At 35.9% G+C, this 72,089-nt stretch overlaps 1 long non-coding RNA gene across 1 annotated transcript; it reads right to left on the reverse strand.

Moving 5' to 3' along the window:
- Positions 1 to 6,057: 6,057 nt before the first annotated feature.
- On the reverse strand, positions 6,058 to 23,375 carry LOC108586342. The gene is made up of 2 exons (XR_002522629.2): positions 19,223 to 23,375; positions 6,058 to 7,385 (listed from the first exon to the last, which is right to left on the reverse strand). It is a non-coding gene; the product is annotated as an uncharacterized LOC108586342 (long non-coding RNA).
- Between the last annotated feature and the right edge of the window lie 48,714 nt (positions 23,376 to 72,089).

The following is a 72,089-nucleotide window of genomic DNA, read 5'->3' on the forward strand; positions in this document are numbered from 1 at the left end:
ATGTTAATTAAAAAAGATAAAACCAGTTAAAAGGCACAGAGAACCAGATGTGTCCAGCCCCTTGGGAAGAGCTTAGTAATAAAAGATTGTTATTGTCTTCTTAATTTTTCACATGATTATCTTTTTCACAATCTGAGAAATCCAGGAATTGAAGGGATCTCAAAAGTCTTCCACTATTTTTATGGGGAAGTGGGAGACCAAGAAAACTGTTTTACCTAGAATTATACAACTGAGATCAATCGTGATTATTTTTAAATGATCTGGAAATTTTATAAGATTAAAAGGAATGCCAATGGTGTGGAGTAAAAAGATCCTGGACTTAAGAGTTAGTCAGGGCCAGGAGCTGTGACTCATGCCTGTGATCCCCGCACTCTGGGAGGCCTAGGTAGGTGGATCATTTGAGGCCAGGGGTTCAAGACCAGCCTGGCCAACATGCCGAAACCTCGTCTCTTTGAAAAATGTAAAAATTAGCTGGGTGTGGTGGTGCATGCCTGTAATCTTAGCTACTCAGGAGGCTGAAGCATGAGAATAGCTCAAACCCAGGAGGTGGAAGTTGCAATGAGCCAAAATTGCAACCACTGTACTCCAGCCTGGGCCAGAGAGAGAGACTGTTGCCAAAAAAAAAAAAGAAAAAAAGAAAAAAAAAAGACTGAGTTCTGAGTTAGGCAGGTATAAGTTCGAATTCTGTGTTGCTTAAGTATCTCCTGAGCCCAAATTTCTCCAGATGTAAAATGTGAATTTTAATGTCCAGAGTTGCAGTAATGTCATGAGTATAATATTCATTCAGTTATTTTTTTGCAACTATTATATATAAGCACCTTATTAGATGTCAGAATTTGAGTATGTGAGACATAGTCCTCAAGAAGCTCGTAAGTCCAATTGAGGGGATGCAAGTTTTTAAAACATATAATGTTAGAAGTGCTTTAATAATGTTTTCATAGGATACTATATTATTTGACGGGGCCAGATAGTGGCCTTGGTAGTCAACGGTGGCAGAAACTGCCATTGTAAGATGCCCACATTCAATCCCTCATCATTCCATAATAATTAAAACCCCAATTTTCAGATGAACATAAAGATTCCCAGAATACAAACCATAAAGCTTCCCAGACTCTCTTATAGCAAAATGTGACCATATGACTAAGTTATGACCAATAGAATATAAGCAGGATAGATCTGAATAAATCTCTAGTTATGTATTTATAGAGAAAACCATGTCCATCCCATTCCTCCTTTCTTCTATCCTGCTTGGAACACAATCATGGTATAGAGACATCTTGGATAATGTCTATGAGAGACAACTTTAGGAGTGGTGAAACAATAAGTTATTAGGAGCCTAATTTTCTCAATAACTTCAATAAGCAGAACCACCATACCAAGCTTAGTAGTCTACCGGCAAAGTGATATATGAGAAAGAAATATGCTTCTCTCTTATTTAATGTATTTTTATTTAAGGTCTCTTGTCAAATGCAAGTGTAGTTGAAGAGTATGGGCTTTATCCAAAATACAATGGGAGTAAATAATAGGATTTCTTTCTTTCTTTTTTTTTTTTTATTATTATACTTTAAGTTCTAGGGTACATGTGCATAACATGCAGGTTTGTTAAATATGTATACTTGTGCTTGTTAGGCTGCACCCATCAACCTGTCAGCACCCATCAACTCAAGCCGCCTACATCAGGTATAACTCCAGTGCAATCCCTCCCTCCCCCCTCCCCATGATAGGCTCCTGTGTGTCATGTTCCCTTCTCGAGTCCAAGTGATCTCATTGTTCCATTCCCACCTATGAGGGAGAACAGCGTGTTTCTATATTTCTGTTCTTGTGATTGTTTGTTAAGAATGATGGTTTCACGTATCCATGTCCCTACAAAGGACACAAACTCATCCTTTTTATGGCTGCATAGCATTCCATGGTATGCAGCCAAGCATTTTCTAATCCAGTCTGTCACTGATGGACATTTGGGCTGGGATTCCAAGTTCTTAAGACAGGGAACAGTGCCGCACAAAGATAATGTGCATGTGTCTTTATAGCAGCATGATTTATCATCCTTGGCATATACCCACGGGCCACAATATGGTGCACTAGTTCTAGATCCTTGAGGAATTGCCAATTGTTTTCCATAATAATGGCTGAACTAGTCATGTCCCACCAACAGTGTAAAAGTGTTCCTATTTCTCCACATCCTCCAGCACCTGTTGTTTCCTGACTTTTAATGACGCTGCCTTAACTGGTGTGAGATGGTATCTCATTGTGGTTTCGATTTCCAGAAATTTTGATGGCCAGTGATGATGAGCATTTTTCATGTGTCTGTTGCATGTAAGGAATGTCTTTGAGAAATGTCTGTTCATATCCGGCCTGCACTTTTTGATGGGTTGTTTTTTTCAGAATTTGCTTGAGTTCTTGTAGGTTCTGGATATTAGCCCTTTTGTCAGATGAGTAGATTGCAAAAATTTTCTCCCATTCTGTGGGTTGCCTGCTCAATTTGGATGGTAGTTTCTTTTGCTGTGCAGAAGCTCTTAGTTTAATGAGATCACATTTGTCAATTTTGGTTTTTGCTGGCTTGCTTTTGGTGTTTTAGGACATGAAGCCTTTGCCCATGCCTATGTCCTGAATGGTACTACCTAGGTTTTCCTCTAGGGTTTTTGCCATTAGTCTAACATTTAAGTCTCTAATCCATCTTAATTAATTTTCGCAAGGAGAGGAAAGGATCCAGTTTGCTTTCTACTCTATGGCTAGCCAATTTTCCCAGCACCAATTTATTAAATAGGGAATCCTTTCCCCATTTCTTGTTTCTCTCAGGTTGTCAAAGAATGGGATGGCTTAATGTATTGGCTTGAGGACTCTGTTCTGTTCCATTGGTTCATATCTCTGTTTAGGTACCAGTACCATGCTGTTTTGGTTACTGTAGTCTTTATGTAGTATGGTTGGTTTGAAGTCAGGTACGTGGATGCCTCCAGCTTGTTCTTTGAATTTAGGGATCGTCTTGAGATGCTGGGCTCTGCACCCATATGAACTTTAAAGTTTTTCCAATTTGTAAGAAACCTATTGGTAGCTTGATGGGGATGGCTTGAATCTATAAATAACCTTGGGGCAGTATGGCCATTTCAATGATATTGATTCTTCCTATCCATGAGCATGGTATGTTCTTCCATTTGTGTCCTCTTTGATTTCACTGGAGCAGTGGTCAGGGCCCTCCTTTAGCATCCTTATCCCTGTGTTGGATTCCTAGGTATTTGATTCTCTTTGAAGCAATTGTGAATGCAGTTCATTCCTGATTTGGCTCTGCTCTGTCTGTTAATAAAATAACGCCAAGAGATTTTGCACATTAATTTTGTATCCTGAGATCTCTAGCTGAAGTATTTATCAGCTTAAGGAGATTTTGGCTGAGACAATGGGATTTTCTAAATATACAATCATGTCATCTGCAAAGAGGTACAGTTTCAATTCTCTTCCCAACCACACCTCTTGATTTTCTCTTGCCTGACTGCCCTAGCCAGAACTTCCAACACTAACAGGTGAGAGAGGACATCCCCAGTCTTGTGCCGGTTTTCAAAGGAATTTTTCCAGTTTTTGCCCATTCAGTATGATATTGGCTGTAGCCTGCCTACCAGCCTGGCTGGCTTTGAGATACGTCCTAATTAATACCTGAATTTGGCTTTTTAAAGTATGAGGTTAAGAATTTTGTCAAAAGCCTTTTCTAGCATCTATTATGACAACGTGGTTCTTGTCTTTGGTTCTGTTTATATGCTGGATTATCTTTTATTGATTTTATGAATGTTGAACTGTGCCTGTAATCCCAGGGATGAAGCCCACTTGATCATGGTGGATAAACTTTTGATGTGCTGCTGAACTGCCAAGGCTTGTTTATGGGACTTTTGCATTGTGATGTTCATCAGGATATTGGTCTAAATTCTTTTTTGTTGTGGTTCTACCAGCTGTATTGATGATATTGGCCTCATAAAATGAGTTAGGAGGACTTCTTTTTCCTGATTGAATAGTTTAGAAGGAATGGTACCAGCCTCCTTGTACCTCTGGTAGAATTCAGCTGTGTGTCCCATCTGGTCCTGGAATTTTGGCTGTAGGGCTAATTATTGCCTCAATTTCTGTGTTTGCTATTGGTCTATTCAGGGATTCAACTTCTTCCCGGTTTATCTGAAGATGGGTGTCCAGGAAATTATCCATTTCTTCTAGATTTTCTAGTTGGGATTTGCGTAGAGGTGTTTATAGTATTCTGATGGTAGTTTGTATTTGTGGGTTGTGGTGATATCCCTTTATCATTTTTATTGGTACACTTGATTCTTCTCTTTCTTCTTTATTAGTCTTGCTAGCGTCTGTCAATTTTGTTGATCTTTTCAAAACACCAACTCCTGATTCATTGATTTTTGAGGGTTTGTGTCTCTATCTCCTCCAGTTCTGCTCTGATCTTACATATTTCTTGCCTCTGCTAGCTGAATGCGTTTGCTCTTGCTTTCTAGTTCTTTTAATTGTGAATGAGGTCAATTTATCTTTCCTGCTTTCTCTTGTATAATTTTAGTGCAAGAAATTTCACACAATGTTTAAATGTGTCCGGAGATCAAAATGTTGTATCTTTGTTCACTGGTTTGTGCAATTATCTTATTTCTGCCTTCATTTCTGTTATGTACCCAGTAGTCATTCAGGAGAGGTTATTCAGCTCTCCATGTAGCTGAGCAGTTTTACTGAGTTTCTAGTCCTGAGTTCTAGTTTGATTGCACTGTGGTCTTTTATATAACAGTTTGTTATAATTTGTCTCTTTACATTTGCTGAGGCATGCTTTACTCCAATTATGTGGTCAATTTTGGAATATGCTGGCTGTGGAAAGGCGTAAGAATGTATATTCTGTTGATTTGGGGTGGAGAGTTCTCAGATGTCTATTAGGTCTGCTTGCTGCAAGATGAGTTCAACTCTGATATCCTTGTTAACTTTCTGTCTCGTTGATCTACCCATGTTGACAGGGTGCTGAAGTCTCCCATTATTATTGTATGGGAGTCTAAGTCTCTTTGTAAGTCTCTAAGACCTGCTTTATGAATCTGGGTGTCTCTGTATTGGGTATATATATTTAGGATAGTTATCTCTTGTTGAATTGATCCTTACCATTATGTAGACTTCCTTTTGAAAAGTTCACTCTTGATTCAGTCTACAGAACTTATAGTACGGGATGATAAGATAAGAAGGGGAGAAAATTTAGATTACTTTATTAATTGGGAAGAGAGATTTCAGAAGCAGTGGACATGGGAAAAACAGAAAACTCCAAGAGATAATAGATCTCTAGGAAATAAAAAATCTAATTAGGTAGAGGAAAGCAAGAGACTCCAGATTTTTTCTTATACAACTGGCTTAATGGTATTCACTGATGTAAGGGGAATGCAGATTTTTTTTTTTTTTTGAGACAGAGTCTCAGCCTGTCAGCCCAGGCTGGAGTGCAGTGGCTTGATCTCGGCTCACTGCAAGTCTTCCCGGTTCATGCCATATTCTCCTGCCTCAGCCTCCGGAGTAGCTGGGACTACAGGCGCTCACCAGCCTCGGCTAGTTTTTTGTATTTAGTAGAGACGGGGTTTCACCGTTTCAGCCAGAATGGTCTCGATCTCCTGACCTCGTGATCCACCCGTCTCGGCCTCCCAAAGTGCTGGGATTACAGGCTTGAGCCACCGTGCCCGGCCAGGAATGCAGAATTTAATATATTTATTCATTTAGTACACTTGGCATATAATAGACTGTCAAGTAATGTAGCTATTATTTTGTCAATTTACTGATTATTGCTAGCTTTACGGATTTGATAAGTAAAATATTGGCTTCATCCTACTTAAAATATCTAGTGGGGGTCTTACAAGACCAATTCTGGAATTCTATGAGATTCAACTTGACATGGATATATCATTTAAAAGCCGAAGTATCATAAATAAATATGAACTTTTACAGCTTATTTGGACCACAGACTGTTAAGAACTGTGAGAGTTCTGAGATTTCACCCCACTTTCAAGTTAACAATTATCATGTCCCAGTTTTTTTAATTCTGGCAGAAGACATGAGACACCTGAATCAGAGGCAAAGGCTTTATTTCTCTCAGCAATAGCAGTATCCAGAGCATCAGTATTTCCTCACATTGGTTGCATTTTGTAGTTCTCACAAAATGCTATGAAGAGGGTCAAGTCTGATGACACCCACACATGCAGTGCAAGGGAGAATCTCTAAGCTGAGGAAACCTGAATGTTTTGTACTACACCATAAACAAGCTTAGGTTTTACTCCGGAGGGAGGCAGTATCTCTGTCTTCCAAAGATATATGTTTTCAAGGAAAGCATTATTGAAAAGATAGATCAGAATAGAAGCATTCAGTGTCTAATTTGCAAGATTTAAAGAAATGCAGGAGACCTATGGAGAACTGTCTCCTGATACTGACTAGACACTGAGACCTACCTGTACCTCCTAGGTAATAGGGTTATAAAATCTTACGTAGTGATATATTTGCCTTTCCTTGCATACTTTGGCCAAGATTACATTCTTAAAACACATTTGGTTTATATTGGATAATTCAGCACTTTGGTGGTTAAATTTGGCTAACGTTTATTGAAAACTTGCCTGGAGCAACATGTCATGTTCAGTACTATTGTCAATATAAAGATGAATAACATGGTTCATATTCTCTAGATACTCAGTCTAGTAGAAGATATAGGCATCTAAAACCTAATATAAAGACAGGCTATATAATGAAAGTAGAGAAAAATATGTGATAATAGAAGAGAACAATGTTGATCTTAAAGAAGGCAGAATTTGACATGAAAAAATAAAGGATAGATCTTAAAGGGATGGATGGACTCATTGGTATAGGGCAGTAGACAATGAAAAATGGGTTTAAAGTCTACCACAGTGGCAACAATATAAAGAATAGTTTAGAGAGAAGACTGGAGACAATGAGATCTCTCTAGCTATGTCTCTAGCTATTGTTTCAGACAAAACCTTAATGACAATTTGAATTAAGGCAGTATTAGTGTCATTAGAAGAGAAGGAATTGACTGAAGAGACAGAAGAAACGATTGTGACCTCAATGTGTTGTTGAGGATGAGAGAAAGGAGGAAATTAAAAATAATCCAGATAAGATCAGTAAAATTACCAAATCACTCTGGTTTAGGGGCTACTTCTGCATGGGTTTATGACTAACTTGAGAATTCTACATATTCCTTCTTCCCTGTGCCCAGTGTTTGGTTTAGAGATGGGTCTGTGATGCAATCAGTCTGCCATACTCAAATCTAGGACTTTGACTTGAACTGCTAGAAGCAATTTTTTTCTTTGTGCTGGTCACTGACATGTTGATAACATTGGAGCCTTGAGTGGTACCGCGAAGAAAAAGCAGATTGGGAGGCAAGTCATCTGAAAAATAAATAAATAAATAAATAATAAATAAACAAACAAACAAACAAACAAACAAAACAGGATTAAGAGATAAAGAAATATGGTGACATAACTTGAGATTTTTAAACCATCAATCCTACAAATGAATGACACTGCTGAATTTTTCAGTCTTGGGAGCCAATTGCCTTATTTAAGTTGTGTTTCTTTAAGTTGTAACTGAAAATGTTCTAACTGAATCAAGGCTGCCCCACTGGAAATGTACAGAATTTCAGTCCATCCAACAGGATTTCTATAGAAAGTTTTGCCTTAGTAAATACAAGGTTGGACTATATGATATCTAAAGTTTCTTCCAATCCCAAATGTCTATGGCAGATTGAATTTTAAAAGAACAAGCAGGAGAGTTGGAATGTATTGGCATTAATACTGTATCTATGAAACATAGCTTTGGAAGCATCTTTGCATTTTCCATACTATATTTAAATACAGCAAAACCTATTCCATAGAATGTGTATACATACCTCTCTGTACTCTTTTAGTTATATAACAGAATGTAAGAAGAATGTTGAGAAAAAAATCAACAATATGATGAAACTTCATTAGCACAGTGCAATGAGGAATGTAGTCAGTCCCCTCTATATACACATCAATCATGGCAGAACCAGAAATGGATATATAGCCTTGTTTGGAAGTACTACCTCACAGAATTGCTTTAGAACACTGAGTCATAAAGCTCTTAGCTTAATGAGTTGGTAACATTTTGCAGATTTGCTTAAAACACGTTGCTTTCCAGACTGTGTTAACAGATTCCAACAGTTCTTGCCAACACACTCATCCTAAACAATTACATTAAGATCCATAAGGCCGTGTTTACAGTTCTGAGAAGCAAATGTATTGTTAATGGGCCATAAACTATCCTCTGACTCAATAGTTTGGCTTTTTGAAATTTGTGTAATAGTCAACGGAAAAATTCCAACATCTACTTGGCATGGAAGTGGAATTAGCTTCAGGGATATAAAACTAAATGCTGAGAAGCATCTCTTCCCCACATTTCTGATCTGATGTGCTTTTTATATAAAATAAAACAATTTACACAAAAATTTGAAAGAACATCATCACCATTGTTTAGAATCGTTTTATATGTTATAGCAAAAAGTAAATAATCATGACGAACGATCAAAACTCCTATGTGTACAATATTCTCAATATTCTCTCAGACTGTTTTTCAAATCTCTTGTGAAATAGCTGCATCGGTAAGTCACAAGTCTGTGAACAGACATTCATTGCAGCTTCATGCTTGTCATGCATGTTGTTATCTGAGACTGTTTTCAGGCTGCCAAAAATCCACTTGTTCCAGATTACTATTTTTATCTTCCTATAAAATTCTGTGACTGCCTCTTATACCTGTTTTCCATCTTCTTATCTTCCTCTTATTTTGCCTCTTTCTGTCCTGTTATCTTTCTATAGTTCTGCTACATTCCCTCCTCACTCCAGGCATTCTTCTTGTTTTAAGCTGACATCTCGCAGTTCCTTCTTTCCAGATGGATCCACTTTCTCTTGCTGGTAATATCCATTCATCTCATCATGCTTTGCCTGCCTTTTTCCTTGTTTAGTTTTATTTATTTATTTATTTATTTATTTATTTATTTATTTATTTATTTTCAATCTCAGATTTCTTTCCATTTTTCCCTTCTTTGTAACCTTTCAACGATTCAATCATTTGACATTTATATATAACAATATGCAACTTTGTACAAGAAATTATTTTGAGTACTGTATAGATGTGAAGATGTCTGGATTCAGATATCAAGGACATTTGTATCTCTAAGAGTAGCTATGTCACAAGAATATCCTTGGCATAAATAAACACTCTTTTTTCTGGGTCTCTGAGCTGATGGGTGACAAATACAGAGAAAAATTTTTTTCTCTTACTTTAGCAACTTTTCAGAAGTTTAGAAGAAGGGGAAAATAGCCTTTGACCTTATGCATGCCTTGTGTTCCTACAGTAGAAATAGTGATGAATGTCATGTAGTATTTTAGGCTGTTAAATTGAGAAAGTAGCTGAAATGCCAGCTTTCATAGTCCTGGTCCCTGGCATACTGCTTGTCCTGAGACTGATAGTAAAGACAATAATAATAATATCTAATATCTGTTCTATACTTAGTACGTATTAAGCACAATTCCAAGCATGCCATAAAGCATTATCTCATTTATACAACTTTTAAAGATAAGACCAATTATTATTACCACTTCATAGATAGGACAACAAAGCAAAAAGCTTAAGTAACTTTCAAAAATATGCAGTCAATAAGCAGAAGATTCAGGTTTCAAATCCAGGCAGTGTGATTCTAGGACCCATACTCTTAACCACAAAATGAAATGATAGGGCCCAAGGAATATCCTGAATCCTCCATTCTCTCCCTTATCTTGCATCCTCTATCCAGTCCTTCCACAATGTGACCTTCTCAAGAGGCCTATGCCAATTAACACACTGAAAATTGCAGCATACCTGTCCACCAAAATTTTTTATTCCTTACTCTGACTTTTAGGGCCCAGAATAAATCACTCACACTCTGGGCACCTCATGCCTTAGCTTTCCGATTGGAAGCTTCCTTAGGTTGATCCTGAGTAAGCTATAGTCAGTGTGTTTTGAAGAGTTCCAGGTCTTCATGACACCTAGCTTGTATGTTTTTGTAATACTTTGAGTACATAATATCATAAATATATATTATCTGTCTCTGTAGGAACCAGGTGAATCTGCCACTTGCACTTTTTAGATTGGGCTGTTGAACTAGTGGTTAATCTTCATGTGCAAGTGATACAATATAAGTTTAATGAAAGAATGGATAGTTTATGATGAAAATCCAGGTGTTCTCTTTTCATGCTCAGATATGGAATCAAACGTGTTCTGATTGATTTTTTAACTTATTGAGGAAAACCTTATACCTAATCTGTGATGTGGCAATACCGTTTACCTAAAGGTAAGAAATTCTGACTTTGGATAGAAAGATGCTAGTATTTTTGTAGTGTTTGTACTACTTTTAGAATTGTTATAATAGAAATAATTCTGGGCTGAAATTCAATCACCTGGGTTCTGTAAATAATTCTAGTGCCAAAGAATTGTGTGACAATAAACATGTCATTTTTCTTATGCTAGCCTCAGATTTTTCTTCTATAAATGCGGGTAATTCAACTTGGATGATATCTAGGTTTCTCACCAATTCTCAAATGTATTTATTATCTGAAATACTCACATAAACTAGAATTTAGTGATCCTAATAATTGCATAGGGTAATTGCATATTTATGTGGCTTTACATGAATTATAAGTAGGGTGACTGTTTTTGTTTGCATGGAATAGTCCCAATTTGTAACATCTCTTTATAATTATTAACAACACCTCCTTTTACTCTCAAAATTGTCCTAGTTTTTATAACAAATTATAAATCACTCTAGGTTTAGCTTTATCTATAGGCTATGTAGTGTTATTCCACATGTATAAAAAACGTAAGTCCACACAAAAATCTGCACGTGGATGTTTATAGAAGCTTTATTCATAATGGCCACACTTAGAGGCTACCAAGATGTTAGTCAGTAGGTTAATGAATAATCAAATGATGATACATTCAGATAATGGAACATTATTCAGTGCTAAAAAAGAAATAACTTATCAAGCCATGAAAAAACATGGAACAATCTTAAGTGCATATTAGTAGGTGAAAGAAGTGAATCTGAAAGTGCTGCATGCTGTATAATTTCAGCTAAATGACATTTTAGAAAAGATAAAAATATGGAAACAGTAAAGGATCCATGGCTGCCAAGAGTTAGTGGGGAGAGAGGATGAAGAGGCACACAGGTACTTTAGGGAAGTGAAACTACAATATTCTTTATGATACTATAATCATGGATACATGTTATACACTTGCAAAAATCCATAGAATGCACAACAGGAAGAGTGAACCCTAATGTAAACAATGAACTTTGGGTGATAATTATGTGTCACTGCAAGTTCATCAATTTTAACAAAAGTACCACCCTGGCCTATCTGAATCTAAGGATCTCTCCTGCTGCTTTTGAAACTGTTAATGTCAGATACTCATGACTATAGTTAGTAAAGAAAGACAGTTTCAAAATGCAGTGTAGCTCTCATATGATGCTTATGAGAATATGAGGTGTTATGGCTTTTGAGGAAACTAAATGGTAACATATACATTTAAGATCCACATACAATTTGACCCAGTGATTCCGTGTTACAGATCAATTCTAGAAAAATATCACATTATATAAGAATATAAACATATACACAAGTACATTTGAACTATGTTTGTTGATTTGATAGGATATTCATTATGTGAAGAAAATCAATAGGCATGCCTTAGGCATGCATATGATCCCATTTTTATAAAAATAAGCAGGATAAGGAAGAGGATGATAAATAAAACCCATATGAAAATATCAAACTATCAGTAGTGAAATATTAAAAGAAAATGTAGAAAATAAAATACAATCAATAATATTACAGGGTAGGCATCCCTAATTCAAAAATCCAAAGTCCAAATTGCTCCAAACCCAAAACATCCTCAGTGTCGACATGCCGCCACAAGTAGAAAATTCTACGCCTGACTGGATGTGAAGGGTTGAAGTCAAAATGCAGTCAAAGCTTTGAAATGGCAAACAGGAGGGCCAGGTGTGGTGGCACATGCCTGTAATTCTAGCACTTTGGGAGGCCAAGGCGGGCAGATCATGAGTTCAAGAGATCGAGACCATCCTGGCCAGTATGGTGAAACCCCATCTCTACTAAAAATAGAAAAAGTAGCTGGGCATGGTGGTGCATGCCTGTAATCCCAGCTACTCAGGAGGCTGAGGCAGACGAATCGCTTGAACCCAGGAGGCGGAGGTTTCAGTGAGCCGAGATCGTGCCACTGCACTCCAGCCTGGAGACAGAGCAAGACTCCATCTCAAAAGAAAAGAAAAAAAGAAAAAGAAAATGGTAAACAGTAAATGAAAAGGTGCTCAACATCACTGATCAGAGAAATGCATATTAAAACTACAATGAGATATCATCTTACTACAGTTAAAGAAGTGGCTTTTATCCAAAATACAGACAATAACAAATGCTGGCAAGGATGTGAAAGAAAGGGAACCTTCATACACTGTTAGTAGGAATGTAAATTAGCACAGTCACTATGGAAAAGAGTATGAAGGTTTCTCAAAAAACTAAAAATAGAACTACCGTATGATCCAGCAATCCCACTCCTAGGTATATATCCAAAGGAAAGGAAATCAGTGTATCAAAGAGATAGTTGCATCCCATATTTGTTGCAGCATTATTCACAATAGCCAAGATTTGGAACCAACCTAAGTGTCCATCAACAGACGAATGGATAAAGTAAAGGTGGTACATAATACACAATGGAATACTATTCAGCTACAAGAAAAAGAATGAGATCCTATCATTTACAAGAACATGGGCAGAACTTGAGGACAATATGTTAGGTTAAATAAGCCAGGCATAGAAAGTTCACTTTCCATATTCTTGCTCATTTATGGGAGCTAAAAATTAAAACAGCTGAACTCTTGGAGATAGAGAGTAGATTGATGGTTACCAGAGGCTTGGAAGGGTAGTGGGAAGAGGGATGAGAAGTGTGGAAGGTTAATATGTCCAAAAATATAGTTAGATAGAATGAACAAGATGTAGTATTTGATAGCGCAACAGGATGACTACAGTCAATAATAGTTTATCTTTGTACATTTTAAAATAATTCCAACAGTATAAGTGGAATGTCTCCAACATAAAGAAATAATAAATGCTTGAGGTGATAGATACCCCATTTTCCTTATTATTATTTCACATTGCATGTCTAAATCAAAAAATCTCATGTTTCCCATAAGTATACTTACTATGTACCCATAAAAATAAACCATATATATATGTTTAATTGTATATATTATATATAACTCAAAAAAATAAGAATTTGAATTATTAATCACTAGTATTAGTATTAGGTTTTTATTCATTTTCTCCAAAGTTAATAAAATCAGTGTTTTGAGTTTCTTGTGGATATAAGTTACTTAACATGATAGCTGACAAAGTAAGAAGTTGACAAATATAATGCTAATCGTTATGATACCGTATAATAAGAGAAACATATAAGAAAACTTTGGACCACCAGTAACCTTGCAAATATTACCACTGATATGAAACCAAAATAAGAATTTTCTCTGATGCAGCATACATAAGTATCTGTTGAATGTGGTATGAAACTACAGTAAGAAGATAATAGTTAGCAGGATTGTATCAGGAATTAAATGAGAAAAGGGCAGTAGGAACAAATGAATGACAACAGAGAACAGACAAGTAATATAAAGTAATGTACTGTTTGCACCGACTATCCAAAGAAACAAATGCAGGAATTGAGTCTTCCTGCTTTCCAGTAACAACTTGAAAAAAAGGAATCTTGGGAAACATTACAAACAAAAGGTTACATATCCTGAAAATGAATTCTTTATAGGTTGTTACTTTGATCATTAATAAATATAGTCACAGATGAATTTAGGTGGATGATTTAATTTGCCAATTTTGCTTAGCCACTGTCCAACCACCTCATTTGTAGAACAGAATAGGGAAGGGGTTCTCTTGGGGGGAGAGGAGGGAAGTATCACTATTTATATGCTGCGCATTCTGAAAGAGTTACATAATAGGTTTGGAAGAAGCTAGTTTTCATTTTGGGCAAGTATAATGCCAATTCTCAGGCTCAACCTTTACGAGTTTCTATGAACAGAGGACCAGCAGTTTTTACCCTTTAATAAATCATTTACTTTAAAAGATGGAAAGAATAATTTAAAACAATGATATAAGTTCTTCATTTGTATGAAAATGGTAATATTACCTACATATAGGGTTCTTATTAGGATCAATTACTACAGTCCACATAAAAACCATTAATAAATGTTAGTTATTAATATTATTGTTAAATAATTATTACTCCTTAGTTTTCACCTCAGGGTATTTCCTAAGTCCTACAATGCAGTGTATATTTGATTCTGTTTCTATTTTGTCTTTGCTTTTGTTATTGGCCCTTCTGTTTGTTGATAAGATTTTCATGAACTTCCTGTAAGTGGGCTAATTGACCTTTCTCACCAGTTTCAAGGTAGAAGCATGACCTAGGCCTAACACTATCAATAAATTTCATGCCTCTGGCTACTGTGATTGTTTTAAGATAGGCAATATGACTAATAGCAAAGCTAATCAGAACAGTGAGAGTTTTTACTAGAGTCACGGGAAAAGGGATTCATTGAATTTGAAATTGAATTTGAATTTGAATTTGGGAGCATGTAGTGTTGAAGCTTCTGCATTCACCTTGCTACCATCCAGAGATCATATATTTGAGATTGAAGTTAACGCAAATGAGCCAAAATAAAGCCAAAAATAAAGCGAGAAGCTGGATGCTAATGGGTGTTTGAGATCCATGAATCAAGCTACACCATTAGACTGTTGGGATATGTGGGCCAATAACTTCCTTTGGTTTAAGCTAATTTTTAAATTCATTTCTCTCCTTGGGACAATTATATCAGACCCTGCCCTTGGCCTATCCTCTGTAACCTGAGTCCTTTAGTGAGATTTCCAGGAATATGACTAAAAAATAAAATCTTCTCTGACATTTTACCAACTGCAGAACTCTAGATATTCTGATATTTCCACACAAATCTTCAGTGTATCGAGTGGTTCAAATATCACAACTGAGCAAATAGAACTGACTATATTGGCTTTTTGAGGTTATTTGTTGTCATGCCTTCAGCAATACAAAAAAAATTGAGAGCTTGGCTTCAAAATAAATATGGAAACAACTATTATTTACATGAATAAATAAATCATTTCATTATGTTAGGAAGTTTATTCTTTATTATAGGAAGTAAAGAAAAGCTCAGCAATAGTAAGTTCCGTAATACTCTGGTAATTAACTCCTGATACACCTTTAAACTGCTAGATACATAGATTTTACTCTCATGAAACAGAACTGCATTTGATATGTTATTGGAATATTTGTGCATAGCTATGTAACTTGAGACCATTATCAGGAACCAGTCAAATTCAAGTGATGCTACAGTATTTTTAAATTATTTCTCCTGGAATCCTAGCATCAATTGGTGGGGCTAGGTCACAGTTTGAGTTGGTAGAGAAAACAGGCATAATAGACTTGCATTGAGGCAGAAAGGAAGATTGGTGAGTTAAAGACAGGGAAAAAAAAAAGAGGCTGAGAGGTGATCACTGACTTTAGTAGTGTTAAAAATGCCAAGGGCAAGATTCAAGAAAGGAGAGACATAAAATCAGGAGACTGAGGTTTCTCGTCCGCTGGAACAGACTGTTTCCTGTGGTGGTTCTTCAGCACTCTGGATAGCTCCCAAGATACATAAGCGCTTGAACTAAACCCAAAGTTGTTTTCTTTAAGGCCTTTTACCCTATAACTCAACCATTCAACTGGCCCTTTCCCATTAAGCACAATATTCTGATCATCCAAGTGATGTTACTAGTTTTGCTAAACTCAGTTTCCGTGGTCTAGAGATAAACCACAAAACTTTTTATCTTCACATCACTTGTGAATTTGTGTCTTAGTCCTCTTTCTGTGTAGCATCTACAAGAAATGTCTTTTTGTTTGTTTTTTTTTTGTTTGTTTTTTGTTTTTTGGATTTTTTTGAGACAGGGCTTCACTCTGTAGCTCAGGCTGCAGTGTAGTTGCACAATCACAGCTCACCACAGCCTCAACCTCTTGGACTCAAGCAATCCTCCCACCTCAGCCTCCCAAGTAGCTCAAACTACAAGCATGCACCACGATGCCCACCTGAGAAATTATCTTGTAGATATTATGTTAGGATGAATAAGCAAGGATGAAAAGATAAAGATGCACAAAGATATTTGTTAGAAGATTGTTTGAAATAGAAATATTCCAAAAACTTGAATCTTCATCTATGGGAAAATAAATATATAAATTGTAGTATATCTATATAAAGAAATAGTATATTGTAATGAAATATAACAATATATACACAATGATATAGAATAATTTCCAAAATATACTATTAAGATAATTTTTAAAGATGGAAAAGAGAAGTGCTGCAGAGTAGTGTGAACAGTGTATTTCTACCTATTGAAAAAGATTAATATGCTTTTATATGAAAATAATATTACTAGAAGGATAAATAAAAAACTAGTAATAGCCTCTAGGAAGAAGATCTATTGAACTGTTTGAATTTTTACCATGTACACATATTATTTTTTCCAACAAAAATACTGTTTATACATGCATTTTAAAAGTAAAATTTAGAGGAATAAAGAGTTGTGATCCTAACCATTATGTCTTTTCAAAACTCCATTGTCAGGACATAAGCTCTCATAAACCTGTCAAAGATTCCTGGTGGTTCATTGCTATTTTTAAGTCCTTTTCTCTAAACTTGAAAACATGAATTGTGTTCAACAATATTCATGGCTGGGCAAGTCTAATTTGTACACTCCAACCGTTTGCACTCTCTAAAAGTATCAAAAGAACACTGCAGTTCTATGAACTTTCAGAGAAGCAATAATAAGGGAACAAAGCCCGCACATTTTAGCCCAGAACATTGTGGTTAATCTCAGCTTTTACATTTTCCACTATAGCCAGCATCTTCGAGATACTATTCCGACTAAGAAATAATGAGTCAGAATCAGTCTGAAATCCCGAGGGTCTCTAAAGAACATCTACGATCGGTAAGAGGGAGGTTGCATGAACAAGAAAATCACCATTCTGCCAATCACCATGGTTATAGAAATTACATCTCAAGAGGCTCAACCTGAACATGATGAAGTGTTCCTCGATTTAAGTTGGTAACAGTTCAGTGGTTAAATTATCTTGATACAGAGTACTTTAGAAGAACATTGTCTGTCATAGTGAACATTTCTATTTTTGTCACTTTGTGGAGAATAGATTGTTCAATAGAGGTAGTTACCGAACCTGCGCAAGCGGATCTAAACGGTTAAATACCGGAGGTACAAGACAGACCTCAGATAAAGGCCGGGAATTAAAAATATTCAAACCCGCCAAAGAATCTCAGAGAAAGGACATGCTACATTCTAACAGCAATATTCTAGTCGATTCAACCTATAGCTATATATTTTATATATACTATATAATATATAAATGCATGTACTACATTATATAAAATTCATAATACAGTATACAAAAATATGGCCTCAAGCAAAATGACATTTATCCCCACCAAGAGATAAACAACAGAATATGGCACACAATACTAGAATATTACATTCATTTAGAATAGTATATTATGTACTGGAAAAATACAAAATATACATATATGATATAAAATAGATTATTATAGATATATATACATATACATATATATATCTTTTGTATTCTAGTAATATACATATTATATATACTACATGTTAAGATACTATATTTATATACATATAATATACTCAAGTATAGTTTAAGATACGATCTCACCAGAGATAAATACTACAAGAATATTACCATATATCTTTCCTCTTATGAGTCTTTGGCAGGTTTGAATATTTTAATTCAGCCTTTATCTGTTCATCTCAAACTTTGACTACTTTTCAATAAAGTCCACCGTCTGAGTTCAGTAAACTGCAAAAATTCATCTCTTTGTAACCTCATTGGCAAATCACAGTTTTCCCCATTGCATGATAATAAGAAATAGAAATGACACCTTGCTTTTCTCTCATGGTAGAATTGCAAAGTTCCTAAATTTAAATTTTTCTGTAACTAAGTGGGTGTTTTGGCCACTCGGAACTTATTTTCAAACTTAAATCTGAGGAACACTTCATACATGTCCCTTATTAGAGTTTAAAGGCCTCTTAGATATGAATTTCCTCTATTATAAGTGATGCTTAAAGATGAATTGATTTTTCTTGGTTATAAGCACACAGTCTAACCCTCCCTCTCCACCTCTAAAATGCATTAGATGTTCTTGAGTTTTCTTATGGTTTCTACACTGATTATCCTAACTATTATGTACTCTTGAGGGATGAAAATTTCAGAATGCTGCATCCGATTTCTAAGTGGTGGAAGATTCAACAAGTTAACCACAGAACGATGTGGTTTTATCTATTTGTCTATCTATCTATCTATCTATCTATCTATCTATCTATCTATCTCTATCTGTTTATCTATCTATCTATATCCTTTTTGTATTTTCCAGAATTCCTACCATAACCTTGCATACTTTTAGACAAAAATAAATATTTAGTTTAAGGCATTTAGCAATCCAAAATATAATTAAATTATGAATAAAACAGAACTTATAATATGCACTACAAGTTATACTAAATATACTAAGGATTATTTGGCTCCTTTCTTCTGATACTAGAGTATACCTTTAAATTAAACTCTTTAATAGATATCATTACCTGCCTTTCAGGGTACAGGACAGCCACATTTTTCTACAAAGTCTCGTTTCACATTGATCACTTACTTTCTCCTCTGAGTTCCCATAATTCTTGCTAGCTTTTACAACAGTGGTATTTTATGCTGGCTTTTCATCGTACTATTTGTGTATGCCTGTGTTGTATGTGAACATGTGTGTGGTCTTTCCAACTGTATGGTGTGCTCCTTGAGGATAATGACCAAATCTTCTAGGTCTGTGTAGCCTCTAAATTCCAGCATCATATTTTGATTATTAAAATGTTAATTAGATATTTATTGATTTATAACATAGCTTTAATTGATAAAATGTAAGCTGTATGATTAAATATGTCATAGAGTTAGCTGACCTAAAATCATAAGATTACTATAAAATCAACAAGTTGCTTGAGTACTTTATTGAGTAAAATGGATGACTCACCTCTCTTCTTCCTCTGGAGATTTCATTAAAGGACTGTTTTTGCTAGAGACTGCACTGGCCTTTTTTTATTGGCCCTAAAATACAAGATATTTAAATTCACCATTTTAACATGCACAACAACTTAGCCCCAAGATTATATGGAAACCATTTTCTCAGTCTTCCCAGGTGGAAGAACAGCAGTAGTTGGTGAGTTGAAGTTGCCTGACTTTCCTGTAATGGATTCCATAGGTTTGCTAGACACCCCTGTCTGTCTGTAGTGTGTTCTTTGAGGAAATAATAATGGAATGATCTATGTCCATCTTTGCTTCCTTCCTTCAAAGAAAAAAGTACCCAAATGTTATCAAAGACCAGATCCTCTGTCTCAGCTTTCTATCACAACCTCTTTAGAAACCAGTTCTTTCAAGTACATCTTTTTAATCATTCTACCATTGCCTTCTTCTCTTTAAACTTCAAACATGCCTAGATCTTCCTTTTTATGAAAAAGAATTTGACCCCCCTAATCAGGGCACTAACTTGCTGCACTAATTCAAACCTTTTCTTGCATAACTTTCTTCACTCTCTGTCCTTCATTTTGCTACCATTTACTTTATCTTTTATCTGCAAAGCCACTGTCCACAGATGTGCAGATTATAGTTTATATAATGATACCCCAGAAATGTTCAGTGCACAACCTGCACAAATGCATGGTCTTGTTTATGCCACTTACTTATGTCCCCCTTTTTCCTTTCCCCCATCCTTGCCACATTTCAAATTATACTATACATAGTTTCCAAATAAATTTTCCTAAAATATTTGCAAATATTTCTTGGATTAGATAAAGTCTAAATACCTAACTCTGGTTTCCAGTACTCACCATCTTTTCTACTTCATTTCTACCCTTTCACAGAGAGCTTCCAATACAGTCATATTCATTTTCCAAACAAACTTAACATTGTCATCACTTTATCATTTAGTATGTGCCATCTCCCTACTTGAAACTTTTTACCCACATCTTCATCCATATAATTTCTACAAATCTTCAAAGTCCAGCTTAAACTCTACATTTCTGTAAAGCTTTACTGACCACCTGAGCCCTCAAGAATTCCTCAATCTGCTCTCTGATTTCTGTACTATTTGACAATTATGTACTGCCGTTTTAATTTTTTCTGTAAATGTGTATATGTTCTGTTCTGTTTTTCCACTTGATTTAAACTTCTAATAGTCAAAGAGCAGATATTATAATTCTTTGTGTTCTTAAAATTATACAATATCATATTTTACATATAATGATATACTTAGTAAAAGTTGATAATTACCTGATTTTAAGTAACTGATAGGTTTTTGTTAGCATATCTATCATCATTAGAATTTTATCTCGACTTTTTTCTTAAAAATAGGTCAGTTTATTTCACAAGGAGTATGTTCGTTTCTTTGGTGGTGGTGGTGGTGGTGTGTGTGTGTACACGTGTGTGTGCTTGTATGCACATGCTCACCCTTCAAGTTACATGGTTATGCCAACATTCCTAAAGCTGATATTGAGGACATGAAGCTGTGTTACTACTACTGTTAAAACTAATAGTAATAAAAATAATTTGGAAATACGCTCCATGTAAATCTTCCTCCTACAGAGTCACAATACACATTAAATTTCTGAATAGTCCCTCATAAAGGAGTGATCAGGGATTTAAAAGTTGTATTAATGCAAATGGCTGTATTTGGGAAAATTATTTTCAGAAGTTATTTCCTCAAATGTTAGTATTTTCCAAAGAAATCTCTTCAAATATTTATGAGGGAGTTGAAATTGAGTGGAAAAAGAAAATATGTCACTTTTCAAAAAGAAAAACAGGAATATTTGTAATTATTTAATATAAAAAAGGAAATTTATGAATTCTTATCTGTTAGCATTTAAGTCTTTCTTTCAAATGAAGCTGATTTAAAGAATACTATTCTAATTATGTTTAGAAAAACATATAAACAATATTCTGTAGACTCCTTATACAATTGCCTAAGAAACGTATTGACTGTAAATCCCATACTGGGTTCATAAAACTAGGGCCAAAAGAAAAAAAAAATCTAGTGCCTGAAATTATTGCTTTAATTTTATACCCAAATTTTAGCTTGCTTTTTTAAACAAACAAAAAAGGCAATAGAAAGCCAGAGAGCAAAATCCTTTAAGTTAGATAAAGACTATTAAAGGTTGATAAGTTCCATAATAAAGATATGTACTCTGCCCATCACAGGGCAGAGTGAAAAGATCATAAGATTTATGAATTAGACTTACTTGGGAAGCTCTGCTACTGATCAGATACATGACATTGAATATCAATATCAAGAGGCTGCAAAACTGTATTACTTTTGGATTTTTTAAGAAGAGAAATAATCAAATTATGATATAATACCAATGAAATATTATTAAGTTCACCCTTATAGAATCAATGTTTGCCTCATTTCAAGTTCATGCAGAAAGTTTAGCCAAATATGTAGAGCTACAGAATATTCAACAACTGTTGTATTCTTTAGGAATGCAGTCTTGGTGAAGGTATGATGACTAGGATGAATAAGTCCTCTGGAGATCCCCCTTAGCCAAAAGAATAATTTAAAATACTTATGGTTTCGAATGTATTGAATAGAGCATAATTCTTGACCTGCCTGTAGTGAGCTTTATCTTAATACAGAATTCCTGTTATTCTTCTTTAACCAACAACCGTATATGGACATTGGCCATTCAAGTGTAACAGTATCCCAATTGACTCTCACAAGCATTCCCTTTAAAGTAAGAATTCAATGTTCTTGCAAACTGGAGACACGTTTTCCCACCTCAAAATACTGTTTGGTGAAACAATAAATTTGAAACCTAAGATACTATAGTTTTTCTGATAGTTAATAGAGCTACTTCATTCCCCATGGATTTTTTTTTCTGTTTTATGAATATCATTTCCATTCTTTCCATTCTCTTTCTATTTGAGTTATTCTTACAATAAATCACAGAGAAGAAAAATAAGAATGTGATATGTTTATGACATTTCTTACACTGGGATATTCTGTCATCCCTATGTTTGAAATAGAATTTTTGTTTTCTTTTCAAATGTAAGCTGTGATTATTAAGGTCAAATTTTGAGCCAGAAAAAAATTTTAAAACAAAATTTACAGATATTTGTGTGGTGGCTCTTACTTTTCGAACTTGCTGTCACATAGATAATGTATTCCCTCCTTTGTGTTATAATTTGTAGCTATTAGTCAAGGTCAGAATGAATAGCTAAATACAGGAATATTTGCTTTTCTTACACTTCTTTTGAACTATGAAGTTCTCATCTGGTCAATTTATAGGTTCAGAGACCCATATGAATATCATATATGCAATTGCAAAGATTCCTATTACGAACTGGAATTATCAAATGAATCCTCTTTTCTTCTATCATCAACTTTCTCTCTTTTTATGTAATAAAAATTATTTAATAGTTGGTAACACTGTTATGACTTTATTCCTATTCAGAGGAAAAATTTATCCTCATAAATATATGCCCTTATTTTAACAAATATTTTACACCCCAAGCACATAATATTTCTTATACATATATACCATGAACATTTACAAATGAAGACAATATTGTCATGGAAAACACAATCATTACCATAAACAGGATATATACATAAAATTGTATATGTATGTATGTATATATTTTTATATATACACACACACAAACACACATACATATATCTCAGATAATGCCAACTCAGAAGAGAGATGATACACAGATTTCTGACCACACTTAACCTAAGTGTCTGTTCACAAGGGGATCAGCTTCGGAAATGGTTGCCATCAATGTCTGTGTCCTTGGCCTGCCTCCGGGAATCTGCACATGAAAGTGTTGACAGGAGAGGTATGCTGCCCACATCCCTGGCCCTTTGACACTGTATCTTTCATACTCCTTGGGACTTTAGGTGCTGGCAGCAGTAGCAATGCCTCTTCTACATGTCAAATAGGAATAAGCATTATTAATGGATGAGTTCTCAAATTATCCCCGCTTCCCTCTTCTAGCTTCTTGAAATCTAAACTTTTTGCTTGCCAAGCTATCTCTAGAGGTCTATTAAAGAAAAAAGAACCTGTAATTTCAGCACTTTGGGAGGCCGAGGCGGGCGAATCACAAGGTTAGGAGATTGAGACTATCCTGGCTAATACTGTGAAACCCCTTCTTTACTAAAAATACAAAAAGTTAGCCGGGCGTGCTGGTGGGCAGTTGTAGTCCCAGCTACTCGGGAAGCCGAGGCAGGAGAATGGTGTGAACCAGGGAGGCAGAGCTTGCAGTGAGCCGAGATTGCACCGCTGCACTCCAGCCTGGGCAACACAGCGAGACTCCCCATCTCAAAAAACAAAAAAGAAAGAAAGAAAAAAGAAAAGAAAAAAAAAAGGAAAATTCAGAGCTAATGTAAGAAACCAAGAAATCAGACAGGCTAAGTGGAAGTAGGAAATAAGTGAGCCAAATAGAGCGAGAGAAGAGAGAGACAAAAGCGCTATGGCTTTCAGAGATTTTGTGAGGGATTTTTGTAGAAATTAGTAATGGGGGAAGGGATTTTAAAGATTATTCGTTAAGAATGTTCTTTCTAGAGTTTCCTTTGGAATAATGTTTATCCCAAAGGGTGCTGTTGGTATTAGGAAAACAGTTCTTCAACATGTAGGACTGTCCCACACTTTGCAGGATATTTAGTATCTCCGATGCCAGCCACTTACTGAAAAGTGAAACCATTTACATGCATTTGTAAATACTCCAAGGAGGTACTTCTGCCACTGGTTGAGAAACATGGCCCTGGAAGTGGAGTAAAGTCAAAAATCAAGCTCTGGATATGGAGAATATATATTTGTGAACTGTGATCATTTAAATGTGATGAAAATTGAGCCACAATGAACTAAAAATATATTACAATTACATTTATGTAATGTATCTCTCACATGTGTTGTATTTTGGGCACCTGGATAGCAGCTATGCTGTTTTATATGCATGAGAAAATGGGATTTAAAATGTAAAGAAAGAAGTGTACTTCTATGGCAAATAAGTGAGGTTAAAGGCAAGATCGGAAAAATTTTAAAAGCAAGTCAACATTTCCTAATTGCCTGCTACATAATGTAATTTATCTAAAATCACAAGATGGTTAAGTGACAGGCTCTAAACCCAGGTTGGTATAATTGCAAAGCCCATGATTTGTTGCGTTTTGACAGGAGTTCAGTGAAGTGGTAAGAAAAACAAATTTAAAGACTACTTTAGAAAATATAAGTATAAACAAAAAGTAATTTTTTTCTTCAGGTTTGAACAGCATCCAAACCTCATATTATCTTCCTACGCCTAATCTAGTAATGTTAGGTATCATGCCCTCTATCAGTAGACTTGAGAAATTGTTAAAGAAGAAAACCTGAGAAATTAAACATAAATGTTCCCAAAAAGGCTTACCATAAACTAATCTTATTATCAGCAAATGAGATAATTTATAGAAAACTAAAGATGAAAAAAAAAAAAAGTCTATGTCCTAAGGAAAATGCTTGATTTCTTGATTTTCCTGGGCTAAGGGCCAAAGCATTAATAGCAATGCATTATTATTCTAAATTCAATGAATTGTTGTTCATATCAATATTAATTTTGAAAGAGATGGTCTTACTGATATTAATTTTCAGAGTATTAATTGGAAACCATCACCTTGCTTAGAACAATTTTCAGATAAAAGAGTTCTGAGCATGACTTGACTATTTTCTTTAACTTTCCCATCAAAAAGCTCTGTCAAGAACAGCCTGGGTGTCACTCCTGCTGAGCTGCCAGCATGGCATACTTACGCCTCTCAGTTTGCTGGCCTAGAAGTGGTCAAAATGGCAAAGGCAATAGGCCCTGTGAGCTCTTTAACATTACAAAGAAGATTTAAGTGAATTTTCAAAGCCTTAGGATAATGATCACAAAAAGACTTTATTCTACAGGCTGACACAGATTCCATCTTGTGCCATCTCCCTATAGCTTAAGGATAGACCTGACTGGAAATATTTGCACATGCAGGTTTTTTTAGGGCAAGAAGCAGTTCTCTGACTTCTGATTGCTGCCAAAGGGCTAGCCTGGCTTTCCCTGACTCAGCAATCTGGTAGAGGTCTGCTGAGTCAGATAAAATGCAGAGGATTCAACTTTATAAAATTACTATCCTTGCCATCATATGCATCACAAATTCAATGGACCACAAAAGATTGAATCTTTCATTTAAGCATTATCTTGAAAACTTCTTTCAATTACTGTGGCTGAAGAAACACTTCAAAGCAAAAAATCAAGGTATGTCAGAAAAATGCCTTTCTTTTTTCTCCAAAAATTTCCAAATAACAGATGGTAGAGTTCTTTTAAAAATTATTGATAATACTTGTTAAATATGGTAAAAAGATCTTATTGAAGCCAGGCAAGGTGGCTCACACCTATAATCCCAGCACTTTGGGAGGCTGAGGTGCATGGATCACTTGAGGCCGGGAATTCAAGACCAGCCTGGCCAACATGGCGAAACCCCGTCTTTACTAAAAATACAAAAATTAGCCTGGTGGTCATGCATGCTTGTAATCCCAGCTGTTCAGGAGGCTGAGGCAGGAGAATTGCTTGAACCCAGGAGGCGGAGGTTGCAGTGAGCTGAGATCGTGCCACTGTACTCCAACCTAGGCAACACAGTAAGACTCCGTCTCAAAAAAGAAGAGAGATTATTCAAGGGGACTTGAGATAAATATATAGGCAGGCTACAAAAATGAGGTTTTGTTTTAGGGGAATGAGATCGAGCTCAGCTCTGAATACAAAGAAAGTGGGAAGCCAGGTATAAGCCAGGGTCAATGGATAGGAAGTTACTAAGAAGAAACCTCAGGGATGAGATGAAATTCTGGCTGAGGTGACCCACTGGGATTTTTGCTGAATGCAGGCCAGGGTGATCAGACAACATCCGGGGGTAGTAGAAAATGTGGAACCTGACAAGAGAGCCACAGCGATTAGATTTCAGTGGTGGGGGATTCTAGTTACACTGATTCCACATGTTTCTTGCTAAAATTGGACAATTTAAAGATGAACGTGGATGTCCAAAAGTCAAGACCTAGTTTAGGAGAGAGTTTCAGTAGAGGTTGACTAGAGTTTGCTCACAGAGAATCATTGTCAGTAGTAATGGCAGTAACAACACTTACAAAGTATAATAGTTCTTTCTGATAGAAATGAACGTTTTTAGATAACTTTGACCAGATCTCAAAATCTCTTTATACCTTAATTCCACTGAAGAGTTTTGAAATAGTTTCAGTGGCAGATAAATGTAAGTATGATTGTGTGTGTGTTGGGGGGAGGGAAATTGTGCATGGTTTCTCTAATGCCTTTGGATTAAATAAGACATTTCTTATTTAATTTAAACTAAAAATCTTTAGTTTTAGAGATTGGCTCTTTATAATTCACTTAAGAGGAACAAAAACAGTAAATGCATATGATAAAATATCAGATTTGTTTCCTTTAGCTGATTATATTAATCAGACAATAGGCAAATCATTCCTTTCATGCCAGTTTCTAATCACAGTTTCTCTGATACCTGCTGAAGAAAAACTAGTTAAAATTGTAAATACTCCAGTGGTTCCTCTTCTAGGCATAATTTTTAAAGATGTCTCAAGGGTTGGTTTTCCTTTGATTATTGAACTCATCGCTCAAATCTCCAAATAATAAGGAACAGGTTATTGGGCCAAGATGCAGTCAACAGCATTCTTTAAGAGACACTAAAATAGGTTAGAAGGATTTCAACAAGAACTTTGAGAACTTTTGCAGGTTTTTAATCATTTACTTTAGTCTAATAGAGGCTGCAAGTTGAAAATAAAGTGATTAAGAGAGAAGCGTCTATTTAAAATGACTTGGGCTATATGAAGTGGCTCATGCCTGTAATCCCAGCTCTTTGGGAGGCCGAGGTGGGAGGATGGCTTGAGGCCAGGAGTTTGAGATAAGCCTGGGCAACATAGCAGGACTCCATCTCTACAAAAAGTAAAAAAAAAAAAAAAAAAAAAAAATTAGCTGAGCATGGGAGCAAGTGTCTGTAGTCTCAGCTCTTCAGGAGGCTGAGGTGGGAGAATCACTTGAACCCAGAAGTTTGAGGATGCAGTGAGCCATGATTGTACCAACACACTCCATCGTAGGTGACTGAGCAAGACCCTGTCTCAAAAAAATTAAATTGGAAAATAAAATGACTTTTGGACATTTCTGGTTTTATTTAAGGGAACAGTGAATGATGAAAAACAGTTCTCAAATACACATCAGTGCAGGTTGACCTCAAACAATTCTCCAAGCCTTCCTCAATTATCAAACCTAGCTTTTAGGCCTCTCGTTTCAGCATTTCATTTGGCTTCTATCCGTGTTCCTTTAGCTCTTCACTCAAATGTCCCTTTGAAACAGAGATAATCTTGTCAAAATATATCCCGAAGAACCCACAAAACAGGCTCTTTTGTGGTAGTGACCTAGTGAGAAATATTTCCCAAGCACAGTTTATGCTGTGAACATTTTTATTTAATTCCATCATGAGTTAGAAGTCAATTTGCAGTCATTTGAGAAGCTCTGAAATAGGTCACTGCTGTAAGATCCCTCCCCTGTCTCCTTATAGTAGCAAAGAGCACAAATCCTATTGTTAATGGTTTTAATAAGAAAAAGAAGTGTCCACAGCAATACTGCAGTCAGCCTGGAAGAACTCAGATTAACATGGTCATGTTCATCACTTAATACATGTCAAGCATCTAATGACTACTTGGATATAAAATAAGCACTATGGAGATTTGAGAGACCACAGATAGTATGATTATTGCTTTCTGGGAATCTACTACCTAAAAAGCCCCAATTCAAGTATATACTATTCAATAAGGTAATATAGTTAACTCTTGATTCAGCTAAGATAGTGATACAAATAATGGAAAATTTCAGGTGGTATCATCATAAAAGATCATCAAAAATGATCTAGTTTAATTCCCTTCATTTTACAGAAGAAACTGAGGTTCAGAAGGTAAATGACTTGGCATCATCACAGTCAATTGGAGATTCAAGCCTGATATCCATGTTCTTATTATCTAAATGATATCCAGGTACAGATGAGGCTCCTAAGGTTAGATTCTTTGGATATGGTTCTAAATCCTTGGGTATGGACAGTGCTGTGCGTCTACTCCTACACACACACACACAACCTAAAATGCAGAAAGAGAGAATAACTACAAAAGGCAGCCCCATGAAAAAAGGAAGAGAATGAGAGAATGGGAGGCCCAGAGCTGTTGCTGGTTCATTGCAGTTCTGAACTCTGGATGGACAGGTGTTGTCAGTTACTTGATTAGGGCACAATGGCATATTCTGGCTCCAGGAAATGATTCTCCAAGGCTCTTAGCTCTTCCTCTGGGTTCTTAGTTTCCCCCTCCAAATCGTTCTTCCTTTTCCGTAAGAAATGACCCTGTTTCTTTCTGGGTATATATTCCAGTCTGTTCCCTGCCCACAGAAAACTGAGGTACTTGCTACAGAGGCTTACAGTGTCTAAGGGGCTGTCACTAATCATGGCACTAAACTGTTAAAGAAAACAAGCTGACATTAAATGGGCATGAAATGTGTCAGTCAGGACATTTTATAAACATAAATAAGAGTTAAACTTAACCTCTTTCATTTAAAAATAGGAATAGGCCGGGCGCGGTGGCTCACGCCTGTAATCCCAACACTTTGGGAGGCCAAAGCGGGTGGATCACGAGGTCAGGAGATCAAGACCATCCTGGCTAACACGATGAAACCCCGTCTCTACTAAAAGTACAAAAAATTAGCTGGGCGTTGTGGCGGGCGCTTGTAGTCCCAGCTATTCGGGAGGCTGAGGCAGAAGAATGGCGTGACCCGGGAGGCAGAGCTTGCAGTGACCTGAGATCACTCTACTGCACTCCAGCCTGGGGGACAGAGCAAGACTCCATCTCAAATAAATAAATAAATAAATAAATAAATAAATAAATAATGAATAGGAATATAAACTTACAATGGTATGACTACCAAAGTCATAGCTTTGTGTTAGAATGTCATCCCAAAGTGAATTAACTTAAAAGAAAAAAAAAATGTTTAAAAACCTAACCTCTTTTTTCTCAAGCAAATTGAAATTATTTGTAAAAAAAAGTTTCACCTTTTGTGTTTTAATAATGAAAATCCATAATTAATAAAGATAAATGTCCAACATATAAGCAATTATCATCTCTTTAATAAAAATATGCAACACACTTTTTCTTCCTACTTCCTAAAATATTTTGTAATCAATAATCAACATAAAAACAAAGAAGAAAGTCAAAGCAATACATGGTTAACCTAAAAGAAAAAGCCTCTTGGAGGAAATAAAATGCTGTGTAACTTGGAGGGAAAAACAGTTTAGAAGACAAAGTGGCAAATTCTAGTAAATTCAATAGAAAAGTAGGTAACACTAATAAATACCCTCTTTCCTGAAGTTTTGTGGCCTTTTTTATGTTACCCAGTGACTGGGGACACAAGAGGAATTAAAATGTCTTTGGCAAGATGTATGACTTTTTTATTTTTATTCCTTCTATATTCATAACCTAACAACTTTTGTAATTAGTCTGTAAATGCCTCACTTACTAATAAATTTTAAACTTATGTGAAGGGATTCATTTGAGTGGTATATAATCTTTATGTTTAAGATGAAATTTATCAACTTCAGCTAATTAAACTCACAGTTGTCATGCCTCCTATGCTTCTTGGAATTCAAATTAAGAATTTGATATCACATCTTTAATAGGTAATGAACATTTTGTGACATTTGTTTCCTCTAATTAGTCTATGAAAATTGTATAAGAATTGTCTGTTCATTGAATAATTCTTTTTGCTCTAATAGAATTAATTAACTTTGACTGTGACTCCAACTAGCCAATGATTACTTTAGCTCAAAAAGTCACATTGAAAATTATCCATGTCAACTGTTCTATTCACTTCCTACTTTTTTCATTGGTATAGTCAAATCTTGGTGCAATATCTAAAACAATGGCTAGACAAATTCGACACACAGACACATACACTATACATATGTACACATACTATACATATATACACACTGCATATAGGTATACGTCAAACTGCTTTTAGGACAAAATTTTACACATGTAATTAGTAAAAATATTCCATTGGCATCATTACATTTTAGGATTTTAAGGTAGACTAAGGTAGTCACGGAAAGATTTATAAAAAGGCCAAGGTGGGTGGATCACCTGAGGTCAGGAGTTCAAGACCGGCCTAACCAATATGGTGCAACCCCATCTCTACTAAAAATACAAAAATTAGGCGTGGTGGTGGGTGCCTGTAGTCCTAGCTACTAGGTGGCTGAGACAGGAAAATTGCTTGAACCCGGGAGGCAGAGGTTCCAGTTAGCCGAGATCACGCCATTGCACTCCAACTTGGGCAACAGAGCAAGACGCCATCTCAAAAAAAAAAAAAAAAAAAAAAAAGGAGCCCTTAGGAATCAGTAGAAAATAGATTGATGGAAAGGAAGAGAAAAGACCCTTAGAGGAGTCATATGTGCAAAATTGGAAGGAAAATGTCTTTACCATATGAACAGCTTATCTCCACATGCTAGTGAATTAAAAGAGTAAGTAAATAGAGAAAGACTTTTTAAAAAATCTTAACCCTGTATTGATTTGATTTACAGGCTATACAGAATATAAGCATTTTAATAATAACTATGATACCATTGATAACATCTCATCAAAAATATTTCCCTGAGTGGTTCTTTTTAAGTTAATTAATTTTTTATTAATAGTCTAACAACAGTTAAAATGTTTTTCAGTTTTATTTTTAAAAATATTTTACTGAGACCATTATTTTTCTTTTAATGTTCACAGGGAAGATTTGATGCATACATTATTTTTCATTTATACCAAATTTTATAGATTATGACTTCTACCATTGAGAATTTTGTTCATTGATTAATGTGGTCTGAATGTGTCTCTCCAAAATTCATGTTGAAACCTAATCCCAATTCCCATTATAGTGTTATTTAGAAGTGGGACCTCCTGGGAAGTATCTTTGTCTGTTTGTACTGCTATAACAAAATACCTAAGACTGGTTAATTTATAAGGAAAATAAATTTATTTCTCACAGTTCAAAGTACAAATCAATGTACTAGCAAATTCATTGTCTGGTGAGAGACCAGTCTCCACTTTCAAGATGATGCCTGGTTGTTGTATTCTCAAAAGAGGAGGAACACTGTTTCCTCACCTGGCAGAAAGTCAAAAAGGCCGAATGCTGCCTGAGTCCTCTATAATAAGGACTTTAATCCCATTCATGAGAGAGGAGCCTTCATGGCCTAATCACCTTTCAAAGAACACACCTCTTAATATCATCACGTTGGCCGTTAAGTTTCAACACATGAATATTGGTGTCTTAAAATTTGTATGGATACATAATAGTTGCACATGTTTATGGGGTGCACATGATATTTGATGCAAGAGTCTCATGCATAATGATCAAAAGTGAGTGGGATGTTCATCACTACAAATATTTATTATTTCTTTCTGTTGGGAAAATTTCAAATCTTCTAGTTATTTTGAAATATACAGTAAATTATTATTAACTGTAGTTGCCCTATTGAGTTGTTGAATACCAGAACTTATCCCTTCTGTCTAACCGTAATTTTGTAACCATTATATATAATCTTCTCCCTTTCCCTTCCCAGCCTCTAGTTACTACCATTCTACCTTCTTCATCCATGAGGTCTACATTTTTAGCTTCCACATATGAGTGACAACATATGATATTTGTCTTTCTGTGTCTGGCTTATTTCATTTTTCATAATGACCTCAGGTTTCATCCACGTGGCTGCAAATGGCAGGATTTCATTCTTTTTTATTCCTAAGTAGTACTCTGTTGAATATATATATACACCATATTTTCTTTATTCATTCATCTGTTGTTGGACGCTTAGGTAGATTTCGTATCTTGGGTGTTGTGAATAGCACTGCAATAAGTATAGGAGTGTAGCTATCTCTTGGATATACTTATTTCCTTTCTTTTGGATACATAACCAATAGTGGAATTGCTGGATCATATGGTAGTTCTATTTTTAGTTTTTTGAAGAAACTCCACACTGCTTTCCATAATAACTATATGACCTTACTTATCCATCAACGATATATGAGTGTTCTCCCTTCTCCGCATCCTTGCCAACATCTGTTATTTTTTGTTTTCTTGATAATGGCCATTCTAACTAGGGTGAGATTATTATTATTATTATTTTGCTTTCTTTTTAAATTTTTTATTATACTTTAAGTTCTAGGGTACATGTGCACAGCATGCAAGTTTGATACATAGGTATACATGTGCCGTGTTGGTTTGCTTCACCCATCAACACATCATTTACGTTAGGTATTTCTCCTAATGCTATCCCTCCCCTACTCCCCCACCCCCCATCAGGCCCCCGTGTGTGATATTCCCTGCCATGTGTCCAAGTGATCTCATTGTTCATTTCCCACCTATGAGTGAGAACATGCAGGGTTTGGTTTTCTGTCCTTGTGATAATTTGCTGAGACAGGAACTCATCCTTTTTTTATGGCTGCATAGTATTCTATGGTGTATATGTGCCACATTTTCTTAATCCAGTCTATCATTGATGAACATTTGGGTTGGTTCCAAGTCTTTGCTATTGTGAATAGTGCCACAATAAACATACATGTGCATGTGTCTTTATATTAGCATGATTTATAATCCTTTGGGTACTTACCCAGTAACGGGATTGCTGGGTCAAATGGTAATTCTAGTTCTAGATTCTTGAGGAATCGCCACACTGTCTTCCACAATGGTTGAAAAAATTTACACTCCCACCAACAGTGTAAAAGCATTCCTATTTCTCCACATCCTCTCCAGCATCTGTTGTTTCCTTTTTAATGATAGCCATTCTAACTGGTGTGAGATGGTATCTCATTGTGATTTTGATTTGCATTTCTCTGATGACCAGGAATGATCAGCATTTTTTGACGTGTCTGTTGGCTGCACAGATGTCTTCTTTTGAGAAGTGTCTGTTCATATGCTTTGCCCACTTTTTGATGGGATTTTTTTTTTAATTGTAAATGTGTTTGAGTTCTAGGTAGATTCTGGATATTAGCCCTTTGACACATGGATACATTGCAAAAATTTTCTCCCATATTTTATATTACCTCTTCACTCTGCTGGTAGTTTCTTTTGCCATGCAGTAGCTCTTTAGTTTAATTAGATCCCATTTGTCTATTTTAGCTTTTGTTGCCATTGCTTTTGGTATGTTAGTCATGAAGTCTTTCCCCACGCCTATGTCCTGAATGGTACTGCCTAGGTTTTCTTATAAGGTTTTTATGGTTTTAGGTCTAACATTTAAGTCTTTAATCCATCTTGAATTAATTTTTGTATAAGGTGTAAGGAAGGGATTCAGTTTCAGCTTTCTACATATGGCTGACCAGTTTTCCCAGCACCATTTATTAAATAGGGAATCCTTTCCCCATGTCTTGTTTTTGTCAGGTTTGTCAAAGATCAGATGGTTGTACATGTGTGGAGTTATTTCTGAAGCCTCTGTTCTGTTCCATTGGTCTATATATCTCTTTGGTACCAGTACCATGCTGTTTTGGTTACTGTAGCCTTGTAGTATAGTTTGAAGTCAGGTAATGCCTCCAGGTTTGTTCCTTTTGCTTAGGATTGTCTTAGCAATGCAAGCTCTTTTTTGGCTCCATATGAACTTTAAAGTAGTTTTTTCCAATTCTGTGAAGAAAGTCATTGGTAGCTTGATGGGGATGACATTGAATCCATAAATTACTTGGGCAATATGGCCATTTTCATGATATTGATTCTTCCTATCCATAAGCATGGAATATTCTTCCATTTGTTTGTGTCCTCTTTTATTTCATTGAGCAGTGGTTTGTAGTTCTCCTGGAAGAGGTCCTTCACATCCCTTGTAAGTTGGATTCCTAGGTATTGTATTCTCTTTGAAGCAATTGTGAATGGGAGTTTACTTGTGATTTGGCTCTCTGTTTGTCTCTTAATGGTGTATAGGAATGCCTGTGATTTTTGCACACTGATTTTGTATGCTGAGACTTTGCCAAAGTTGTTTATCAGCTTAAGGAGATCTGGGGCTGAGACAATGGGGTTTTCTAAATATACAATCATATCATTTGCAAACAGGGACAATTTGATTTCCTCATTTCCTAATTGAATACCCTTTATTTCTTTCTCTTGCCTGATTTCCCTGACCAGAACTTCCAACACTTTGTTGAATAGGAGCGATGAAAGAGGGTATCCCTGTCTTGTAGCAGTTTTCAAAGGGAATTTTTCCAGTTTTTGCCCATTCAGTATGGTATTGACTGGGTTTTTCATAAATAGCTCTTATTATTTTGAGATACATTCCATCAATACCTAGTTTATTGAGGGTTTTTAGCATGAAGGGCTGTTGAATTTTGTCAAAGGCCTTTTCTGCATCTATTGAGATAATCATGTGGTTTTTGTCATTGGTTCTGTTTATGTGATAGATTACATTTATTGATCTGCATATATTGAACCAGTCTTGTATCCCAGGGATGAAGCTGACTTGTCGTGGTGGATACGTTTTGTTATGTGCTGCTGGATTGGGTTTGCCAATACTATATTAAGGATTTTTACATCAATGTTCATCAGGCAGATTGGTCTAAAATTCTGTATTTTTGTTGTGCGTCTGCCAGGCTTTGGTATCAGGATGATGTTAGCCTCATAAAATGAGTTAGGGAGGATTCCCTCTTTTTCTATAAACTGGAATAGTTTGAGAGAGAATAGTACCAGCTCCACTTTGTACCTGTGGTAGAATTCAGCTGTGAATCCATCCGGTCCTGGACTTTTGGTTGGTAGGCTATTAATTATTGCCTCAATTTCAGAGCCTGTTATTGGTCTATTTGGAGATTCCACTTCTTCCTGGTTTAGTCTTGGGAGGGTGGATGTGTCCAGGAATTTATCCATTTATTCTAGATTTTCTGGTTTATTTGTGTAGAGGTGTTTTTAGTGTTCTCTGATGGTAATGTGTATTTCTCTGGGATCAGTGGTGATATCCCCTTTATCATTTTTTATTGCGTCTATTTGATTCTTCTCTCTTTTCTTCTTTATTAGTCTTGCTAGCAGCCTATCAATTTTGTTGATCATTTAAAAAAAAAACAGCTCCTGGATTCATTGATTTTTTGGAGGATTTTTTTGTGTCTCTATATCTTTCAATTCTGCTCTGATCTTAGTTATTTCTTGCCTTCCGCTAGCTTTTGAATTTGTTTGCTCTTGCTTCTCTAGTTATTTTAATTGTGATGTTAGGGTATCAAATTTAGATCTTTCCTGCTTTCTCTTGTGGGCATTTAGTGATATAAATTTCCCTCTACACACTGCTTTAAATGTGTCCCAGAAATTTTAGTATGTTGTGTTTTTGTTCTCATTGGTTTCAAAGAACATCTTTGTTTCTGCCTTAATTTCGTTATTTACCCAGTAGTCATTCAGAAGCAAGTTGTTCAGTTTCCATGTAGTTGTACGGTTTTGAGTGAGTTTCTTAATCCTGAGTTCTAATTTGATTGCACTGTGGTCTGAGGGACAGTTTGTTGTGATTTCTGTTCTTTTACATTAGCTGAGGAGTGCTTTACTTCCAATTATGTGGTCAATTTTAGAATAAGTGCAATGTGGTGCTGAGAAGAATGTATATTCTGTTGATTTGTGGTGGAGAGTTTTGTAGATGTGTGTTAGGTCTGCTTGTTGCAGAGCTGAGTTCAGGTCCTGGATATCCTTGTTAACCTGTCTCATTGATCTGTCTAATATTGACAGTGGGGTATTAAAGTCTCCCATTATTATTGTCTGGGAGTCTAAGTCTCTTTGTAGGTCTCTAAAGACTTGCTTTATGAATCTGGGTGCTCCTATATTGGGTGCATATATATTTAGGATAGTTAGCTCTTCTGGTTGAATTGATCCCTTTAGCATTATGTAATGGCCTTCTTTGTCTCTTTAGATTTTTGTTGGTTTAAAGTCTCTTTTATCAGAGACTAGGATTGCAGCCCCTGCTTTTTTTTTTTTTTTTTTTTTTGCTTTCCACTTGCTTGGTGGATCTTCCTGCATCCCTTTATTTTGAGCCTATGTGTGTCTTTGCACGTGAGATGGGTCTCCTGAATACAGCACACTGATGGGTCTTGACTCTTTATCCAATTTGCCAGTCTGTGTCTTTTAATTGGGGCATTAAGCCCATTTACATTTAACGTTAATATTGTTATGTGTGAATTTGATCCTGTCATTATGATGTTTGCTGGTTATTTGGCCTGTTAATTGATGCAGTTTTTTCATAGCATCAATAGTCTTTACAATTTGGCATGTTTTTGCAGTGGCTGGTACCGGTTGTTCCTTTCCATGTTTACTGCTTCCTTTAGGAGCTCTTGTAAGGCAGGCCTGGTGGTGACAAAATCTCTCAGCATTTCCTTGTCTGCAAAGGATTTTATTTCTCCTTCACTTATGAAGCTTAGTTTGGCTGGATATGAAATTCTGGGTTGAAAATTATTTTCTTTAAGAATGTTGAATATTGGCCCCCACTCTTTTCTGGCTTGTAGGGTTTCTGCCAAGAGATCCGCTGTTAGTCTGATAGACTTCCCATTGCAGGTAACTTGACCTTTCTCTCTGGCTGCCCTTAACACTCTTTCCTTCATTTCAACCTTGGTGAATCTGACAATTATGTGTCTTGGCGTTACTCTTCTCAAGGAGTATCCTTTGGAGGAGAGGAGGTGCTCTGATTTTAGAATTTTCAGCTTTTCTTCTCTGGCTTCTCCCCATCTTTGTGGTTTTATCTACCTTTGGTCTTTGATGTTGGTGACCTAGAGATGGGGTTTTGGTGTAGATGACCTTTTTGTTGATGTTGATGCCATTCCTTTCTATTTGTTAGTTTTCCTTCTAACAGTCGGGTCCCTCAGCTGCAGGTCTGTTTGAGTTTGCTGAAGTTCCCCTCCATACCCTGTTTGCCTGGGTATCACCAGAGGAGGCTGCAGAGCAGCAAATGTTGCAGAACAGCAAATATTGCTACCTGGTCCTTCCTCTGGAAGCTTCGTCCCAGAGGGGCAGTCACCTATATTAGTTGTCTGTCAGCCCCTACTGGGAGGTGTCTCCCAGTTAGTCTACACAGGGTTCAGGGACCCACTTGAGGAGGCATTCTCTCCATTCTCAGAGCTCAAGCGCCATGCTGGGAGAAGCACTGCTCTTCAGAGCTGTCAGACAGGAATGTTTACGTCTGCAGAAGTTGTCTGTTACCTTTTGTTCAGCTATGCCCTGCCCACAGAGATGGAGTCTAGAGGCAGTAGGCCTTGTTGAGCTGTGGTGGGCTCCACCCAGTTCTAGCTTCCCGGCTGCTTTGTTTACCTACTCAAGCCTCAGCAATGGCAGACGCCCCTCCCCCAGCCAGGCTGCTGTCTCACAGATAAATCTCAGACTGCTGCCCTAGCAGTGAGCAAGGCTCCATGGGCATGCAGAGGAGAGAATCTCCTTGTCTGCTGATTGCTAAGACCTTGGGAAATGCACAGTACTTGGGCGAGAGTATCCTGTTTCTTTCCAGGTAGTCTGTCACAGCTTCCCTTGGCTGGGAAAGGGAAATCCCCTGACCCCTTTCACTTCCTAGGTGAGGCAATGCCCTGCCCTGCTTTGGCTCGCCCTTTGTGGGCTGCACCCACTGTCCAACCAGTCCCAATGAAATGAACCAGGTACCTCAGTTGGAAACGCAGAAATCATCCATCTTCTACATCAATCACTCTGGGAGCTGCAGACCAAAGCTGTTCCTATTCGGCCATCTTGGAATGTCCCTAGGGTGAGACTATATCTCAATGTGGTGTTGACTTGCATTTCCCTGATGATTTTTAATGATTTTGAACATTTTTCTTATACCTGTTGGCTATTTGTATGTTGTCTTCTGAGAAATGTCTATTTAGATCTTTTGCCAACCTGCTTTCTTTTAGTAATGGGATCTCACTATGTTGCCCAAGCTGGAGTGCAGTGGTTATTTATAGGTGCAATCCTAGGACACTACAGTCACATACTCCTGGACTTAAGCAATCCTCCTGTCTCAGTCATCTTGTTGTTGGAACTAATGGTACACACCATTACACCTAGCTTTCCCATTTTAAAATTGGGTTATTTGTATTTTTGCCATTGAATTGCTTGAGTTCCTTGTATATTCTGGTTATTAATCCCTGTGGAATAAATAGTTTGCAAATATTTTTGTCCATTCTGTAGGTTATCTCTTTACTTTGTTGATGATTGTTTTCTTTGCTGTGCAGAAGCTTTTTGGCTTGATGTTAATCCCATTTGACAACTTTGCTTTGGTTACCTGTGCTTATGGGGTAGTACTCAAGAAATATTTGTTCAGACCAGTGGACTGAAGCACTTCCCCAATGCTTTCTTGTAGCAGATTTACAAGTTTGGGTCTTACATTTAAGTTTTTAATCTATTTTGGGTTGTTTTTTTATATAGTGAGAAATTGGAGTTATTTTTATTCTTCTGCATATGGATACCCAGTTTTCCCAGCATCATTTATTGAAGAGACTGTCCTTTCCTCAATGTATGTTCTTAACACCTTTATCAAAAGGGAATTGGCTGTATGTGGATTTATTTTGGCTTTCTTTATTCTGTTTCATTGATCTATGCATCTGTATTTTTATTTTGAAATTAGGTAATGTGTGCCTCCAGCTTTGTTCTTCCTGCTGAAGATTGCTTTGACTATTCAAGGTCTTTTGTGATCCCTTACAAATTTTAGTATTTTTTTTCTATTTCTGTAAAGAATGTCATTGATATTTTTATAGGAACTGCATTACATATATGTATAACTCTGCGGAGTATGGACATTTTAACAATATTAATTCTTCCAATCCATGAACATGGGCTACCTTTTCATTTTTGTGTCCTCCTCAATTTCTTTCATCAATGTTTTATGGTTTTTATTATAGAGATCTTTCACTTCCTTCATCAAGTTTATTGTTTTTGTTAACTATTTTAAATGTGATCACTTATTTGATTTCCTTTTCAGATTGTTCAGTTTTGGTATATAGAAATATCACTGATTTTCATATGTTGATTTTGTGTCCTGCAACTTAACTGAATTCATATATCCATTCTAACAGTTTTTTGGTGGAGTCTTTAGGCTTTTCTAAATATAAGACAATGTCATCTGCAAACAAGAACAATTTGACTTCTTCCTTTCCAATTTGGATGCCCTTTATATCTTTCTCTTATCTAATTGCCCCAAGATTTCCATTACTATGTTGAATATTAGTGGTAGAACTGGACATCTTTGTCTTGTTTCAGTCCTTAGCGGAAAACTTTTCCATTTTCCCCTTCATTATGATGCTAGCTGTGGGTTTATCACATTTGGCTTTTATTGTTTTGAGTCATGTTCATTCTATAACCCAGTTTCTTGAGAGTTTTTATCATGAAGGAACATGTAACTTTACTGATGGTGAATAGATGCTTTTCCATAATCTATTGGCATGATCATTTGGTTTTTGTCCTTAATTCTAGTAATGCGATATTTGTTTATTTGTGTATGTTGAACCATTCTTGCGTATCTGGGATGAATATCACTTGTACATCTGATCTTCACCATGTTGTTTAATTAAGTTTGACATATTTTGCTGAGGATTTTTGCATCTATGTTCATCAAGAATATTGACCTATAGTTTAATTTTTGTTTTGTTTTGTTTTTGTCTGGTTTTGGTATGAGGGTAATGCTGTCATTGTAGAATGAGCTTGGAAGTATTAACTTCACTTCAGTTTTTCTAAGAGTTTTAGTAAAATTGATATTAGTTAGCCTTTAAATATTTGGTAGAATCCAGCAATGAAGCCATTAGGTCCTGGGATTTTCTTTGATGGGAAATTTTTTACTATTGCTTATTTCTCGTTACTCATTATTGGCCTGTTCAGGTTTCACATTTCTTCATGGTTCAGTCTTGGTAGTCTTACGAGTCTAGGAATGTATCATTTTTGTCTAGGGTTTTTTCATTTATTGGAGTATAGTCATTCATTCAACACATGCATTTTTAGAGGACACATATTCAAATCATACCAGGAAGTGATTAAGTTATAAGGGTGAAACTCTAATAAATGAGATTAGTGTCCTTATTAAAAGAAACTCAATTGAGCTCCCTTCCCTACTTCCTCCGTGTGAGGACACAGAAGTCACCATCTGTGAGGAGCATGTCCTCACCAAACACCAAATCTGCTAGTGCCTTGATCTTGGACCTCCCAGTCTCCAGAAATGAAAATAATAAATTTCTGTTGTTCATAAATTACCCAGCCTAAGATATTTTAGTATAGCACCTAAATGGACTAAGACATTGATTATATAAGAAAATGACCAATTTTGTAAGATAAGTAGGGAAGAAAAGAGTAGAAGGACAAGAGGATGGAAAGAAGAGAGGAAGAGAGAAACAGTGGAAGAATAAGACAGAGAGAGGCCTAGAAAGAGAAAAGCAGGAAGAAAGATGAGAGACAGATATAGAGATGTTACAGCACTTTCATTTTATGACCCTTTAAGGGCAGAAATGGATGGCAGAGTTAAAATATGAACAAGGACGAAGCAATGTGGCTAAAACATTCTTTTATATAACTAAACAGAAAGGTCATATAATGCATATAATATTAGAATATAGGTTGTGAAAAGTCTGTATGCACCAGGTAATAAATTTTTATTTTATGCTGTTGTGCAATGTTTTTCCAAAGTGTACTCCATGAAGACTTAATGATTCATAAAGAAAAAGGTTTATTTAAATATATTTGAGAAATACTAGAACTTATATCTCTCTCTGAAAGTATTATAACACATTTTAGTATACTTACATCTCTCAGGAATCCTGAGAAAATATACTTGGTGATAATTAGTTAAATCTGTGTTTATCAATCATACTTAAAGACAGAATAATTTTTTTCTTTGTATAAATCCCTATTTGTATCCTGTAGAACATACTTTGGAAGTATGGTCATTCATGAGCCACAGTTAAATGTTTAGACTAAAAAATACAAGAGAAATATAGAATTTAGGAAGATAAAATCTCAATCTCATGGCTATGTGCTATATGGATGAAACAGACTAAGACTAAAATCATGGGGGGTTGGGGTGGGCAATTAATAGGTTATAGTAATAATCAAGAGGATATACCAGGTCTTCAATTGATATGGGAATAATCAGAATTAAAAGATATGGATAAGTGTGATAAATGTTATATCAGAGATGTCGATTGTTACCAGACTGACAGCCCCTACTGAGACTGCCACCTTTTATACCATGTCACTTCACAACCTAATTAAACCAGAATGAGAATCTGATACAAAGTGACATGTCCACAGCTAGTCAGCAATTATGACTTTTATTGTCTGGCTTAAAAAACAGAAGTTAAATAAGGTTTCTCATTTAAGAGTTTGAAAGCGTAAAAACAGAGACTGAGACTTGTAACAGATAGATACAGATATGTGTGTACATATATAGAGAGCAATATATACGGAGAGATCCAAGAGACTATACACAGTGCTCACTTTTCATATTCAATATATATGCAGACTTGAGATCTAAAATCTATATGAGGCATGTTTGTGTATTAAATATAAATAGCATTTATATTACCATCTGCAGGGTAATATCTTGAAATATTAATCTTTGTGTTTGGTTTTCCTCACCTCCCTATGTAAAATTTTTCCACCAGTGAGTCAGAGGTGTTTATATTGCCTCCAAGCAAAGTAGGAATTTTTAGGATATGAAGGAAACAAGTAGTAAGTAGTCAATATAGAAGGAAGCCCTGAAGGAAGCAGGATATAAAGTTTATGCTATAATAGTTAAACAGAATGAAGAATAGTGAAGAAACATACCACTTCATATGCATGCACATGCAAAGTGAAAACAGGTTCATCTAGGCTGGAGAGGAGAAGAGAGGGAGACAGGAAAGAGGAGCTAGGTGGGACAAACCCTTACAGCAAGTTAGGGAGTAGACAATGAGAAGGGCAGACATGGGGGATGAATAACTGCATGGAGGGATATTGTGTCCTCATAGGGAGATTGCACATCACCCTTACTGGCCAGCAGCAGGGAATCAAGTCAACACGTGGAAATAAAGTCAACAAGTAGAGACTACTCAGCATCTGGACAGAGCAAGATGTCTCTGTTAATGGAATAGGATTTCCATCTACAGACAGAACTTCTAGCATAAATACTCCTGCCACTTACTCCAAAATTGTATGAGCTGTATTTGTCTGTTCAGAAAATGCAAAATGTCACAGACTGGGCAGATTAAACAAACAGGAATTTATTTCTCACAGTGATGAAGGCTGGGAAGTCCAAGATCAAGGTGCTGGCTGCTTCAGTTCAGGAATGGCTCTCTTCCTGGCTTATAGACAACTTCTCACTGTATCTTCACATGATAGAGAGACAGAGTAAGCTCTCTGATATCTCTTCTTAAAAGGGGACTGATCCTATTATCAGAGCCCCACCCTCATGACCTCACCTAAACCTGATTACCTCTAAAGGCTTCATCTTCAAATGCTATCACATTTCAGAGTAGAGAGCTGGGGCTTCAATGTATGAATTTTAGGGGAATGTAATTCAGTGTATAACATTATTCCCTGATCTCCTAACATCTATGTCCTTTTTGCATGCAAAATACATTGATTACATTCCAACAGCCCCCAAAGTCTTAACTCATTCTGGCACCAACTCTAAAGTCTAAACTTTAAAGTCTCATCTAAATATTATATAAATCACATATGGTTAAAACTTGATACTAAATTCTTCTCCATCTATGAGCTAAGGAAGAAAAATTGGGGTGAGCAGATAACCAGACAAGTATGTGTTCCCAAAATGCAATGGTGGGACAGGCATAAGATAGATATTCCAATTCCAAAAGTGAGAATAGGAAAGAAGAAACGGTTGATGGCCACCAAACAAGTCCAAAAGTTAGAAAGACAAATTCCATCAAATCTTAAAACCCGAGGATAAACTTGTTTGGATCTATTCTCTGCCTCTGGACCCACTGGGGCAGTGGTTCTGCTTCTGTGACTCTGCAGGGTACTCTGGCCCCCATGGCTTCTTGTAGAAGCTGTCTATCCCAGTGCAACTGAGGAAGTAGCCCTGCTGATCTCTGGATGAACTTCAGGGCCATTTTTCCCTGTTCTTCTAGAACAGAGCAAATTTGCAGCCAAATACTTTGTTGTCTGGTCCTGTCAAATCCAGCAGTTCTTACAGCCTTCCCTTTATTTTATCTCACTTTTTCTGTTCCCTTTACTTGAAACTGTTCTTGCTGGATTAATCCCATCTCTATTCCTGGCTTCTGTTGAAATGACTGATTAAGTCTACGAGTCCCAAACATGATCTTTTATCAAGTGGTTATTCTGTCACACTTTTAGCGTTCTCTTCAGAAAAAACTTTCCCATATTTATGTTATGTAATAAACTGAGAATTTTCCACATCTCCCAGGTCTGATTCCTTTTTGATTAACAATTCTTTCATCAATTAATCTCTCTTCTTTTGCATTTTACTGGAAGCATTCAAGAGCAAATTTCAACACCTTCCTTAGAAGTCTCCTCAGCTAAATATCCAATTTCGTCACTCACAAGTTCTACCTTCTATGAAACACTAAAACACAACTCAGCCAAGTGTAAGGATTTTTTTGTCCAGTTTCCAATTATCGATGTTTCTCACTCCAATCTGAATTTTCACCAGAATTGCCTTGAATACCCGTATTTCTAATACATACTTCAAATCTCTTCCAGCCTCTACCCATTACCCAGTTTCAAAGCCATGTTCATGTTTTAGGTATTTGTTACAGTTGCACCTCACTTCTTAGCACTAAGTTTTGTGTTTGTCTGGGTTCTTCAGAGAAACAGAAGCAACAGAATATATATAGACAAAGATATTTATTATAAAGAATTGGCTCACATGGTTATAGAAGCTGACAAGTCTCAAGATCTGTGGTCAGCAAGCTAGAGACCCAGGAGAGCTGATGGTGTAAACTCCTGTTCAAGTCCAAAGGCCTGATAATCAGGACAGCCAATGGCAAAATTTCCAGTCTAAGTCCAAGTCCAAAGGTAAGGAAAACTGATATCACAGTGTAAAGACAGGAAGAAAGAGAAAATACTCCCTTACTAAGCCTTTTGTTCTTTTCAAACCCTTGGCAGATTGGATGAGGGTCACCCACATTAGAGAGGGCAGTCTGCTTTCCTGAGTCCACTAATTTAAATGTTAGTCTCTTCCAAATCTCCTTCATGGATACACTCAAATAATGTTTAGCCAACTGTCCGGACATCTCATGGCTCTGTCAGGTTAACATATAAAATAAACCATCACAGACTGGGCATGGTGGCTCATGCCTGTAATCTCAGCACTTTGAAAAGCCAAACTGGAAGGATTGCTTGAACCCAGGAGTTTGAGACCAGCCCTGGCAGCACAGCAAGACCTCATCTCTACAAAACTTAAAATGAAAAATAAAAAAAATTCAGCATCACATAAATGGCATTCATAGGGCTCCTGAATAGGCAGATGGGGTCTTTGACACCCAGAGGGGTAGTAAATGTGAGAAAGGAAAGCCCTAGCATCAATAATTCAGTAGGCCTGGAGCATAGTATGTTCTATCCATGTTAAATAGTAAACAACAGATTTTCTATAAAACTTTCATTTTGAAATTTCATTACTTTTATGAACCTAACTATAGAAGGTCAAATTGAACATAGTTTTGTGGTCTTGCATACTTAAGCAAATAAGAATGAAAATAAAACTGCATGAAAATAAAAACCTTTCTAACTTTAAAAATCGCACTTTGCTTTATTTATTCCAAAACTCTCTGGATCTGAGGATCACTTACGTGGGAGAAATTAAAAACTAAATGAAAATATGCTTATTCTACATTCCATGCCTAGCAATTTAATTTTTAAGCCTTTATCACCCTAAAAATGTTCAACTATTGTTTTATCTTTTGGCATAGAATAAGTTTCGTAACAAAGATTCCAGTAACAGTAAATCTGACGTTTATAGTCTCAATTTGTTTTTTTTGTTGTTGTTTCTATAATATCTCTACATGAGTTCATATGAACATTTTCTTCATCTCAGTTCTCTCTCTGTTCTTCTTGGTACAAATGTTCGCAAGGGGCCTATGTTTCTATACCCCAGGATGTAAACCCACTTTCCTAAACTGTAATTCTCCACTCAGATACAATATTTTGGTTTCATCAGCTTGTTTGATTTTTTACATGTTTACAATTTTCTGTTGCTTCAACAGAGTTTTGAAGATTAAACAGGGTATTCCTTTCCAGTCTCCTCATCAAGGCGTTCTCGCTGCCTATGGTAGTCACATATTCTGCCTCCTCTAGAAATCTGCCCCTATGGGTGAGGTAATCAGGGCTTCTGAACTAAGAATGAGGGTGTGTAATTTGACAAATCGAGTGTTCTGATAATGACACAAAATCTGCATTATCTCGGGATGGAAGCCTCAAATGCAATTGAGCCACTCTTTGCATAAACCAGAGGTAGGACACAAATGTTAAACTTTAGTCTTGTTGCTTTTTAACATTGGATTGTGCTTGGTATAATCCCTCCCAAAAATTTATCTCTAAGTTCTTTCTAGGCCTCAGTCTCTAAATTGGGAAGTTATTTATTCAGCACATATTGAACAAGCAACTACAATATGTTTGGCACCGAACTTCATTTAGAAGCTCAAGATAAAATGGTGAACAAAACATACTGATGCCTGCCGTCTAATATGGAAGACAGGCTTTAATCAGATATCATAAATCATTACCATTTTACCCCAAACTTCCTCTTCTCTTTTTCTTGGCTTTCTTGATTGCTCTGTCAATTTATCTGCTACCCCAAAAACTCCTTAGCAGCTCTTTCTTTCTCCACCGGTATCATAGGGTTTTTTTCCTAACCCTGCATCCTGCCACTCTATGTATTCTCCCTGAAACTTGACATACTCTATGGCTTCTACTTTTACCTAAATGCTGAAGACTCCAGAAATTCTATCTCCTTCCTAGATCTCAGTAATCCCCTTGCCCCACTCCAAAAGAACCACTAAACCTCTCATCAAATATTGGAATTAATCCTTAGAAATAGTTAATTAATTATTTAGAATTAGTTACTCCTTCATCTATTATACCATTGTCCCAGTGACATACTTCTATTAATGCATCCAGTAGAAGGTATTGGGTTCACAGTGTCACTTATCTCAGTAATCTCAATACAGAGCAAAAGAGCTGGAAAAATAGTAGATGATGAATAAATACTTATTGAATGTTGTTGAATAAGAGAATGCCTCTAGAGTTTGTGTGTGTGTGTGTGTGTGTGTCTATGTGTGTGTGCGCACGCGTGCTTTAGAGGAATGGAACTGCCTGCTTTAGAGGAATGGAAATGTGCTTTCTCATTCTTTGTATGGAAACTGAAGAGCTGGGAGGCAGATAGAGGCAGTAAGTAGAATATAAGTCAGAAGTAAAAAGTAAAAATCATAAATAGAACCTGCCATTTACTGATGTATCATATAGAATAAAGGGTTATTAAGCACAGATTTGGAATTAGCCCCTATTTGTTTTTATGTGGTTCAAGATTCCGTTTATTTATAAATAACAGGGAAAAAAATATGATAGTTGTACTAGAAACTATTTTTAAGCCTACTCCTTTCTCTGATAAATAAGTCCAGGCAGGCAATCCTGGGCTGAACAGCACTTCACATTGTTAGAGAACATATATCGTTCTGTCTTGTTTCTCTGTTACATGTAGCTTCAACCTCAAGGTCCAAAATAGTAATATGCATTCCAAGAAGCAGGATAGGGTAAAGAGCAAAGAAGCACAGCACAAACATTACATGAGCATTGTCTCCCTGGGAAGGCTTCCAGAAGATGTCACATAACATCTTCCACTTGCCTCCCATAGCCTAGTTCTGTGACCAAAGAGAGGCTAGGAAATGTACTCTTCATCCTGGTAAATCATGTTTCAAGCTTCAAATTCTATTGCTGTAAACAGAGGGAAAAATGGATATGGACTTACTGCCTTTTGTTTTACCTCTTTGTATTTCAGACCTTGTCCATGATGTTACATATAAGGTAATCAGCACACTACATTCAGTCAACAAATATTTACTATTATTGTTATTACTATTCACTTTTACATAGTTTGCCAGTTCTCCCACATCCAGACAAACTGGCTACTTTGTCCCAGTGACTGGTTAGCTATATGTTAAGATTTTGGATGTTACAGCCTTTATCAGTCCCTGAACACTATGTAAACTGTACTCTGATCTTGATAAAGTAATAATGACTAAATTCCTTATGTCCAACTGATACTCTTGGAGTTGTCTAACATCACCAGAGAGTTAGTGGGGTGCTGGTCAATTCAACTGAATGTTATTTCGTGTATGACCTTACTTTTTACTTGAGAGAGATGAACTAATCATAACTACATAAAACTCAAAGTCTCACAGATGAAACATCCATCTCACAGAAGCTTCTCGAACTTTACTTCCAAAGTGATGGACCAGACCATTCTACATTACTGCACCAAAACCAACAATATTGAGTCCCCATTTCTCTAATTTGTTTTAAAGGATTACTATGCTTTGTGGATTTGATAATGCTTATGTTTTAATTTCCTTTCTAGGAAACTAAAATTTATAGAGTAAGCTCTTGGCAAGTGAGTCATTTGAGAAATCTACAGATATTTCACCTATAAGATAAGACGGGGCTACTACTAGCAGACAAGAGAAGTCTCCTGGTTACTTGTTTGCTGGAAATCATTATTCACAGTCTCCTGCCCAGATTACTGAGAGCATGTTACGCAGGTCCTAAGGAATTGCTTCTTTGTTCTCTGTAACCTTAACTGTAGTGATCACTGTGTTAAATGTTATAAAGAAGTCCTGGAGTTTTATTAATGAGCCCATCAGCTAAATTATAGTAATCATTAAAACTGCCAGTTTGTGTCAAAATGTTTTGACTATCAAATTCAGACAAATTAATCATCCTTTTAAATATGCTCTATTAGTAACCTGATTCTTTTTTCTGGTCCAGGATGTCATTTAGCAGGGTTTCTATTTCTTCCCTTTTGCAGGCTGGTAATTAAATGAAGGACAAATGGGTAGAAACAACCTTTCTGGGAAATTTTTAAAATGAGTTAATGATCCATTCCTTAAGCATTACAAACTGAAGGTGAGTCACTAAAGCTAATGACATTTATAATCAGTATTTGCAAAGAGCATCAGGTAATCAGTTAGAGCAGAAGAACAGGATAATAGCATTTCAAATGAGAACACACTTTTCAGAGGCTGATAACTTCTGCCAACAAATTGTCAGTGACATCTTGTTCAAAATAAAAAGGAATCTTCAAAATCTTATAAAGTGATAAAAGTCAGAAGATGTTTGATAAGTCGAAGAAGTAAGAAATATTGACTGAGAGAGCAGGGGTTTTTATAAAAATTGACAAGGACTTCAAGATATGTTTGATAATGATTGAATTGGGTTACATAAAGTGACACATCTTGCTGCCTTGCTTCTTTTCCTGATCAAAATTGAGACTTAGTAAATTGTATAACTTTTATTGCTTCTGTCCCCTCTCTCATCATTGCCATAAAGTCTGTGATAGTTGCTTCCATTTCTGAAGCATAACCAGGATTTATTTGTAAAATTTAAAGAATTGTATAAAGTGGCTGCTCAAGCACTTACTAGGGCTATAGGAAATACTATATAGAAGTAGTATTTTCTTCCGTGAGGTGTGGCAATAATTTCTTTTAAAAAATAGTATTTTATACTATTTCTTTAAAGAAAAAATTATTTTGATTTTTTCCGCAGCAGAATTTGTCTCCCAATTAGTGAAATGATTTATATTAAGCAAGAATGGTGATATGCCACTGTTTTGCCCTTTCTGATGTCAAAATCTCAGATCCTAATTATCAAAGTGACAAAGTCTTCTCAAATTGCCTCCTCCTGCTCCCCTCCAACAAGAGAAGTGATATATTTAAATAAAATAATCTATTTTAGGCTTCTACATTTACCATTTTAAAGATATTTTAATGAAGTCAATGAACTTGTACAAAAACATATTCAGAATTCAAACCCTGAATTCATTACTGTGATTCACCTACCGGGCTTCTAGGAATTAGAAGGTTAAAGACAAAAATGGTTGGAAAACTTAGAACTACTAACATTGGATACAAAGGCAAAATTAGGCTTCTGATTCAGTACTTAGTAGGGTCTCTCACAGATGAGATCAATACAAGCTGTTCCTTCTGCCACAACCAGAGTTTCCTAAGGAATTGAGTATTCTCCTTCAGAGCAGAGGTTGTAACTGTGGTCATTGCCTTTCCCACTCCCCAGCCACATCATTTCTCATTTGTTGGCCTTTTCCTTGAACTATCTCTATGCAAGATGTGCAGGAGGTATTGGAGGGATCAAGGTATTGATCATGCAGCAACCATCTACTTTTCCTTTCTTCTTTCCTTCTGCTTCCAATTCCAAGTTTGAGCAAAAACAAAATAATTCACATTTATTGAATGCCTCCTATGAACTAGTACTGGGCTCAAAATTTTACACGTATAATTTCATTTAAATCTCTCCACAGTAATGCCCTATTTTATAGATGAGGGAATCTAGACTGATAAGAGTCCCAGGGTCACAGAATGAGGAAATGGGAACATTAGGCTGTCCAGCTCTTTCCACTCAGTACACCATACTGAGTCTATGTCACCTGGATCTAAGATTTAGTTGAGGTTGGGATAAGAGAAATAAAAGGCTAACCACGACACTAAAATGTCTGAATCATTACTGACTTACCAACTTGTCAACAATCTAATACACAAGGAGAGAAAATTTTCTATAATGGAAAGTTAAGATGTTTTTGTTGTTGTTGTTGAGATAGAGTCTCACTCTGTCACCCAGGCTGGAGTGCAATGGCGCGATCTCGACTCACTGCAACCTCTGCCTCCTGGGTTCAAGTGATCCTCCTGCCTCAGCCTCCCAAGTAGCTGGGATTACAGGCATGTGCCAACATGCCCAGCTAATTTTTGCATTTTTATTAGAGGCAGAGTTTCAGCATGTTGGCCAGGCTGGTCTTGAACTCCTGACCTCAGGTGATCCACCCACCTCAGACTCCCAAAGTGCCAGGATTACAGTCGTAATCCACTGCACCTAGCCAAAAAGTTTAATATTATTAGGAATTAAATAAGATATGTATTTGGCATTGAGACATTTATGTGGGTGGTAATTCTGTTACAGTGTGCAACTAATATCACTTGAAATTTTTGTATGCCAATTATAAACTTTATATTCCATTTTCAATGTGTTTGATGTGTATTTCAAAGACATTTGGAAAATATTTCTCTCCTGTAAAACATTTGAGTCAACATTCAGGCTAATTTTATAATCTTCATAAATGTATTAAAACCTTTCATATTAGCTCTCACACTGCTCAGTACTTCATCAGGATTCTGACTTAAGCATTTCTTTGACTGCAATTTGTCATTTACTACAGTTAACAGTGCATAAAAATACCCAAGCCCCCACCTTATGCAGTTTTTTAGCATGTGGAAACTACATGCTGACATAATTTTACTAAGTATTCGCTGCAATAGAAATACAATAACCACTGTATAGCTGAAAGTGCTTTTGCACTCATTCATTGACAAATCTCATCTACTCAAGAGTTATTCACTTAGTAATGTATTTATTCAATCATTTTGATCCTGTTGAACACTGATTCTGTTCAGGGTATGCCCATCTTGCAATATAATATTTTTTCAATGTTTTTGTTATTTCTAATTATCTTTCCTTTTATATCTACAAATATTTTATTTTTGATTTCATTGTTGACTCGACGTCCTGGTAAAACAAGTGGCTTTCTGCCTGTTTTGCATGTTATATTTTCTTAGGGGAAGGTGTTTGAAGAAAAACTTCATAAAAGAAGTTTTAATTTTGAGTAGGAGTTCATAAAGAAAAAAAATAATTGGGAGTCTAGTATTTTTAAAGTCCAGATAAGTAAGCTGAATCACTAATACAAGCGGTCCATAAGACACAGCAAAAGTGTAGCCAATACCTTTTCTGTGTTTGGAGGATAATGGGGGAATTCAGCTCCTGGAGCTGAGGATGATAAGATCAGAGCATATAAGGACTCAGTACTCTTCAGCTGGCTGTCAGTACTGTAAAAATAACCATAAGACAACCCTAGATCTAGAATACACACTCCATGAGAGTGCCTAGAACAATTTCTGCCATATAACAGGCTCTCTTTGAAAAATGATGCATGAATGCCCTGGTAACTTGGTATATGAATTGTAAAGTGCTCAGAACTCTTCCACTTATTGTTGTTGGCACATCTGTATTTTCTCCTACATAGCCTGTTATTTCATGTTCAAAAAGAAAGGGGACAGAAATTGATGGGTGAGGACTTACGGATGCTGCTTGAGCCAATGTGCTAGAGCTGCCCTTCTAAGTCTGTATGACAGTTTTTTTCTATTTGACCCCTCTTTCCTTAGGGATGCCTATTTTTCTTTTTCTTATTTCATGAGGCTGCTTATGGCAATAGACCCTAACAGAAGGAGCTCTATTTGGACAGATGGTCTGAGAAGACCATAGGCCTAAAGACAAAAACTCTTCCTCACTCTTCCTTGTTCTATTTGTTCTTACATTGTGTGTCCTAACTTTCAGAGTATTTCTGAAAAGGGTGCGCCTAGAGGCAGGATACTAGGAACCCATGGTAACCCCTAGATGTAGCCTCATGGCTCAGCCTTATCCTATGTAACATAGCGTCATAATTTGGAACCAAACTCTTTATTCACCTGGCTTTGTCTCTCTATGTGGATAAACGGAGGCCTGAGATTCAAACCAAATCCCAATTCATAACCCTTATGATAGGTGGAAACAACCCCATAGGGAGGTATTCTATGGACTGGACTGAAGCAAGAAGGACATTTCCAAAGACTAGCACAAGAGAGAAATATTACCAGGAAAAAAAAATTGAGGTCAAGAAGCTAGAAGAAACTGACTAACTGCATCAAACTAAAGGAGCAAAAACAGGAAAAGAAATAGGAAATTAATAATGGCCCAGATGTGGTAGCGGCTCCCACCTGTAATCCCAGCACTGTGGGAGGATGAAGGGGCTGATGACTTGAGGTCAGAAGTTCGAGACCAGCCTGGCCAGCATGGTGAAACCCCATCTTTACTAAAAATACAAAAAAATTAGCTGGGCATGGTTGTACCTGCCTATAGTCCCAGCTACTCGGGAGACTGAGGCAGGAGAATCGCTTGAACTTGGAAGGCAGACTTATAGTGAGCTGAGATCATGCTACTGCACTCCAGCCTGGGTGACAGAGTGAGACTCTGTCTTAATAATAATAATAATAATAATAATAATAATAATAATAAGCTTGGTGGATAGGGAATCCATAGAATGGATAAGGTTATAAGGAACCTGAGCTCACAAGAATCTGGTTGTAAGGAATCCAAAGAATGGATAAGGTTGTAAGTTGCCCTGAGCTCACAAGAATCTGCTGCATTTGTGGACTGCATAAAAGGGCTGACATCCAACAGTTTAAAGACTCTCAGGAGCATTTCTCTTTCCTTCCTTCATTGTTTTAGTACTGACTGTGAGTCAACCTCCCCTCCTCTCTCTCATACATACACACATAGAGGCATAGAATATAGAATTTTTGAATGTTTTCTGCTAGTAAAGAAGTATCTTAGGTGATGGAGAAAAACAAACTCAGCTTCTGGACTATCATTTAGCATACTATTGTTCTCTCTACTTATATACTTAGTATGCATTTTAGTGTCTTCATTTTGAGTACTAATATGTATTCTTCTTACACCTGTGTTTTATTTAAATTCTCCCACTGTAAAATTTATAGTTCAGAAATATCAGATTACTTAAAATCACTCTCAGCACACACATACACACACACTCACACATTCACACTTACAGCTGTAAACTCCTCAAGGTCAAAGATTGTGTGACTTATACATTTTTATATTCATTGCGCCCAGCATAGAATTCAGTACATGTTCAACAATATTAATTATTTTAAGATGAGTAAGGGAAGACCAAACATGTGCATAGAGAAAGCCAACCCCCAAAAGCATGAGAATATTACTCCCTGTTGGGTAGTTCATAGCTGAGTAGCTCATAGGCCATCAAGGTATATCAATTTGAGCTCCTCTATTCCCACAAAGTTGACAGAAAATGACTCAAGTAACAGACATGAGAAAACTTTCCCTTGACATGTTGTGGTAAAAAAGTAAGGCTCTGTGGGAGTAATTTCCATTTTTTTAATAATCTTGTTTGGTAAGTAAATATCTCTGAAGCCTTTTTTCCTGCTCTTCAAATCATTACCATTTCTTTACTGTTCCTCATTGCCAGTTTTCCATCTCATTTATGTTGTTGTCTCTTCATCACATTCCTTCTTTCAGTTTTCCTTAATTTACCATTTTTAGCACATAGTCCTACTCTGACGTCAGTTAAAGCTGATTAAGATAGGAGGATTTCTGTTCATCCATGTTTCACTTATTTTTTCACACATCTTTTTGCTCTTTAAATAAATTTACATTACTGGTCTCTCATTTTGAGTTCTCAGGTCCTTTCTAGGTACATCTGCCTGCATGTTCTTGTATATTTGCAAACTATTTTATTCTTCTAATAGAATGATCCTACATCCTCCATTTTCAACTGTGTCCTATATCCTTTCTTTTTCAAGTTGCCATTGTATTCTTAATTCTCATATTGTTCATTTTGCTGCCATTATCCAGACCTCTAATGAACCTGTTGGCAAAAATACATTTTATGAGCATTATTTCCATTTAACCACTCAAAGCACTCTTGTCAATACCAAATAACCTCTCACATTGCCAGATTGTGCAGATCTTTTTGCAATATATTTTACTCACATGTTACCTAAGGTACAACTGCTAATAACAGTCAACATATTATTCCTAGTCAAATTCCATTATAATGAATTTAAAGAGGTATTCACACTTTTTCACTGTATTAAAGTTTCATTACACAGGATTCAGTATTACTCATATGAAGAGGCCACAAGTCCTGCTTTATCACTTTAATCAGCCAAATACCCTTAATTTTCTATCCATCATTGCTGAATGTGCTAAACCATAGCTAGCCTCCTTTCTAAAGTGTAAGGACTCAGTTGAAAGATAGATTTAGTTCATCAGAGTGAACAGGCAACCTAGAGAATGGGAGAAAAATTTTGCAATCTATCCATCTGACAAAAGTCTAATATCCTGAATCTACAAAGAACTTAAACAAATTTACAAGAAAGAACAACCCCATCAAAAAGTAGGCAAAGGATATGAAAAGATACTTCTCAAAAGAAGACATTTATGCAGCCAACAGACATATGAAAAGAAGTTCATCATCACTGGTCATTAGAGAAAGGCAAATCAAAACCACAATGAGATATCATCTCATGCCACTTAGAATGGCGATCATTAAAAAGTCAGGAAATATCAGATGCTGGAGAGGATGTGTCGAAATAGGAATGCTTTTACACTGTTGGTGGGAGTGTAAATTTGTTCAACCATTGTGGAAGACAGTGTGGTGATTCTTAAAGGATCTAGAACCAGAAATACCATTTGACCCAGCAATCCCATTACTAGGTATATATGCAAAGGATTATAAATCATTCTACTGTAAAGACCCATGCACACATATGTTTACTGAAGCACTATTTACAGTAGCAAAGACTTGGAACCAATCCAAATGCCCATCAATGATAGACTGCATAAAGAAAATGTGGCACATATACACCATGGAATACTATGTAGCCATAAAAAAGGATGAATTCATGTCCTTTGCAGTGACATCAATGTAGCTGGAAACCATCATTCTCAGTAAACTAACACGGGAACAGAAAAGCAAACACTGCATGTTCTCACTCATAAGTGGGAGTTGAACAATGAGAACACGTGGACACAGGGAGGGGAACATTATACACCAGGGCCTGTTAGGGGGTGGGGGCGAAGGGGAGAGAGAACATTAGCAGAAATATTTAATGCACACAGAGCTTAAAACCTAGATGACGGGTTGATGGGTGCAGCAAACCACCATGGCACATGTATACCTATGTAACAGACCTGCACGTTCTGCACATGTATCCCAGAACTTAAAGTATAATTTTAAAAGAGATAGATAGATTTAGTTTAAGGTTGTCAGATTTAGCTAATAAAAATTCAGAACACCCAGTTAAATTCAAATTTCAGATAGTCAAAAGTGTTTTTTACAAGTGTAATCTATATTTAGGATATACATATACTAAAGTATTGTTTATATACAATTCAAATTTAAGTGTTTAATAATTTTTAATATAAATATGTCCTAATTTTTTTTCTTTTTTTTAACTTTTAAGTCCAAGGGGTAAAAGAGCAGGTTTGTTACTTAGGTAAATTTGTGTCATGGGGGTTCATTGTACAAATTATTTCATCACTGAGGTATTAAGCCTAGAACCCGTTAGTTATTTTTCCTGATCCTCTCCCTCTGCCCACCCTCCACCCTAAAATCGATGACAAAATTGGAAGTAAAACATTCCTCAGCAAATGCAAAAGAACTGAAGGCATAGCAAACAGTCTCTTGGACCACATGGCAATCAAATTCAAAATCAAGACTAAGAAATTCACTCAAAACTATACAATTACATGGAAACTGAATAACTTGTTCCTAAATGACTTCTGGGTAAATAACAAAATTAGGGCAGAAATCAAGAAGTTCTTTGAAACTAATGATAACAAAGATATAATGTATCAGAATCTCTGTCCTAAATATTTTATGGATATACTTATACTAAAAATTATTTGTTAATAACCCAAAATTAAACTTTAATTGAACCTCAAAGGGTTTCTGGAAAAGAAGCAAAACACTAATGAACATGCACAGATTTGGGATGTTACATGCAAATTTATTTCAAGAAAAGTAGAAGACTACAGGATTTCCAAAACTTGCTTTGGCCTGTTTGTAATTAAATATGTTTGCATTCATCCATATGTATATACTCTCTCTTTAAATCACTGCTCAGTTCCCCAAACAACTTCTTATAAAAAATAGATCAGATTCAGTTGGCATATGTTAAATATCTATCATTTTTTTAATAAAGAAAATATTTTGTGTTGTAGGTTATATACACAGGTTCTAAAGGCAAAATAATGTTGTGTACTGTTTATGGAGTCAAGCTGTTTGATGTTGCATGACACACTGTGACATTTTTGGGTCAGGCAGAAAAATCTGTATTTGCTCCTTGACATACTTTATTACATCCACAGTTCCAGGAGAAACCAATCATTTGGAACTTCAACTTGGCTCACAAAAAGAGAGAGGCTGGGTGTGGTGGCTCACGCCTATAATCCCAGCACTTTGGGAGGCCAAGGTGGGTGGATCATCTGAGGTCAGGAGTTCCAGATGAGCCTGGCCAACATGGTGAAACCCCACCTCTACAAAAGACAGAAAAATTAGCCAGACATGGTGGTGGGCACCTGTAGTCCCAGCTACTCAGGAGGCTGAGGCAGGAGAATCACTTGAACCCAGGAGGCAGAGGTTGCGGTGAGCCGAGATCGCACCACTGCTTTCCAGCCTGGGCAATAGAGTGAGACTTTGTCTCAAAAAAAAAAAAAAAAGAAAAGAAGAGAAGAGAGAAATGTAATTCTGCCAAAAACTCGGAAAATAGGAGCGGTGTATAAGAATAAAACTTATTTATTTGAACTCTTCTGCTACACTGGAATCAACTTTCTGCACAGATTTGCACCAGAAATTTAAGAGCCTGAATTATCAATTATTGGTCAGAGTATCTCCTCTCCTCTCTGATTAGATTCAGGTAACATAGTCTAAAATATGCTTATTATAAAAAAAAGTTGGTACATTTAGATGAGGTATATATGAGATGTAGTTATTTAAATTATTTGTAGGAAACTGAAACAGAGAGTCAAAGGATAGAGAAACTCACTTTTTGAAATTAATTCAGATAGAATTCTTGGAACTTGTTTAGCAGAATTGATTGGCTCTAAGTGAGAGATGTCACAAATCCCATTGATAGAGCAAGTAATATCATTAACTTTGATTTATAAACCTAACCTTGAGTGAGTTTAAGGGCGGCAGGGCTTAGTAACTGGCAAGCACATCCACTTCACTGGTAGAGTCCCTTCTGAGACATTTAGCTTAATTCAGATACTACTGGAAATGAAAACAGTTAATAGGGGTCAGATTAGCAGATAGTACACAAGAAACTATACCCACAAAACTTATCATGTCTAAAGGGAAAAAAGAAAACACTGCTCACAGAAAGAAAAAAAAAAAAAAAGTAGCCATTATGTGTAATTGGTTGATACGTATTTAAGAGTTTTATGCTCTCAAAATATATGATTTCATTATACACACTTAAGGTGACCATACAATTTATCATCCAAACCTTGACACATTTTGCCCAGGACAAATGCTAAACCAAAGAGAACTCCTGGACAACGGGCATACATTGGGAATGCAATGGGCAAACTTTAACGTATACATACTATGATTTGTATATACAATAAAAATAAAAATAGAAAATTATTTAAATTCATATAATCCATGAAGCAATCAAAATAATCATAGCTAACATTTTTGATGTTTACTATGTCCCAAATGTTCATTTAATCCTGGCATCAATCTTATCAAGTAAGGAGCTATTACTATTTCCAACTTACAAATTGGTAAATTATGACCCAGAGAGGCTAAGAAATGTTGCTAGAGTCACAAAGCTACATAATGTAGAGTGAAAATTTGAATCCACACAGCCTGGATACAGAGCTCGTATTCCAAATGAAAACATTTGCTAAAAGAGAATTAATTAAATAACTGGATGTTAAGTATAATATATTCAATCACATGTAAGAACTAGATAATAAGAAAATATATACTCATTTTTAAAGATAATGACTATATTATAGTCCCATTACAAATGTGGCAAGTGTGACCCTGAAAATAAGACACTCTAATTATAGACCACCCACCCAAACCAGATTCTTGAGCCCTACCCAAGACTTAACTAAGAATTCCACTTGATTCTTACAATTAGTGTTTGAGAATGTTTCCTAAAAAATAGGAAACAAGAGTAAATTGGTGGTATTGCATTTATGCTGTTGTTATAATTTTGTCTTTGTTTTTATAAGAACATGGAGCTTACAATAACTAAGCACAAGCACTGACTTAGAATGACTATCTTTAAGTACTCAAAAACAACTACACTAATTTAATCTCTGTTGATTAAAAATATTAACTTCTACCCACCAGCTCACTAGATGAAGTTTTCTTATAAAAACAATAATTATGAACAATATGTAATTTGGTACAGAAGTTAGATATTTAAATCATTGTTACAAAATAACCACCACTGACAACATAGGATAAATTATTTTGATTATATTATCTGTATTTAAAAAGCTGAAGTTGTAGAAATGATTTTCTTTAACTGCATCTAGGAAAGTCAAAAATACGAGTTCTGTTATCACTCAATATTATTTGTGAGATTTTTTTATTTTAAAATATTTTAAAATGCATTTTTCATTCAATTAGATTATAATTATCACAGGTAAGCACACTAAAACATATAATGTCCTTATTCTTTTAAAAATATTTGCTTATACTTACCAGGCATTATTCTAGGCATAAGTTACAAGTCAGACAACAAAATATTATAAGCAAAGAAAAAAAATACTTTTCTTCTAGAGTTTACTGTTTAGCAAGTCTTGTGCTTCCTTGGCCTTAAAGTATTTGACCATTTTTCAACAAACTTTCAGGCATGCGAAAAAATAGTGTACCAATAAAAGAAAATGCCTGCTCTTATCTAAGCACTAACCAGGTCGTACCCTTCTTAGCTTCTGTCTTAGTCTGCTTGTGCTGCTATAACAGAATACCTTAGACTGGATGATTTATAAATAACAGAAATGTATTTCTCATAGTTCTGGAGGCTGGGAAGTCCAAGGTCAAGATTTCATGTCTGTAAGGGCTTTCTCTCTACTTCCAAGAGGGCACCTTATTGCTGCATCCTTACATGGTAGCTGTGTCCTCACATGGCAGAAGAGCAAAAAGAAACAAACTTGCACCCTCAACTTCTTTTATAATCCCACCCAAGAGAGCAGAGTCCTAGTGGCCTAACTACCTCCCTAGGGCCCCGCCTCTTAATATCATCATCTTGAGGTTTAAGTTACAATATATAATTTTTGGAGGGACATATACATTCAAACTATAGAAGTTTCCAAAATCAGAGAAGATTGAGCACATCCAAGATGGTATGTTGGCAAGGTTGTGAAGAAATAGGAAACCTTATACACTGTTTAGCAGGCATAAAAAATGGTACAGCTGTATGAAAAATGAAGATTCCTCAGGACAGTAAAATTAAAACTACCATATTATACAACAATCCAACTTCTGGGATATAGCCGCAGGAATTGAAATCAGAATCTTGAAGCAACTGCACCCCATGTTCAATGCAGCACTATTCTCAATAACAAAAATATGGAGACTACACAAATGTCTAACATCAACAGATAAAGAAAATACAGTATATTCATAAAATGGAATATTATTCAGCCTTTAAAATAAGAAATTCTACCATTTGAAACAATACGGATGAACCTTGAGGACGTTATGCTAAATAAAATAAACCAGTCACAGAATGACAAATAGTTCATGATTCCACTTATATGAGGTATCTAATATAGTCAAACCCATAGAGGCAGATAATACAATTGTAGTTACAAGGACCTGGGAGTAGAGGGAAAAGGTAAGTTGTTCACTGAATATAAAATTTCAATTATGCAAGATTAATAATTTATGGAGATATGTTGCACAACATAGTAAGTAGAGAACAATACTGTATTGTGCACTTAAAAATTTAAGAGAGTGGGCCAGGCATGGTGGCTCGTGCCTGTAATCCCAGCCCTTTGGAAGGCCGAGGCAGGTGAATCATGAGGTCAGGAGATCGAGACTATCCTGGCTAACATGGTGAAACCCTGGCTCTACTAAAAATACAAAAATTAGCTGGGCGTTGTGGCACGTGCCTGTAATCCCAGCTACTCAGGAGGCTGAGGCAGGAGAATCGCTTGAACCACAGTGTCGGAGGTTACAGTGAGCCGAGATCGTGCCACTGCACTCCAGCCTGACAACAGAGTGAGACTCCATCTCAGAAAAAAATAAATAAATAAATAAGAGAGTAGATCCTCATATATTCTCACAATAAGAACAAAAATGAGACACAAGGAAACTTTTGGAGGTGATGGATATGTCTATTACTTTGGTTGTGGTGATTGTTTCATAGGTGTTTCTATATGTCCAAATTCACCAATTTGGTGTGCCGTTTCTGTGCATCAATTATACTTCAATAAAGCAGTTTTTTAAAAAAGGGATGAAGGAAGGGAAGAGGGGAGGGAAGGTGGTTACTGTTAGTTCCCAGGGAGAATAAGAGAGAAAGTTAGGGTAGAAAAAGTGTAAACTGAACCACTAGAATAAGTTTCAGTCAGGTAAAGAAAAAAGAAGAATCTATCTTATGTGAGGCAGGGGACAAGGAGACTCAGACATCTTTGTGTCTAAAGATGAACAGAGATGTTAATCACCTCCTTAATTTGAAGGGGCACCTCAGTTAATGATTAGCTTAGCTCTCTTTATGCTATTCTGGTAGATCTTCCCAGCCTCCCTGCTTGGAAAGAGACCTCCAATGAGAATGGGGTAAGCAAGCCCTTTAATGAGAATTAGAAAGAAGGAGGAAGTGTGGTGAGTTTACTTTTTGGAATAAAAGCACAAAGCAGAAAATCAATGGGACACCCAGCTACTTTGCCAACAATATGCAAAACACTAATTTTGGAAGATCCTGTTAAGCTTGGTATAGTCTCTGAGTATTATTTTTATTCTCCACTATCTGTTTCCCAGTTGTGATCACATAATAGTAAAACTCACCTAATGAAAGCACCTGCTTGCTTGTGTTTACAAGAAATAAAAGCAAGGGTCCAAAAAAAAAAAAAAAAATGAGTAAGACCTACTATTTGATAACACAATAGGGTGACTATAGTCAATAATAACTTAATTTTACATCTTAAAATAACTTAAAGCATGTAATTAGATTGTTTATAACTCAAAGGATAAATGCTTGAGGGGACAGATACCCCATTCCCCATAATGTGCTTACTTCACATTGCATGTCTACATCAAAACTTCTCATGTAACCCATAAATATATGCATCTACTATGTACCCACAGAAGTCTTTAATTAAAAAAAAAAAAATTAAACAAGTCAGGCCCAAGTAAATCAAATGACGGTATGGCAGTTTTAGACGAGAGAGGAAAACAAATTTAGTCCTGCAAGCCCTGCTTATGCTGCAAAAAAGAAAAAAAAAAAAAGAAGAAGAACACTAGGAGTTGGCTGAGTCTTAGACATGTACCTGAGGCCTAAGAGAAGAGATCCGTTTCGTGTGCACAGAATTTACATTTGGCACCAAACAGGAAATAATGTTTCAGTCATTCATGGGGGCAAAAGGGTGGACAAGTTGTACTGAGGTGGATAATTGCATCATAAAAATGCATTGCTTATTCTTCATTACCTAATGCACTGTAAGTTCTTCAAGGGCAGAGATTGAGTCTCCATTTTTGTCTTCCTATGGCCCACCTTGGTAACAAATTAATTACTCATAAATGTTGATACAAAATAAATGAGTGGTTTAATTAATTACTTAAAATGCTTTATAAGTCTCAGACTTACAGTTTTAGAAAAATAACAAACACAGAATTCTTATTAGGCACTAGAAAAACATGTGGCATGGAGGAATTGGTATTTGATCTGAGTCTTGATCAATGTAATGTGGAAAATGAGGAAAGAGATCTTTGAGGCAGAGATATTAGAATTTGCATGATGAAGAGTAATTTTGGGTGGCTTACATGTATGGGAGGAGGCATAAGACACAAAGTATGTCAAGGCCCAACTATGAATAATCTTAAGTGTCATGTGAGAAAATTTGAATTTTAATCAATGAATCATGGGAAATGGGAAACCATAGAAAGTTTATAAGAATGCAAGTGTGACTTGTGATCTGATTTGTCTTCTGGAAGGTTAGATCTGGTACTAGTTTGTATGAAGGACCAAATGGGGACTAGAAAAGAATCAAGTTATGAAGCTATTGCAATGGTTCAGGAAAGCAATAAAATAAAATATGGACAAAGATAAATAAGGCACAAGTCTATGCTACATTTAAACATGTAATTCCAAAGACTTCTGATGGATATGAGATGGAGGATATAAGAGAGAAAAGACTCATGGAACGCAAGGTTTCTATCTAGGGAAGTTGTAAAGCTCTCTTTATTAATAAAATCAAAAAGAGATGGAAGATTTGGCAGGAAAGGCCAGATATCTGTATGGGACTTTCTGAGTCTGAAGTGCCTGCAGACATTTTTATGAAGATGTTCATAAAACATCTAGGAAATTAAATATTGATATCTGCAACTCTGGGAAAGACTTGTGTTGGGCATGGATTTGAGATTTCTCAACAAAGAATTAGAAGATGAGCCCAGGATAAGTAGCTCATCCTGTAAAAGTAGGTTGAACTGGAGGGGAAAAGCCTGAAATTGAAAATCCAGAAAAGTCAACATTCAAGTAGCAAGAGTTGAGGAGCAAACAGAGAATATTCAGGTAGTCAGGAAGGGAGACAGAAGAGAGCTTCTCACAGAACTCAAAGGAAGTCCAATTTCAATGAATGATTGAACCAGATAGCAAATAAGATGACTGAAAAAAATTACCACTTAACTGGATAATTTGGAGACATCTGATGATCTTATTGCAGCATATTGAATTGAGAAAGCAGAGTACAACAGCTGGAAGAAAAAAAAAAGTAAAGGGAAAATGGTACATCACTGGCAGCAACGAAGGAAAGAGCACGATACTGCTTGCAGCTTGAAAAAGTGCCAGAATCCAGAAATTGCTCTGTCTCTGGGAAGTTCTGCTTTCTGTTCCCTGATTAAGGACAAGAGAGGGGCAAAAATCTGTCTTTGATCCTAACTCCCTATTTTTTATTTTTCCTCTTTCTTGATCCCCTTGTCCACTTTTCCGATTTAGCCTTACCTTGCAAGTGCTTCCCCTCTGAGGTCTACGTAAGACAGATTGAGATTCCACCAGCACTAGACAAATCCAGCAGTTCGGAGCAGTCAAGACAGATTTGACGGTTTACGGGTTGAGGGGAGATAGATGTGCCAGCTACAGAGGAAACTATGTTTTCCCAATATACCCAAATAGTAACATCCCTCTGAAATTCAAAAGAGCCACTAAACTTCACAGAATTCTTCACCCAAACATGCAGCGAGCCTAAAGCACTTCCATTTTTCTTATTTTGACTTATTTTTACCTCTATAAGTCTTTCTTTATTTTGAAGTGATTTTCTTGGCCTCTATCTTTCTGTTGGATATTTCCCAAATGTTTTGAAAAATTCCAACTGACATTGTAAACTTTTTTACTGAGTTGAAAAACTTTATCATGGGGCCTTCCCTCCCTAACCCCCATTTTCAAATGTAAACCAAGTTGGTTTAATTCTGGAGGCCACGTGTAATATTTAAGAAGCCATAAGAATTGTCTAGGAGGGAAAGGGTAGAATTTAAATACTAGTTTAGACCATATTCAGCCTTATATAAGTCTTATGAAATATATAGTTAATCTAATTTATAAGCTACAGTTTTTGAAAAAAATACAACACATTGGGTGCTTATTTCAAAATGGCTTTTTCAAAAAAAAAAAAGTACTATGAATTACTAAAGTGAAACTATTCTTTTTTCAGTGTCACTGCCCCATTTTATATATTTTTTGAAATCACTTGCTTTTATATTAATGTAAGTCAACCAATGCCTGTCTCAGGAAAGATTCCATATGGTTGAGTCCAAAACCACTCTCTGCCAAACACATGGAGGCGTCTGGCGCTCTGGAGAAACTGACAAATGTAAACTCAAGAAAATAGAAGGGCCTTTGTTCTCTTATTCCTTGTGTGCTGCCTTTCAACCTGCCCATGGCCTCACGGCAGGCGCTTATCCAAGGCAGGAAGCATTCTGTCTAAGTGTCTTTGAGCCTTGCTCTTGTTCCAATTCCAGAAAACCACAGATTCGTTTATTTGCAATATTTCCAAAAATTCAAATGGCCTAAGGAAATGAGTTAGATGGAGCAGTTAGTAATTTGTCCCTTTAAATTCCCAGTGTTTGTTTCCTGAAGATTTAACAATTTCAGTGTGCCTTTCTAGAGTATTAGTAAGCCAATATAAACATCAAAATTCTTAAGCTGTGATTTCTGATTTCTTGTTGAATAGCACCACCTCATGGTTATTCTCCTTTTTTAATTATTACAAGAGATGGCTGACAGTATTTGATTTCCCATTCTTATGTGTTTTACTTTATAGCCATGACTAAAACTAAAGTATGTTCAAATATAGTTTAAATAAATTCATTTTTCTGGTGAAGCTATTTATATTTATCCACCACCTCATCATTTGCCCCTGAAGTTTCATTTTCCTACTCCTTTGAACACCTAGCACATCATTTTCTGTAGAGTGGATGCTGTATGGATGTGTGTTAAATGAATCCATCTTTGTCAGTCTCACTATTTCAATAACCGTCTATATGATGGATTTTAATTTAATTTTCTTCTTAATCCATTCTAAAATTCAGTATCACTCATGCAAATATATGTAACTGAATGTCAAATAATTTCTTAAAACTTAATACATAAACAAAGTTTCTCATATTTTCTTTTTATAAAAGTTTGTAGCATTATTACTTCTGAAATCCTAATTTAGAATATTGCAGACATGCTGATTCTAACTTCTTGGTCCTTTCCTTATTTCATATTATAATACTGTCCTTTCTATATCATATCTTTCCTTTCTTTTTCCTCCTTAGCTAAATCTTTGGTTCAATTTTTCTCAAAGTTATACTGAGATTACAACTATTTTACCAGCCACCTCTTTTTAAGCAGATCCTTCTCCACTTTATTTCAAAACTCATGCTTTTCTGCCGAATTCAAAAATTAAAATTAAAGAATACTATAAAAGTTACATTTAAAATCATTGGCACCATTATTCTTTCCATTAAAGCACTCCTCCATATAAAGATAAATATTTAGGTTTAAAGATGTTCAATATCACTTTATTTATAATACTATGAGACTGGAAACAAAGTAAATGTCCAACTGACAAGGAGATAAATGCCTCTACTAGCAGAAGTGGAAAAATTATTGTACATTCATGCAATGGAATATTAAGCAATCATTAAGAATATTGTTTTTAAGCAAAAATTAGTATTAAATGAAAAGAGCAAAATTAAGGGAAAAAAAAGTCAATCTATTTTTTTTTTTTCTTTTTGAGATACAGTCTCAGTGTGTCACCAGGCTGGTGTGCAATGATTTGATCATGGCTCGTTGCAGCCTTGACCTCCCAGACTCAAGTGATTCTCCTGCCTTGGCCTCCTAAAGTGCTGAGATTACAAGCATGAGCCACCTCACCTGGCCACAATCATATTTTTTAAAAATATATGTGCAAAGGCCAGAAAACAATATGTAAAATGCACACCAGATATGTTGTTAATAATAAGTCTTTTTGTATTTCTCTAACCTTTTCCTATATTGTGCTGATTTTATTAGAAAAGATGAATTAATTATACAATAAAATTATCAATGTACTTAATTCTTCTTGCTCTCTCCAAATTAGCATTTCATTCTGAGTTATAACTCATCAGTTCATGTAAATTTTAAAATTTTAATTTTAAATGTTTCATTTCTCAAAAGAGACAGCTGCTCTAAAGCACCTTAAAATAGGAGACTCCATCATATAAGGCCCTTAATGAAATATTTAAAATAAAAATGTACATGTGATTAGTTGTCAAGCTCAGGTAAGTTGCTTTAAACAAATTCAACCCACAGTCAGAGAGTTTCATATAAGAAAATGAATTGAAGAATTCACTCACCTTCATAACTACAAACCACTCTGGTAAATTGTCCACTTGGAATGGAAGTTGATCAAAAGCTAACAATGGAAAAATATGGTTGCAAGTGTATCTTATCAATCCTTTTCAATGGCTGTTTATTTAGATACACAAAGCAGTCTGGTCTCAGTGAATGGAGTTCATGGTCACAGACCCAACTGCCTCATGTATTCCATATATAGCTTCTCACTTCAGTGCCTTGCACTGCCACTGACAAAGCTGTGGTGATTGCAACATCAATAGTGGTGAAGAAAGGGGAAGATGAAAGGAAAAACATGGAAAAAAGAAAAGAAGGGGACTCAGTAAAAACAATATATTAATACATGTATTAAGCGCTTCTCTTGTGCTAGGCTCTATGTTCAGCTCTTCTCATACCTTGCCACACTTTATCTTTATTTATTTACTTATTTATTTAGAGACGGAGTTTTCATTCTTGTTGCCCAGGCTGGAGTGCAGTGGAGCAATCTCGACTCACTGCAATTTCTACCTCCCAGGTTAAAGCGATTCTCCTGCCTCAGCCTCCCAGGTAGTTGGGATTACAGGCATGCGCCACCATGCCTGGCTAATTTTTTGTATTTAGTAGAGACGTGGTTTCACCATATTGGTTAGGCTGGTCTGAAACTCCTGACCTCAAGTGATCCACCCACCCATAGTGCTGGGATTACAGGTGTGAGCCACCATGCCCAAACCACACTTTATTTTCACAGTGACTTTAGGAGGCAATGTACTGTCATCATCTCTTTTTGCCAATAAGGACACTGAGATTTATGAAGGGTAGCACACTATCAGTAGGAGACAAATTTGTTGCTTCAAAACCATGCTCAACCATACTCTTCTGACAGTCGGCCATGGACTGTGAAACGTATTTCAGGTATGTCCTTATGAGAGGGATAAGAATAAAAAAAGGAGTGCAGAGATCTGATTAGATCCATGTATAGTAAATAAATTTTACCTTATTATTGGAATCTAAAAATGCAGATTCTAGGTGTCCTCACAGAGGAGAAAGAAGCTCATGTGACTAAAATTGTGCAAGAGAACAACAGGTGGGAAAGTCTAAGCAAATGCCAGAGCCTGGCTCTATTTAGTTTTCAGTGACTCTCAATAATACCTTTTATTATGAGATTTCTCAAAATGAACCTTTACTAATGTTCACAATTCTAATGCTTCTTCTTCATTTTCTTCCTGTTCTCATTTTGACACCATTGTTTCTTCCATGGTACTGAGAGAGGGGAAGGAGTTTTAATTTGTTCCAGGAGCAGAGTTCTTATGTCTTCAATGGAGCAGAGGAAGAGAAACACTAAAGGAGGTCAGGAGAGAGGATAGGAACTTTCTCATGTGCCCCTGATCAACCAGCCCTACATTCCCCAATATGCCAATGACCATCTCACCTCTTCTCCTGGCATCCAATTCTCAGTCTAGAAACTCCGTCTTTCCTACTACTGTATAGCCCTTGCTCTTCTGGCCAAGCGAGTGGGTAAGGAGACTAGAGAATTCTCACTGGACATAGGTATTTTCTGGCATCCAAAATGTTGGTGTATTTGATTAGGAATTTTAAGTGTGGTATTTTTGTATATTTAGGGGATATGTTCTCAAAGAAATCTCTGTGTCTCTTTGGCCAGGAAACATAATCACAGTGAAGGTAATAATAACATACCATGTGAAGAGATTGGTTTACTTTATTTTTTTTTTTAAGGCCAATTTAAATCCAGCTCTAAGTTTTAGTGCACAATAATCTATTTCTTAAACTTGAAGGAGTTTCCACATGGTAATTTTAAAATGGAAAGAGAGAGTAAAAATGACTGTTTATAAAACCAAATCTATAAAGTATTCTACAAAACCAGTGTATCAAACAGGTTTACAATTAAAAGCTGCAGGAGGCTATAAATTAGCCACAATACTAGCAAGTTCTGCCATCCAGATAAACAAACTTTCAAAAAAATAAGACTTCACAAAATTCAACTCTATAAATATAATAGAATTACAAAAAATAACCCAATAATTCTTAGAAATAGCAGCTCATCATACCCTTCTACAACCTGATAATTTGAAGCTGTTTATATTTCAAAATAAAGTGTTTTATCATTCTGACCTTTAAAATGTAAAACTTGAAATAAAATTCTATTCTTATTGGTTATCTTTTTATTTAGAAATCTTAGATTAAAATGAAATTATAGTTATATGTTCATGTGTGTTTTTTCCACATTAGGCGGTAAGAAATTTGAGGAGAAAAAAGATCATTATTTATTTATGTTTGCATTTTTCTAGGAACATTAATTAATATTCATTCTAGGAACATTATTACAGTAATTTACACATTGTAAGTGTTAAAATATCTTATAAAATACTTATTTTTTTCAGTAAATTTAAGACTACTTCAATGAAAATCAAAATACATGGAAGAATTCAAATGTAAAGAATTATTCTGAAATGTTTTCAACCATATAGTTTGTGTTACAAAAGGAGATTGAATTTCATGAAAAAGTATAGGTTAATTGGCAATATTCAAATGTCAGGTGATAGTGTTGGTGAGTATGTAAGTAGCAATCCCACACAATTTATGTGTGGATAGGTAACTAAGTACTTACCTGTTCAAGAATAAGCAAAACCCCTCTCTAACTTCCAATACAGACTAATGGAGTTGGCCATAATTTTAAGAATATGCAGACCTCTTGACTTGAGGGAAAGAGAAAATTTTTAGTTTGAATCATGAAACAGATTGCCGAATTAGCCCAGTTTATGCATTTTTGAGAATAGCGATTAGAAGAAAATTGGAACAAAAAAGAGAATAGATTCCTTTAGATGACAAGGAGGAGCATAACAGGCAAAGATTACACTCAAATGGCTGCTCAGGAATCTAGACCCAAAGTCACAAAATACATATTACTATAAGCCTGATACTATACAGAGATTTTTAATGAAGTTACATATTTAATCCCCAAAGTCTCATGAGTTAGACTTTATTAATCTGTCCCTTTTACAGATGATGGAGTTGAATTTTAGGTTAAATAACGTGCCCAAGTTCATGAATCTGAAATGAAATACATATCCATATAAAGTCTATCCTCTCCTGATTCAGCACCACAAAAAGAAAAGTTACAATGAAGAGGATGTTTCATTGTAACTTTAATTACTGTGTTTAATTACACATAATTACTGTGTTCCTAAGAGGTAGCTCCAGCAATCCTCAGTTTGTATTATAGAAACAAACATGGGGAACCTGTACATCTGCCACCCAGTTTATAACTGTAGCCACATTAGAAATGGATACCATCATTCAGGTTTGAATATTTGTCAGATGTGAAATTCAATACCAGTACTTAATTTGTAGATTTAGAGTTATTCGCAATAGCTTTTTGTCCTTTTTAAATTTCAATTTTATTTTAGTGGATATTTTTTCATAACTTAATTAGTACAATTTACCCTCCAAAGTACAGACAAAGAACTCTAAGTTCTAAGACCCAAAGTGACCAAAGTGAATGAATCAATAAACATATTAACTTGGATACTATTGGCAGTGGATAAGGACAGTTTAGAATTTGGAAGACAAGGTCTTTATATTGGGAAAGACAAGTCCTCAGTAATGGAAGATAGAGAAAAGAAGAGAATTAATTTATGGTCACTTAGTAATTCATTTGATATATATTAAGTTAATTCCCCTTATGTACCAGGAGCTATGCTAAGAACCATTCATATAAATATGAAAAAGAGAAGACTTCTGCCCTTACATAGCTCCTGATCTAGAGGAGGAAACCAGTTTTCTTATAATTCGGTGGTGTTGTGGGGCTCAGAGGAGGGAGAACCAAATGAGCAACTGGTGAGGTTTGGGTGAAGGGTGTCAAAAATGGCTGCCCAGAAAAGCAGATTTTAAACTTCAGTATTTAAAAATAAGTAGGAATTGTTATACCAAGTAATAACAGTAAAATCATAAATAATAGTGAAATTATGCCAAAAATGAGAAAATATCATTGACTCAAAAATAAAAAGGCATTCCTAATTGCTAGTGGTAAAAGTATGATTAGGAAATTAGAGAAAAGGCAAAAACTACAGAGTCAGAAAGGGACAGATCATAACCAGCCTAATATCCTTCACTAAAGATTTTGGAACTTTATACTTGAGATGGGGCGATAGTAAAGAATTTTAGTGAAGTTTATGATCATATCATATTTTAGAAATGTCAAACTAAAATAATATTTTCATGACTTTATAAAACAACAAGGAGAATGCTTTGATATCATGTTAAGTAAAATGGTAAAGTAAAATTATGTGCATATATAAATTATAAATATGATGTTTTCAATATTGTCAGAAATAAAAATCAAAAAAGATTGAACAAAAGGGAAATGCATCAAAATAATGAGTGATTTTAGGTGGTGTAGGATTATAGTTAAATTAATTCAATAAACACATATTGTGTATATTTAAATTTCATTTCTAAAAGATTTAAAGCTTCACTGCTTTCTTTGTAAAGAGCTGAAAGCTAGAATGAGTGTCATGTCTCTTTTATTTTATTGTATGTGTTAAAATTTAATATTGGTACTCTAGAATAATGTATCCTAAAAAGTAGTCCTTATTCACTACAAATTCACAGTGAATTTAGTGTTGTGTTTGAAATGAAGTTCCTATTCCCATGTTGTTTTCCTTCAAAAGATACAGGAATTGGACTAGCATCATTATTTCTGGAGAAAGACAAGTATGGTTTATAGAACTGAAAGGCCATGCTCAAGCTAACATAGGTTTATTTCCAGATGTCCGTTCTCTAACAAATTGCTTAATATTCCTGGAAAAGGGTGATCATAATGATGGCCCACAGATGTGTGGAGGGTGTGGTAACAGAAACAGGATGTGTGGCCAAACTTCAGCTCAATTAATTGTAGTTAATTATATACCATTAACACTCACATCTGAAAAATGGTTGAAAGCACAGATGTCATTCTTACATATTTGGATATTTTTTCCCCAGGTTCATAATTCTCTAAATGTGGTTTAAACTATTTTTCCCCAAGGATGTTTCCTAGTATGTCAAGATTTAAGTGTGTCTGCTTCCTTTCTGCTCATTTATGTGGGCTTGTAAGATCTTTCAGTGACGATTCTACCATATTTCCATTTCCTTGCCTGGAACTGGTGACTCATCTGAAATTTTGCAAATTGTATCCCAAACATAACATCCATAAATATCTATGGCAATTTATGGATATAAGGAAGTTAGGAAATTCCTTGACTATATGGCTGTTTGCTCCTTGTCCACATATGCATACTACCTAGGAGCTGGTCTTGACAAATTTGTAGAGTGGTCATAATTCTGATGTTTAATTTTTAAGCACGCTTGACAAAGAAGAAAGAAAAAAATATTTCTTTATATGAATCATTCTTCTGTCCCAAACTTACCTATAATGGCTGGTCTCATTCAGAATTAAAGGCAAAGCACATGTATCTACAAGACAATGTAGTCTCATGCTCCATACCCTCACTGACTTCAGCTTCTATGGCTCTCCGCCTTAGCTTGGTTCCAGATACACTGACCATCTTGCTATTTCTTGTACATGTCAGGGCTTTGCAGTTGCTATTTCCTTCTTTCTGAAGCACTCTTCCCTAGATCCCTACATAGCTCACTCCCTTGCCTCCCTTAAGTCTATGGTTAAATGTTAACTTATGAGTGAGTTCCTCCCTGCCTAGCTAATTTAAAATAGTAACTATCCCCACCAATTCTCTCCAGTATCCCCCTTCTCATGCTTTACTTTTCTTACTGAACTTGTAACATCTGACATACTACATATTTTATGTGTTTGTTTATTTTCTGTCTTAGTTAACTAGAACATAAACTCCATGAGAGCAGGGATTTGTGTGAGTTTTTTCCATTGCTATATGGCCACCATCTAGAACTGTATCATCACATACTATA

This window comes from Papio anubis, chromosome 5 (genome assembly GCF_008728515.1).
Source record: "Papio anubis isolate 15944 chromosome 5, Panubis1.0, whole genome shotgun sequence".
NCBI classification, from domain to species: Eukaryota; Metazoa; Chordata; class Mammalia; order Primates; family Cercopithecidae; genus Papio; species Papio anubis.